The 72,089-nt window shown below is 38.7% G+C and overlaps 1 protein-coding gene and 1 long non-coding RNA gene across 3 annotated transcripts; one reads left to right on the top strand and one right to left on the bottom strand.

Annotated features, from left to right (window-relative positions):
• Positions 1-16,231: 16,231 nt before the first annotated feature.
• Positions 16,232-20,449, top strand: LOC105090658 (uncharacterized). Its single transcript, XR_837276.3, has 3 exons — positions 16,232-16,418; positions 16,849-16,908; positions 19,395-20,449. It is a non-coding gene; the product is annotated as an uncharacterized LOC105090658 (long non-coding RNA).
• Positions 20,450-22,290: 1,841 nt separating this feature from the next.
• VSIG4 (V-set and immunoglobulin domain containing 4) lies at positions 22,291-50,417 on the bottom strand. Of its 2 annotated transcripts, XM_010981997.3 has the most exons (8): positions 50,251-50,414; positions 44,037-44,393; positions 43,005-43,286; positions 28,722-28,784; positions 28,103-28,180; positions 25,571-25,675; positions 23,356-23,374; positions 22,291-23,016 (listed from the first exon to the last, which is right to left on the bottom strand). In XM_010981997.3, the coding sequence occupies exons 1-8, from the start codon at positions 50,306-50,308 to the stop codon at positions 22,779-22,781; spliced, it is 1,200 nt and encodes a 399-aa protein (XP_010980299.1). In that variant the 5' UTR covers positions 50,309-50,414; the 3' UTR covers positions 22,291-22,778. The 2 variants fall into 2 exon arrangements, with proteins under 2 accessions (XP_010980299.1, XP_010980300.1); XM_010981998.3 differs by lacking the exon at positions 43,005-43,286 and having other exon boundaries at positions 50,251-50,417.
• Between the last annotated feature and the right edge of the window lie 21,672 nt (positions 50,418-72,089).

Here is a 72,089-nt window from a genome sequence, read left to right as displayed (position 1 = left end):
TAAATGAAAAAGTATGAAAAGGGCATTGCCAAGGATGTGTGTCTTCCCCTTTCCACCCTCCAACATGATCAACATGATTTCTGTGATTAAGATGATAATATGGGAATGAGATAGAGCTAGGTATAGCTAAACCTAGGCTCTTGACCTGTTTACCAGTTATGGGATCTGATCTGATCTAAGCTGAATTACTAATGCTGGGCCCTACGAAGATCAATCCAAGATGTCACATTAACCTAAACTCCAAAAAGTATAAGCAGTTGAGGGGAAAGCAGGATGGCCTGACAGACATGTTCCCAAACAGACCAGGTATCTTGTTGAGGTATTCAGAGTATCTGGTTCCTCCCATTCCTATAACCTGAGGTCCCCATACCAGGGTCTCTGAGACTCTGAGAAACCAGAATATTGCCATGGTGGTGGGGAAATGCCAGCTTGGAAATTGCCACACATAGGCTTTGGGGAGGTAGTATGAGGGTGGGGTGGAGGAAGAATGGTACAGAGGGGCTGATGCAAAAGCCAACTGTCATTCGTTCTTGAGCAACTGAAGAGGTATGGGTTAGAAGTCCAGACTTGTTGTTGGGACTTCCCTTTCACAATGACTCTGCAGTGAGTAACCGCTGAGGAGGCGGTTACTGGGGCCACCTCAGGCCAAGCCTGGGCTAGGGGTGGTGGCAGATAAGCCACCCACACATAAGTTCCCGCCCCATTCTACTTTCCTCCTTCGCATCTATTATTATATCAGATCTGACAATAGCCCTGTAATTAAGGCAGGGCAAAGATTATGACCTTTGTTTTAAACTTGAGGATGTTGGAGACCCAAAGAAGTGGGCCCTAAAACAGCCTTTTTGCCTACTCAACTGCTCAACTACACTCACCTAATGGTCCCTCCATGCCAAGAGCTTGAACTCTGCTCTTGCTGGAGCCTCGTGTCTACCCAACTTAATAGCTTTTTGGCCTTTCAATGCCTTTAACTTCTTCATTTAAGCCTAAGCATAACATTGACTCCAGTAATGTCAACTTCTCTCATCCTGACTTATGTTGTGTCAGGGACATCAGTCATTTACTCACTAAATATTATTTGATTCCTCCTACCATGTTCCAGGTACCATGCTAAGCACTAGCTAATACATCAGTGAATGAAACACAGATTCTGTTTATCTCACAGAGCTCATAGTCACAAAATACAGTTTCCAAAACCAGGGAAATAACCAACAATAAACATGTAAATTGACCAAAAATAAATTATTCCAAATGGTAGAAGGTACTATGAAGGAAATCACTAGGGTTTTGAGTCTGTGAGAGAAAAGGGGTAAGGAGAGCTACTTTGGCTTTGGTTGGAGGGGATGTCATTCCATGAAGAGAATATTTTAAGCCAAGACCTAAAGGATGAGAAGGAATCAGCCATGGGTTGAAAGGAAGTTCAAAGGCCTGGAGATAAGAAAGAGCCAGAGGTGTATACAGCCTTGCTGACTAGGATAGACAGCTATCTGGAGGCAGTGTAGTATGCAGGAATGGCACTGGATGCAACCTTAAGAATCCTTTTGCTATTAGACTCATTCCAGCTAAAAGTTCTTTAAATGGTGCAGAAAGTAACTGGCATTTACTGAGTATCTACTATGGGCCAGGCACAAACTAATCCCTTTCCCACATGAATGTTTGTATTTCATCCAGTCTTAGCTTCTCATCTGTATAACAAGGAAGTGAAGATATTTAGTCCCTGAGGGCTCTTATAGCTTGGAGAGATTAACTAGTCCATAACCCCATCTTCCTGTTAGAAAGCTAAAGCCCTGGGAGATAAAACACTTTTGCCTCAGGTTGTCTGATGGATAGGCACATCCCTCTTCAACTCTAGGCTTGGTCAACTAGGGTAGAGTTGAGTCTTATCTGAACTAAAAAAGAAATGGCTTACTTCACTTAGAATGACATCCTCCAGGGACATCCATGTTGCTGCAAATGGCGTTATGTTGTCATTTTTATGGCTGAATAGTATTCCATTGTATAAATATACCACATCTTCTTTATCCAGTCATCTGTTGACTATATGTATGTTCATGTATAACTGAAAAATTGTGCTCTACACTGGAATTTGACACAATGTTGTAAAATGACTATAACTCAATAAAAATGTAAAAAAAAAAATGAAATGGACACACAAGACTCTTAACACTGCCCAGGAAGAAGATGTGCATGAGAGGGATTCCATCTTGGATGCAGAGGGAGGAAGTCTTCTGTGAGCCCTTTGACAGTATGGTTTTGCTTCTGGATATCATCAAAGCTTTTCTTAGCAGCAGATATTTCCAGGAAGAGTAGAAACTGCAGCACAGTGTTTTTGGTAGATAAGACTTATGCTGGTCAGGACAGAGGCCTTGTAAGGAGTTTAGATATAAAGTCCCAAATTTTTGTGCTTTCATGGGAGGAGACTTTGTAAAAGTTTCAAATCCATTTTCATTTGCTTTCTATAGCTGTCTTTTCTTCTCCTTTCCTTCGTCTCTTCCTCCTTCTCTTCTTTCTCCTTCTCTTCCTCTTCCTTCTCCTTCTCCTCCTCTTCCTTATCCTTCTCTTCTTTTTCCTTCTTCTCTTCCTCTTCCTTCTCCTTCTCCCTCTCCTCCTTCTCCTCCTCCTCCTACTCCTCCTCCTCCTTCTTCTTTCTTCTTCTCCTTTTCTCTACAACTCAAAGTGCTACATACAGTTATAACCTCAGGCTCAGGCTCAGGTTTATTTTAGTATTGGTCCTAATATCTATCCCAATTTGAGGAAGACAATAGAAGAAGGCAAAGGAGAGGAGGAGAGAAAAATAAGGGAGAGAAGGTGAGAGAGGAATGAGTAGAGGAAAAAAGGAAAGTAGAGGAGAGGAGAGGAGAGCAGAGGAAATAAGGGGAGAATAACCTCTTTTCTTTGACTAGTACCCTCACCAATCCTGCCTCACTATGAAAGCAATTTCACTGGGGCCTAAGGTGTTCCCTGTGAAATAATATTTCACCTCGATAACAGTGCAAAACTTTAGTTAACAAGCTTCTCAAATCAGTAACTTCAACAGAAATAAAGTGTATCTGCAAATCCCCTGAATCTTCAAGAGTCTCTTGAACCCACTCCAATTTCTGTCATGGGAGATAGCAAAGCCCTTTGTACATAGGAGTGAGGGCAAAGTGAGACCCTCCTTCTCCTCTCCCTCTACCCAAAGCACCTCTACTGGATGACATCTCAGACTAGCCATCTGGAGAAGTCCTTAAGTAGATAGAAGCTCTCACTAATCAAAGTAGAAAAAAACAGGGCCTCACAGAAGTCATAAATCTAATTAAAGTGGAATCTCAGGAGGTCTGACTGAATTTTAAAGAATTTTTAGAAGCTCATCAACAAGATTAACTTATCTTCAGAAATAATGCAGAAGGGTGGGTGGGTATTCTGCATGAACACTGGAAGAAACAGCACTAAGAGCTGAAAGTGGCCATTGTATCCATTGTAGTATCTGAGGGACAGACAAAAGAAATAGGTGCCCCTGATCCATTTTTTCACCCCATCTTAGTTGAGGAGGTTTGGGGGAAGGAAGAATTCTTTAAGTTCATCTAATCTCCTTTGTCCAGTCTGTTCTCATCAAGCAACTTCCTGATTAATTTGGCTTCCAGAATAGATTTTTAGAAGCAAATGAGAAATTGCTGTTCAGCCAACATGAGCATTCCCAGCTGTGTAGGGGTTGTATTTGCTCTGAAATTAAAAACAAATAAACAAAAAACCCTCCATATTACATCTGCTTCCTGTGAGTTTGGTTTGCATGAGTCAGTTCATTGAAGATGATCAGGTTCATTCCAAGTGTCTTCTCAAAAATAGAGTTTGGAGATCATGTAAAACTGAACCCTGTGCCCCAAGATAAGAGCTCTCTGCTTAAGTAAGCCCATATCCTTAGAAAGCATTTCTATCTCACTATGTAATGTTAAGGAGCCAATCTATTTATTTTGCAGATGGGGACAATGAAGCCCAAAGAGGGTAAGAAACTTTCCCAAGTGGGTCAATGGCAAAGCCAGGATCTAGGCCTAGGTCATAACTTTCTTCTACCTAAGCTCTTGTCCTACACTGTCCTATGTCTGCATTACATAATCTCTCCCAGCCTCTAACTAAGGATCAAGAGTTCTGCAAACTCCCAGAAAAGAAGTCATTAAATCAATTGAACCTGGTTACTTTTCTAGTAACTGCCCAAGGGACAGGAGTCTATTTATTCACAATTTTTCTCCTTTTTTTAGGTAACATATTTCCTCTATCCAGCCCCCTCCCTTCACCTCCCATCGTTTTTCCCTTTCTCTCAGATTTTTGTTTCCTCCTCTTCCTTACCTAAGGTGATAGGAATATAACTCTGATTGAGACTGTGTTTATTTCTTTTCAAATTTTGTACCAGTATGTCCATGGGAAGAAAGTAGAGGTTTGGAAGAAACCCTAGTGTCTGTGCCATCTTATTTTCACCTCCAGCCGGATTCTGATTCTAAATCATTTACTAAGATCCTACTGTGTACTAGGTATGGAGCCTATAAAAAGAGATTCCCCTACCATATGAAGAGATTAGGATTGGAGTTGGAGACTATACATGTATGGAAAGGATATTTCAATAGGAATTTGAATCAGATTTAACAAGAATTTACAGCAAGTCTGCTTAATGCTGAAACTGACTCTAGGCTCTGGGAATCAAAAACAAGTAAGTCAAGGTCCCTGCCTGGTAGATCTCACTTTCTAGCCATGTAAACCAAAATGCAATGTGATTAGGCCATAATGGAAGTACGTAGAAAATACAGGAGACTTTGTCTAGGGGAACCAGGAGTGGTTTCCCAGAGGAGGTGATAATTGAACTGAGCCTGAAGATCAAACACAATGTCTCCTGGAAGGATAGATGTAAGGGGACCAGGAAACTTTCCAGGTCCACAGAGAGGCATATGGAAAGGTAATAAGTGTACTACTAAAGTTTACGAGGTGTTCCAGTCAGGATATGGAATGTGTGAATAGGGTGAAGATATAAGTTGTGGACAAGTAAGGGTCCTGATAATCTGGTTGATGAATTTTCAACTTTTAGCTTCAGAAAATGGGGAGCTACTGATCCTTTTTAAGTAGTGGAATAGCACCATTAGAACCATGTTGTTAAAAGGCCATCTTGGCAATAAATACCAAACTTTAAGGAGAATTATATCATTGACTGAAAATAAACATCATATTCATGTATATATTTTTAAAATTTTCATCTTAATCATTAAGAACAATATTATCATCTCCCTTAATGCAAGCACTCTGGGAGCTGATGTCATTACCGTTCATTCATTCAGCAAATGTTTCCTAAACAATAACTTACTCTGTGTTCCAACCTGAGGATACAGAAATTATCCAAGAAACCCTTGTCCTTGAGGGAATTCCAGCTATAATGTGAGAAAGGCAGGGGGCATAAAATAACATGTTACAAAGAAGTAAGTGTTACAGCATATTAATAAAAGTATATAATTATGGTCAAAGATGACTGATCTTTATATCTTGGATTCCCTCCATGGAGATATGGATTTCCTTTAAGGTGGTGAGAAGGCTTTTTTGAGGTATAGAGTGAGGGACATGAGGACTTAGGCATTCAAGGAGATATGCTCAATATTCAGTTGAATCTACTATTGTGGAAGTAGGGGAGATAGAGAGTGAGTAAGCTGCAAACACACATACATATACACAGAGAAAGATACAGAACTCAGGAAAACACTAATGTGTAATAAGGAGCAGGAAAAGAAAAGAGGAGTCCATGAAGAAAACCAAAGATAGTGTCAAGAAGATAGGCAAATCAGAGGAGTGCAATTAAACAAATTCAGCTATTCTCACAGAACACTACTCTGGATCAGGTGCTGCATTAGGTACTAGGGAAACAAGTGAAAAAGAGTCCCTGCCACAAGCTATGATCTTCTGGCAGAAGTTGATCTTTATATCTCACCTGAACCATGCTTGTGTGACTCTGATGGTAGAATTCATACTGAAAAGAGAGGATATCTTCTAAATAACAGGACTTTGAGAAAGAAGGAATGGCTGACAGAGTCATCTTCTGCAGAGACATTGAGGGGGATAAGAGCTAGGAGAGAGGCTTTGGCTTTGTTGGTTAGGAGTTCATGGTAATTTGGTGACACCAGATAGCAGGGTCAGTGCAGAAATGGGGATAGAAAACAAATGAAAACTTAAGTTATTGTGGATTAGGTGATTAAACAATGAGAATCCTTTAGAGACTACTTTTTAAAGAACTTTGAGTGAACTGAAGAATGATGGTGTGGGCATTGGAAAGAGTTTTTTTTTTTAAGTTGGTGTGATCAACATATGAAGGACCAAATAGGATGACATCTGAGAGGAGGCCATTGGGTTGATGAGCTTTGTGAGAGCAGAGCCAGTGGAGTAGTGGAAGCAGATGAGGTGAGAGTGGCCTTAATTTCAGTTCTGAAACTCCCTTGTCTGGCTTAGGGGTCAAAGTGGGAGGGTCAAAAAAGGCACCAGAAGTTAAAGGCTGCAGCTTGCAACTCAGGGAAGAAATGTTTAGAGGAGAAGTAGGATAAGGGGAGAGGAAGTTGACTTAAACCACAATAGACATGGTTCAGACGAGATGGGAGATCAACTTCCTGCCAGAGGAGCATAGCTCACAGCAAGAGAAGTGAGAGAATCTCTATATTTGCAATCCTTCCAAATTTATAAACAATTTTCCCTCTGTTTTGCAATAAAACTGGTATGGTCCAGCCTGGAGGCAGTGCAAGTTACTAAAATGATTCTTCCAAGTGGCAAGTGGTATAGAAGAGAGTAGGAAAGTTGGTTTGATCTTCAGGTCAGTCAGCTGCTAACTGAGTGACTTGAAGTAAATCATTTGAGCACTCTGAACTTCATTTTTCTCATCTGTGGAAAGGGGGAGAACAATTCCTACCTCTTAGAATGCTTATTAAGATTACATGAGAGAATGTGCATAAAACATCCAGCATAGTACCTGAGACATATCAGCCATTAGGCAACTGTTGGCTCCCTTCCCCACTTCTTCTGTTTCTCTAGTCTTATCAACACAGTGTGCTGGAGTGTCCAGATGCCACCCTTCTTTCTTCCTATTGTTTATGCTTAATAGATTATGAGAATATGGGAAAACCTGTAGATTCTGGGAATCCATGCCACCATGCCCAAGGGCTGACCATCTCCTGGATAAGGTCAAGCTGTCCAGAGAAGCCCACAAAGCACCCCTCATCCCATTTCCTTTGTCAAGCATTGATATAAGCCAGACAGTTTTCCAGGATGTCTGATAGCATCAGTAGGTCAGAAAAGTGAGCCTAAAATGTAGTTAGAGACAATCGCAGGCTTCAAAACTGGTCTTTGCTTGTCAGTGACAGATGGCATTCGCTTCACACTACTAATGGCAGCAGCAGATCCTCCTATAAGTTTCAGGGAGACTCAGGTTCAGGCTCAAGTTCAGCCTCAAAGAATCCTGTAGTGAAGGCTACCCATGAAGTCCAAAACAGGTCCAAAGAAATCCCCAGTCACAAGAAAAATGTCATCTCTCACATTCATAGTAACATTTTACAGTTTAGAAAACTTTTTTCACACATGTTAGGTTAGGATTTATATGTATATATGTGTGTGTTTAATGTAATATAATGTTTATAATAATGTTATAAATTATATACATCAACGAATATTATATAATCATAAATAAACTCTTATGGAACACAACATGGCAGGCTGGTGATGTGGGTTGGTAAAAAAATTTACCAGAGGCCAAGGAAAGTTTAAGAACAAGGAAAGGTTTAATTGTTATGCTGCTATAGGCAATAGTGGTCCACACAGAGGAGAGGTGCCTATGTGAGCACTGAGGGTGGGCATGCAGGGTCTTTTACTGGGGAGAGGGGGCTGTGCACACAAGGAGTAGGGGCTGCATGATCAATTTGAGCACAAGTACCCGATTACTTGTAAGATCTGTCAGGGGCTACTGTGAATAATAAGATTTATGACTCTGATAAGGGCAGGATGTGAGACCTGTCCACCTAGGGTATTGTGAGATGGTCTATGGGCAATTTCCTGGGGCAGTTAGTTTTGTTCAAGGGAAGATTTTTTTTATCTTGCAGAAATGTAGGTATGCAGCAGGTTCTGCAGTGGGGAGTCGGGGTTAAGATGTGTCTAGGCACATAGAGAGCCCTGGGATGGGGGTTTTCTAACTTTCTAACTTTTCTAACTTAAGCTGGCTCCACATTAAAAATACATAATATAAATAAATATGATATAATTTATATATATATATTTTGGTTATATATATATATAACCAAAGCCAAGAGAACTTTACTCAGTCTGGATCACCCTACAGGTCTCAGTTTTAGACAGTTTGGAAGACAGATTCACCTAAACTCTTATACAAGATTAGATTTATTATTATTTTCTCTCATAATACCCTATATCAACCCTACATAACACATTTTTATTGTGAGATTGTTTGGCGAGTGCCTTTTTCTCTCATTAGGACATGAATCCCAGAAGCGCAGGGTCCTGCTCAGTTGTATTATCTTTGCTATCTTGTCTCTATCACCCAGACCATTTGACAAACTTATAAATGGGAGAAGGGGCTCTTAAAGACCATATATCCCACCACATTTATAAAGAAGAGCAAAGAAGGGAATTTTCCAAGGTCATATTACAAAGCCATGGCATGCCTGGACCTGGAATGCAGGTCTCCTGACAATGGGGTCTACAGCTATTTCCAATGTTCAATGTTGATTAATTCTGGGTCCCAGGTCATCAGGAACCAGGGTCAAGAGAAAGTCAAGGCATTTAGTATTTGCATGTCACCTCATTTTCAGGCCTGTACAACAATTATTTTTCATTAGCAAATATTTATTGAACACTTGCTATAAGCAAGGCACTAGGAATACAGTTGTGAATAAGATAAAAATCACTGACCTCATGGAGCTTGGTAGAAGACACAAACAAGAAACAAAGACATAAAATGCTAGAAGTAAAATCAAAAGACAAATGATAAACTAGGGAAAATATTTGCAGTTACATACAAAGGGGGAATTTGTTACATAAAAAGGGGGAAAACTCTCTAATCTATAAAGAACTGCTAAAAACAATTAAGAAGAATAAATTAACAACTTTATAGAAAACTGAATATAACAGACATGGTTCTTGACCTCATGGAGCTTGTAATCTAGTGGGAGAACCCATTTTTGTCCAAGGCTAGTGAGAGTGCCTAGACTGTATGGTTTTAGGGGACCAAAGGAGATGGTGAATTCTTGAGTAGCTCCTCTCATGTCTTTTTAGGTGGACAGCTAATGAAACTCTGAATCTCAGCTCTGTCACTTACTAATTATGTGACTTTGAGGGAAATTGCTTAATTTTTTCAGCTTCAGTGTCCTCATTTTGTGAACAGGGAATAATTCTAATTGCACAAATTTTTTAAACATTTTTATTGATTTATAATCATTTTACAATGTTGTGTCAAATTCCAGTGTAAAGCACATTTTTTCAGTCATACATGGACATATATATATTCATTGTCACATGTTTTCTCTGTGAGCTACCATAAGATCTTGTATATATTTCCCTGTGCTATACACTATAATCTTGTTTATCTATTCTACAATTTTGAAATCCTGTCTATCCCTTCCCACTCTCTGCCCCCTTGGCAACCACAAGTCTGTATTCTCTGTCTATGAGTCTATTTCTGTCCTGTATTTATGCTTTGTTTTGTATTTATGCTTTGTTTGTTTTTGTTTTTGCTTTTTAGATTCCACATATGAGCGATCTCATATGGTATTCTGCTTTCTCTTTCTGGCTTACTTCACTTAGAATGACATTCTCCAGGAGCATCCATGTTGCTGCAAATGGCATTATGTTTTCGGTTTTTATGGCTGAGTAGTATTCCATTGTATAAATATACCACCTCTTCTTTATCCAGTCACCTGTTGATGGACATTTAGGCTGTTTCCATGTCTTGGCTATTGTAAATATTGCTGCTATGAACATTGGGGTGCAGGTGTCATCCTGAAGTAGGGTTCCTTCTGGATATAAGCCCAGGAGTGGGATTCCTGGGTCATACAGTAAGTCTATTCCTAGTCTTTTGAGGAATCTCCACACTGTTTTCCACAGTGGCTGTACCAAACTGCATTCCCACCAGCAATGTAGGAGGGTTCCCCTTTCTCCACAGCCTCTCCATAATTCCACAAATTTTTTTGAGAGGAATAAATGATATAATAAATGTAAGATATGTCGTATATAATAAGTACTCAGCAAAACTTTTGTTTCCTTCCATTTTTCACGTCTTGTTGTGCCTAGAACTGAGAATGGAGGAGCATGCCTCTTCTTCTGCCAATATTTAGCTTTTTTTTTCTTTCACTTCTTACCTTGTAATATCTGACCTTGAGAGGATTTCTGGGTTATACCATTTTCCTGAAATACCATGAGTGTACCTATTTACTAGCTCAATTTTGAGATGGGGAAATGGATAGTCAGAAATATTACTAATTTGCCCAAGGCCCCACAGCTGGAAAGTGGCAAACTGCAATCCAAATCCAGGTCTTTGAACTTCAAGCTCAAAGCTCTTGTCTCTATAACACAAGGCCTTAGGTTATAATCTGCAATGCTTGTCACCAGTCAAGGGTCTACTTTTAGCATCTTTGGTGTTTTTATTACCCAGTTGATCTAGCTTTGACACTATTAGTAAGAGACATTTGACCATCCACATTATAGCATCTGCTTTTGGGTTAGAAAAGTTCAAGTTATACATTGGAGATTCTGAAATATCTATTGCCATACAAATTGTGATGGTTGACACTTTTTAGATGAACTCATGGAAACATATGCAAATATAGGACAGGAAAACTAAGGAAAAGTGTCCATGGTGACTAACTCCAGAGAGAAGTGTGTAGAAATTGACTACCTTCTAAATCAGTGCTAAACTAAGTTCTAGCATACTAGTTTTAGAAGATGTTTAGCTGTGGTGTAAGTGCAAAGGTCTGGCCTAAATTCTCTTTTTGTCCTAACAGATATACCATCCTAATGATCATAAATTAAAAATTAATTTAGATTTTTCTGGATAAAACTTCCCTTGTAGACTGAGATAACTGACTTGAATTGGTATTTCTTAACCAGAACCATATTATATATTTTTGTAGATTGTTTCAAAATTCCTACCCTTCATAAATTGCTCCACAGCATTTGAATTCTGCCTCCGCTATTTACTGTCTGTTTAACTTTAGGCAAGTGATGTGACTTCCCTGAACCTCAGCTCCTCATCTATCAAATGGGATAATTTAAATACTGACCTCATAAGGTGGTTGTGAGGATATTACATAAACTAATGCATGCAAAGGGCTTGAGACATTGCCTAACACTTACTAAATTCACAATACGTGTTTAATATCATTATTACAGTACAAAACTAATCCCTTGGTAAGTTCAAGGCCTTTGCCTGGTTTCTCCCGGAATACATTTGGTGAGTTGGATAGGCCTTTGGGCTGCTATTATTTTAGTATATCTATAGAAAGCCAAAGATATTCTTAGGCTTATGTTTACCCTGGTGCATCAGTAGTCCCTACATTCACACAGGCTCACCATGTTCTTTCCCATCTCCACACTTTAACTTGTATTCTTCCTTCTGCCTGGAATGCCCTTCTCTGAATATTGATTTTATTATCCTTCAAGGCTCCTTTTAAATGCTGCCTCTTCTGAGAAGTCACTAGTCCAACCAGTTGGAATTAATTTTTCTTTCCATGGACTAGACTCCAAAATTCCTTTTCTTGAAGATGGAAGGTTATTTCACTGCCTGTATCTTCTCTTGTTTCTCATATCTCATTGGATAAGTATCAAACCCTCAACAATACAGGACTTCCTCAGTTTGGTGTCCTGCTTCACCTCTCCTACCTTGCTTTTAGCTATTCTTTCTATTGCTTATTCTATTCCATGCCACATCAGATTCCTTATCTTCTTGGAATATGCCACATGCTTTTCCATATCAGAGCCTATACACGTGCTGTTTCCTCTGCCTGGAATGACTTTTCACCAATTATTCACCTGACTCATTCCTTCTTATTCATCAGTCTCACTTCAAAAGTTAATTCCTCTGTGAGGTTTCCTTGACCTATCTAAGCCTGGTGGATTAAGTTCCCTTGTTATTTGTTCTTCTAGTTCTTTATGATTCATCATTTCTTGTCATATTTACCTGTAACTATTTGTTCAATAGCTATTTTACACCACACTGCAAGTGCCAAGAAGCAGGCATCTTATGTGTCTTGTTCTCCTCTATATCTCAATTAACTTGAACCATGCCTGATATTTATAGCAAACATTCAATATATGTTTGCTGAGTGAATGGGTCTAGTCCAGCCTCACTGTAGATATGAAATTATGGAGGCCCATAGAGGAAGAGAGATTTACTCAAGGACTCTCAGAGAATCAGTGGCAGGGAAAAGACTATAGTCCAGGTCTCCTGACTTCAGGTGCAGTGCTCTTTTCCATACATTTACCTCCACTATAGTACTTGTTCTTTGTATGTACTTATGTATTAGTCTGGATCCTGGATGAGGCTGTAAATTCTTTGAGAGCAAGGACTACATATTATACTTTTGCTGTCCAGTGTGGTAGCTACTAGTGTGGAGACTGAACTCTGGAAACATGGCTAATCCAAATTGTGAAGTACTATAAGTGTAAAATACACACCACCTTTCAAAGAAGGTAAAGTATCTCATTAATACATTTTTACAATGCTTACTGGTTAAGATAACATTTTAGATGCATTGGATTAAATCAAATACACTATCAAAATTACTTTCAACTATTTTCCAAAATTTTAATGTGCCTATTAGAAAATTTATGACTCACATTATGTTTCTATTAAATGTATATTACTGCTCTGTTGTATATTTATTTTTCCTTTTGGTGCCAACCATAGAGCTTTCAGCCAGTAAATGCTCAACACATCCTTGTTGAATTAAATTGAGCTATAGTTGGTAGCTTAATTGCTACCACTTTTCTTGTCATTGTCACTGGGTTTTTGGGGAGCCCCAGGCCCAGGAGTACATGAAGTTCTTCAGTCTTGGCCTGGGTGTGCCCTATACATTGCATCAGCTTTTGGGTTTCTTTTCAGAGGAAGCCCCCATGCAATCATGTACACAGCAATCACCAGGGTTGAGGTGAAGTGTGTGGACACTGGCTTCTTGCACAGGAAGTAGCCTCAGCTTTGCAATTGTCCATGGGGCCTTTTCTTGACAGGCTTCCTATATGAGGTTGGGGTACACAAGAAGGGGGGTGAACTCGAATTTGAAGGAAGGAGCTTTTCGGTTCCTTCATGAAGGTGAGATAAGCTAAGGAATATGGGGGCCATGGGTTGTGAAGTCTCCTTCTTTTGCTTATGCACTGATGCATTCACTTATTCAACTCACAGTTCTGGGGCAACTATTTCATTCTCGGTCCTGTGAAGAAAGGAAGGGATCAGACAGTCCCAATTTGGAGCAGTTCTTGGTCTCTTTGGAGAGACAGACACAGAAATGCAGTGTGGAGAATTTTTTGAGACTAGAGGCAAGCAAAACAGGTCACGATTAATTTTCCCAAGAGAGGAGTGATCAAAGAATGCTTTCTAGAGATTGTGAGCATCATTATTTTCTCTCATCATCCTTTAAAATCTAGCTAGCATCCTACTCTTCTAAGAACCTTTCTAATAACAGCCACCATCACCTTCTTCTTGCCATGAGAGAATCATCTTTCTCACCTGCTCTTCTGATAGCAGTTTGTACCTTTGTAAAATCATGTGTCTCATACTGTAGAAATATGTAGTTCCTTGGGTGCATGGATGTGACCCTCTCCCCTATAGCCTGAGAATCCCTCAGTCTGATGTGGTGGCTGATGCTCAAACAGGCAAATCAGAAAATCATGATTTTTCAAGTGCATCTAGTTAATGAGTTACAAAGCTGGATCTATGATCCAGGGGCTATAACACAGAGTCTAAGACTCAAGGACTCTGACTCAAAATTAAGTGTCTTTTTCATTCCAACACTGAATGAATAAATAAATATGTCTGCAGTGAGGGACCCCAGTACTGTCTGCCTGCTCTCCTTATCCAACTCTGTTCTCCCTCATCCTCCTTCATAAACATAGCCAATTCAAGGAGCATCCAAAATGGAAGAATTCTATGTCTTTTGGTTAGACTACAGACCTAAAGGAAAAGACCTCCTTGTGCTGTTGCTGCAAACTTGGCCCTCCCCAGCATGCTTTGTGTTTGCGAGGTAAAGAGGAACTCCAAGGAGCCCCATGCCTTTTGCTCTAATTCAGGCCTCTGCATAGTAGTCATGATTTGTAGATCCTCCTGGCTCCTAATGCTCTCTTTCATGGACCTACTATGGGATTCAAATTGGCCACCATTAATTACTATTTTAAATGAAGACATTGCTTCTAGAGAGCCCCCATTAAAAAGCCAATAGGGTACCTTAACTGATAGGTGAGGAAAAAAAGGAGTGGGTAGCTGAACTTACTCAATCTCTATGACATGAGTAGGGACGAAGGGTCTCTCCCTAGAAAAGTGCTCACAGGACAACCCTGCCTCCACCCCAAGCTTTAGTCAGAAACCAAAAGAAAAAGGAACTGAATCTTTCTAGAAGCCAGATCTGTGGAGCTGGTCCCCAGGAGTTAGCCATTAATTATTCTGGTAGAAGGAATTTTCTGCAAAGTAGTGTGAGTTCAAGTGAATCTCTATCCCAGGCTATCTCCTAGAACCTCTAGGCCCTGAAACCACAGGAAAGACCACAGTGAGGGAAGGCCAAGGATGGAAGTGGTTATAAAAGAATGGGGAATGTTTGAGTTGGAGAGGCCATTAGCTCATCTAGTTCAACCTCTTTTGGTTAAATGGGAAACTGAGACTAAGGGAGGGAACAGAGCTGACAGATCTGGGACTAAGACACAAAACTGCCTCCCAGGATGTAGTCTTTTCTCTTGAACCCAAATTTATATGACTATATGTAGCTTGGAGAGATTATTCACCAGGGCTTGAGTACCGCCAAAGGTTCTTCTTCTGCTATGTAGACTAAGGACTGAGACTTGGGCACTGCAATCATTGAAGTTGAAAGTGAACCCCCAAATATGCTCTGAAAGCATAACAGGAATTGCCTCTCCCATCTGCCATGTCATCAAGATTCATGATGTAGAGCACTGCATAATGGGATTCCAAAGTCTTCCTGGCTGTGAATGGGGACTGTCCAAGGATTTCAAACAAGAAGCCCTAGGAAGCCATTACTTTCTTCTCATACTTGTCATGTCCTTCATGAAGCCTGAAGGTCACAGTTGAACTTAAGGGTCTGGAACTATCTTTTCCTTCTTAAGGTCAACTACTTTGCTCTACTTTCTTTGTAACCAACATGGGAGAGTAGAAAAAGCCTAACACTTGGAAATTCTGCCTTCTCTGTTATGCCCTAGTTTTGTGTCCTTAGGCAAGCCACTTTACTTCTATGTGTCTCAGTTTCCTCACTTATAAATAGGGACAATGAAAATACCATACCAGAGGATTGTTGATTAAATGACATAACACATGTAAAACACATAATAAATACTTTAATAAATGTGAATTTCTTTTTTTCTTTTTGTCTATAAGCCCCCTGGATACCAGAATATGACCTGTGGTCAGAGCTGTGCCAGCAGGACCAGCTTATAAGCATGTGACCCGTAAAGTTTCACAGGGCCTCATGCTTAGAAAGACCCTACACTTAACTTAATGTTCTGTTGTCACTATCTTGAATTTTATTTTACTTTTTACACGGGGTCCTTCATTTTCATTTTCCACTGGGCCCTGAAAACTATGTTTCTGTGCCAGAGGAGGTAAAATGGATATTTCAGGATCAGAGGCATTCTGAGGAGGCGAGAGTGAGAGAACACATGATTTGGAGTTGATTGAGTGGATTCAAATTCCAGGTATACCACTAATTTGCTTTTGCTATTAGACATTTACTTTTATCCCTTAAAGGGTCAGCTTCTCAATTTTGATGGTGGGGATTTTCATTTGATAATGTCTCAGTTTTGACATTCCAAGACTTCCTCAGTAACTCTGGGGAAACCTCTCTGACCATAGGCAAAGCCTAGGGCAGCCATGTTTTTTTGCTCTGACTCTCTGCAGCTTGGGGAGTTAGTATCTGTTGGAGATCAGCTGGCAGTGGGTGGGGACATGGCAGTAGGGACTGTTGCTGCAGTAGGGGACCCTTTCACAACGGTGCTGTTTTGTCATTTTACGCCCAGATTTCCGTTGGCTAACCTCAGCCTTATCTTCCTCATTTCTGTTTCCTCTTGAAGACACTAAGGGCCCTTCAAAACACAGGACCTTCCTGATCACGGCATAAAGCCCAGTTCCCTGTGGCCTCTGCACGTTGGCTCATCACAGGGAACCTATGCCTCCTACGAGATGACGGTATCACTCCAATTAACAGGTATAGTATCCACTTGCTCTCTCAGCTTGGATTCCCAAACTAGGGTGGTGTCAATGGCTACCAAAGGTGGCTTGGATTTGCCCCATCCCATTCTCCTTGGACCCTTCTCAGAATCCAGGGGCAAGGGTTGGGGAGAAGGGTCCCAGTGGTCTTCTGCCCTGGAGCTTGTAATGATGAGAAAGGGAGGATGACATTGGACCCTTCTCAGAATCCTGGGGCAAGGGTTGGGGAGAAGGGTCCCAGTGGTCTTCTGCCCTGGAGCTTGTAATGATGAGAAAGGGAGGATGACATTTCCTCCCCAAACAGACTGTTTAGGAGACAGCCATATAGAAGTGGAATGTTCTCTGGAACCAGGAGTCAGGACATTTGAATAGTAGTCCTGATTTTTCCATTTACTATGTATTTTGAACAAGTTCTTTCTTCATTCTAGGACTCATATTTTTGGCCTTTTCTGCAAAGAAGAGGAGAGGAAGGATTGGATGGTATCTAGGTATTTTTTCAGTTTTTATATCTCTTATTTTGATGATTGTCATCCCTCTGTTGAGAAACGACATGAAAGTGATGCTGAGTAATTATCTCTGGGTGTGGCTGAACAGGGGCTGAACTACTCTTGAAAAATATCCAGAGTGCCACTAGTAAGAGGAGGCTCAATTGGGTCAATTGCAGAGCAGTTCCTGATGTTTGGTGTGTTAGCCTTCCCAGGGTACAGCAGGGAAAAATGATATTTTATGTAGTGTAACAGACCAAGAGAAGAGTTTTTAGAGTCCCTCAGCATCACTCCATGTAGATATCCACCTCTATTTCTATGGATCTGGCCAGCCTTCCTCAGCTGAACCTGCTTTCCTTATATACACTCTATTGGAGAAGCATGGACTAGAAAATCAAGAGTGGAAATAAAACCAATCTAGTTTCAGCTCAGTCACTGCCTCTTTCCATTAATACTGGGGCAAAATGATCTATAAGGCTCTTAAACTTCCAGTGTACTAAGAAATAATCTTTAGCCTCCTCATACCTCTCTTCTCTTTTGATGACCTCAGGAAGGGCATTCAGGAGGCTGTGGACACCTCCAGTTTATACAGGTCTTCTCACTGGAGCTGGTAGCTGATAAGGATGATGACAGAAAAAAGGCATCAGGGTCCACTTCTCTCTCCCCTGTCACAATGAACTCAAACTGTAATAATCAGCTTTCTTGGCTGGCCGTCACCCACAGTTCCAGGGACTGAGCCAAGGTACCTGTGAGTTCATACATGGGAGGCTCTGGAAAGCTCACCAAACACTTTCCTAACAACTTTGCCAGGTAAGTCTTCTTGTCCCCATTTCCAGAGAAGACAACTGAAGCCCAAAGGACAATTGAAGCTGAAAAGAAAGCTTGCCCAAAGCCATGACTGGCTACTTGGTGCCCAAAGTAGCATAGAATCCAAGTCTCTCTGATTCTTTCCACTGTACCATGATTGTTGCTTCAGCTGAAAAATCCACACTTCTTTTCTGGCTTGTAATGGACTGAGTATGTAGAGAGGGAAATGAAGGGATGGAATATATAGTTTAGAGTCTTAAATTTGAAGACACTCTCAAATATAAAATTGGAGGAGCATGTCACCTCCTTATCAACATATATTCAACTGAAAGAGTTAAGATTTCTTTAAAAAATATACTCTGATTTTTTTTCTGAACCTCTACCTTGTTTTAACTGGGACAGGACCTTCTGGCCTTATGGGACAGTTTTCCATTCTCATTACTGATAACCTTGAAATATTTGCCCCTTTTCATGCCAGTGTTTCATATAGACTAGCTACTTTCTCACAGATCAACTACCACACCTGGGAAGGGAAGGAGTTTAACATAAACAATCTGGATTTTTTTGCAATAATATCTGGGAGTTGCCAAGGGAGTTCTCCCAGAAACTCCAGGCCTGATCATATACTTGGCAGCTTCCTTATTTCTGTGATGGCTGTGAGTTGAATGATCCCAGTACCTCACTGCCAAGTCCACTCCCTTGGACTTCCTTGTTGCGTTCCTTTTGCCTTCCTTGTTGATGTCTTCCTGTTCCAAGAAAGACGTATGGAGCAGGAGGTAAACAGGTCAATGAGGAAAGTTGGAGGACACAATTGGGTAGTATAGGGCATGGCCCTGAACTGTGAGCAACTTGTATGATCCTTAGCAACTCTCATCCCCAATATGGGCATTCATTTCTTCATTTATAACATAAGTGGGTGAGACTAGATGATGGTTATTTTACAGCTGCCCTTCTTGAATCTTGATTGGACAAGTGCACCATGTTAGGCTAGACTGAGGGCATAAGAAATTCCTGTTTCATTTGTCCTAAATCAATTGCCAATAGCCCTTGCTTTCTTTCTTGTAGCTCAACCCGTCTCCTCTTTTAAGGAGCATTTGTCATGTATCAAATACTTGACTAAAAGCTTTACATTATCTCATGTCATTCTCACAATAACTTATTAGGTACGCACTATACTTATACCCATTTTGTGGATATGGAAAACTAGACTCAGAGAAATGAATAAAATGATTTATCCGAGGATTTTCAGCTACTCAGTGGCAGAGCCAGGATTCATGCCCATGTTTAACCTCGAAGCCTATTTCCATAGCTATAACACTATGAGAACATAGCCTGAGAGTGTTGGGAAGGAGAGGCATGAGCATTGACTCTGGGGCCTGATCCTTTCATGAGGTTAGGTAAGCAAAACAATGACCAAATTGTTCTCCCTCTGCTGCATAAAGAATTTTATTGAAGCTCAGTACTCCTAAAAATACCATAGCAATAGGGCCCATAGCTGAGCACTGGGACTTCACCTGCAGTGTCAACTAGTCCTTCCCTACATATCCTCAGGATCTCTGTTCTTTTAGAAGCCTTATTGCTTATTTTGTTCAATTCCTTATTCTGGCGCTTCAGCTTGTCCTTATAGCCTTTGCAGTTTCCCTGGTGCTCAGGCTGACTCCTTTCTCTTTCTTTCCCTACAGGGCCACATCTACCAGGAAGATCTCACCTCCCCACTGAAACCTCAGGCCCAGCCTCCTGCAGTGCCACACTCCGTGTATTTGACAAGCTGAGTTGGACACTCCGTGTAGTAGAGTGTCAGTTTGTCAAATACCCCAAGTGCGGCATATGCCTAGCAGCTCCAGGTCAGGGAAGCTGAGATCCAACAAACAGACTGCCAGCTGGATACAAAAACACTCTACAAATACCAACTAAGCTCTCAGAAGATATTTTTGATGACTTTGAGGAAAGTAAAACATTGTATCTGAGGGTGTCAGGGAGAAAATGATGCAGCTCTGCTATACACATTGTGGGAGCCCTATGGGGGCACAATAGGCTTGAAAAGGTATTTGGGGCTCAGGGATGGGAGTCCTCCTTGATTCATTATTTTCTTCCTTCACATTCCCTTCCCTGAGTCCCCCTTGCAAGGACATCAGAATTCTCACACAAGCATAATGGCAGGGCTTAGATACCCACTTTCTTGACACTTAGCCTTGGCTTCTAAACACACTTTGACCTTACATATCTCTCTCCTTTTCCACATACTTTTTCTCCTTCTAAAAACACCTTAATTTCTCTCTGCTTTGTCCAATTCTTTCCCATACTTCCTGGCCCAACCAAAGTCCACTCTATCTAAGGACTTTTGAAAGTCAGTCTACAATCTTTCCAACTTCATTTTCAAAGCATTCATTGCCTGGGTGCTGGTATATACCCTTCTATCTGCTACTGCCCAATGGTACCTCTTGAATTGTTGGTGAACTTTTAGAGGGGATATTTTTGAATTCTCCACTAGATTATGAGCTTCTCGAGGACAAAACTGTTTCCTTGATTGCTATCTCCCTATTCCATCCCTACTGCAGTCCCTAACAGAGTACTCTGTTTACAGAAAATACTTAATAAATGTTTACTGATTGATTGACTTTCCACTAGTCCATTAACTTTGGGTCTTTGGGCCAAATGCTACCTAGGAATTTTGTGAGAAAAAAAAAAAAACTTTGGTTACCACAATGCTGTAAGGTGTGTGAGGTAATTGCCAAAATGGAAGAGTTTTCTTTCTGAGAAATAGGGTCAAGAGTCAGAGGAAGAGGACATAAAAGTGGGCTAAGAAGGCAAATAAATTTGGAATTACTTGATAACAAAATGTTATACAGGTGCTTTATTGCAGGATTTTTCAGAGCCTTTAATATTCTAATGATTCATTGGAAATCTCCAAGAGGGAGCTACAGAATGAAGCATTCCCATGCTATCTGATCATGGACATTTTTTTTTCCCCTGTGGGCTATCTCTTGGGTCTAACATTCTGTGAAACAAAATGTGAGAAACTGCCTTAGAGAAACTTCATACCTCCTCTCTCTTCTAGACAGCTTCTCTTTTTACTCCTTTACTTTTCCCCAACCAGCTACCTGCTTAACCTGCCTAATACCATTTTTTGTTTAGCCTATCCTGCAGCTTTGGGCTAGCCCTATACGTATAACATACTGGCTTGTCTTGTATGGAAAAAAAATTATCAGCTTTGGGGCATAGATGATCTTCAGAAGTTTCCTGCTACAATAAATAGATGCTCCTAGGAGTCCACAGACTTGACTTCTGGTCTCTGCTATACCAACGGCTTGATGTGTGTGACTTTAGACAAATTATTTTTCTTCTTTGGGCTTTACTTCCCCATTTACAATATAGGAGAGTTAGAATCAATTATCCCTAATATCTCTAGGACAAGAGACTTTGATAGGTCCCTTGGGATCCACAGGTTCTATGGAGAACAGGGGCAAGTTCCTGGATTGGGGTTCCTCTTACCAAAGGAAATGCAACTAGAATTCTCTTCCTAGCTCCAATAATTTCTTTCTCTAAGGGGAGTGGGAAGAGATAATGGCTATTTTCAAAGGCCATGAGTCTGGACACAGCTGTTTCATGAAGGAAGCTGAGGTTTCCATTGGGTGGGGGCCCTGTTTCAGAGGCTTGAAAGCATGATGGGGAAGAAGAAGTTTCCCCTTTTACCAGCCCTGTGAAGCCGGCATCTGGGGATGAGGAAAGCACTGAGATTTTGACTGTGGGCTTTGCAGGTTCATGGTGGTAAAGTTAAGGACTCTTTGTTCACTTTTGTGTACTATTTTGACTTCTGCAATCAATTTATAGAAAAGAAGCTCCTGGATAAACCTGAGCTGACCTAGGGGTTGCATTGTAGCCAAAAGTGGCACATGTCAGCTTCCATGAAAAATAAAGAAGTTGATTTGACATGGATTACATGAGGGAAAAGAAGCAGTGTTGAACCGGCCCAAAAAAATGTCCTCACTAGGGAAACTGATTTAAAAGTATATATGTGTGCACACACACAAACACACACACCTGCACACACACACATTCAAACTCTTAGTGCCTAATCTTCCTTGAGAAGAAAGACTTCCCTTCCCTGATCCGCACCCCCACATTGTAAGATGGGGTCAGGAGATAGAGATGTTCTATGAAGAAGACAACTACTCCAAAGATTTTAGGATTCTAGGATGTGGAAATCCTTGAGAATGATGCATCCATACTTTGGAAATAAGGGAAGCACTTTATCTCTGCACCCAGTCTCCTGAGACAGAAGAAAGTCTTCTTTTTCGGGTTTTCAATTGACCTGATCTGGGAAGAGTCATCTAGGTGGAACTGGGAGGATGATTGGGGAGGGACTGGAAGGCAGTTGAGTACTGTTTTAACAATGATCCATTGTGTTCCAGTCAGCCCACTGCTGAAGTGAGGTAAGGGTAGTATCGGTGGGAAGGAGAAAAACCAATGAAAGCAAAGGTGCTATCCATACTCCCAGGGCCCCAGTCATCTCAACTAGTCTCACTTTAATCACTCTTTGTAGTTCCCTAAAAAAGATCAATATTATCAAAGTCACTGTTGTGTTTAAATATTTATTGAGCATCAAAAGAATACCAGAGCACTAGACTTACAGGAGCAGAACTGAACCCTGGCTTGCTGTATGACAATCTCATTTAAAAGCTATATGGCACTGGAGAAAGGGAAGTGATACTGAACCCAACTGGTCCCCTCTGGTCTTTTGGTGGTAAGAGGCCAAATTTGAATGATGTCTGGAGGCATGAAGACCAAGTCCTAGTGCTATGGGTACTGCTTTCTGGTATTTGGAGAGAAGCAGCAGAAGCCCCAGGCAGGAATACTAGAAGGGCTAGGGCCTGACCTAGCAGCAGGCTTGCTTGAGGTACATATGGTAACTTCTTATGTGAAATCTGTTACTCCTAGGGACCCCAGTGTTGGCAGGGAGGACGTATTAGGCTATCCAGGAAGAAAGATAGCAGGGAAGCAGACTGTGCAAAATGCCAGAGCTAAATATGCAATTATGTCAACAGATCCTAGCCTAAAGGACATTTTTAGCAGACACTCTTGTCCTTGGTGGCCAGAAACTCATAATCCATGGGAACTGTGTGCAGCAGGTGAGCGTAGTCACTGTTGATCTGGGTGATGATCTGGCACTCCTGGCCCAGGCAGGGCTCATCAGAGTAATTGTTGCCCAGAGTCTGGGAAGCTGGCTCTTCACTGGAGCAACCACTCACGAAGATGGCCACCCTCATGGTTTCACCAGAGTCACTGGCCTCTCTGGCATGCACCCTGTGGCCCAAGAGCCCACCACCCATGAGAAGAAATTTGAAGTCGGGACCCTGGTTTCCCACTTTTCTGCCCTGATTCTTGCCACCTGACCCTCAGGCACGTCCCACCCAGGGATTCTGGGAACAGAAGGCTGATGGACCTGAATTACTTTGTGTGTTCAGTGGGCCAGGAAAGAACCACAGGAGGTACTTCAGAGAGGGAAGAAAGCTGTGCCCTTATCCTGAAGGCCTCTGGGCTTAAGATTTCGTCTGTGCCAAATCCCTTTTCTTCTATGCCAGTGGGCAACAAAATTGAGGGCAAGGAAGGGGTCAGAAGATGGAAGAGGAGAGGCTATCTTACCTGGTAACTTCATAGACATCTAGAAAAGAAGGAAGAAACTGGTCAGAAGTCTACACGGAGAGTGGACTAAGGCCAATCATGGACCCTGGATACCCACCAAAAGGTGAAAGAAGAGGAGACAGAAAGGGGAATCTCAATATGTTTCAGTCTTCCAACAAATGTAAATTGTTGGAAAGGTGAGTTGGAACACAGGGATGCAAATTTCCCAGGGAAAGGAAAAGTGAGCACACTTGATTACTGTCCTCTTTGGCATACTCTGACTCAGGACATTGGGCTTGGTGTGGCAAGGGGAGGGTCACTGGAACTGGACCCACTCTTTACCCAGGAACCTTGTCAAAGATCCCCAGGTAATCCTTGTGGGAAACTTGGCAGCCATCCAGAGCCCAGGCGGAAGGGTCTGAATTAGTCTGATGGTCGGGACCATGATCTGAGCCATTCCCAAACTCATCCCCACCCTGCATCCAGGAAAGATCCTGGAAAAGGTCACCATTGACCCCTAGTGTCTCTGGAGATGAAATATCTACATTCCATGCAGGCTTAAAGGCTCTATAGCCTTGTACAAAGATGGATGTCTCTTGGCACTACCCTCTAGAGGCTTGTAATCTTTCAGGGATGCAACTGGGAATTCATACATTAAACCATAGCAAAGCAAACACAGCATGCTACAGATATTTTGCCTTGTGACAAAGTACTGTATTTCCATGTCTAACATTCTGTATTGGCCTGGTAACTCCCTACTGCAGGGTCATTTTCATTTTTATATGCCTAGTCTCTGGCACATAGTAGGCACTCAGTAACTACATGTTAAATTGAATTGATGCCCTCAGGTTGTCTTCATTATAGAGGGTTAGAAAGCAGGAATTCTGGGAGGGCATTCCAGGAAGGGAAAAAGCATAAAGGCATGAGGTACATGGCTTATTTGCCTGTTTGACTTCAGTGACTGGAAATGAAAATAAGTAGAAGGGAATGGTGTGGATTGAGAACATAGGCCAGAGCCACATTACAGAGGACCTTGAATGGAATGCTATATTTTGGCCTTTGAGTCATGAGGAGCCCTGGATATCTTTGAGAGGGAAATAATCTAATATAATTGCAGTTTATACCCAGTCTCATCAAGACTATGATGATGTTTTCTTTTCAATATTCCTGAGATTTGTAGCCACTTGAGATACCTCCACTTCCAAGTTTAGCCTCATGGGTCATAGTCATGATAATTGGCCAAGACCAGAGCTTATACTTGAGACCCAGGAGAAGGAGACACTCAAGGTTCTCTTCTCTTCTTTGGATGGAGAGACCCATGGTGGAAACCAAGCTATTCAGGAGTAGGAGCTACTACAGAGGAAGAAATATGCTAATGCTAGTTAAAATGGCTAGTGTAGCAGGAATTGAGGTTTAGTTGGGTTTTACTTAAAAATTAACACCCAAATTTCTCTTTTTCCTCTTCTGTTGGCAAACAGTTATTAAATGACATTTACACCTTCATCATGTCACTCCTCAGCTTAATTTATTTTTAGTGATTTTTGATGCCTTTGCAAAGGGAAAAGAGAAAAAAAGTCCAAATTCCTTAACTGTTCATTTAAGAACTTCTATGATCAGGAATAAATTTTCATTTCCCTTAGCTACATGAATTTCTATATTGTTGACCCCACTCACAGTCATCTTTTAAGATTTTACCCCCTTTACTCATATAGTTTCTCCTTCCTGGATATTGCCCCCTTCCAAATTGTTTTCATCCACGAAGGACTGGCCTAAGTCCCACCTCCTTCTGAAAGCCCTTGCTAATTACTGTAGCCCTAAATGAATCTCTTGTTCTCTGGATTCTTTTAGCATTGATTGTCTTCTCCAGTCTATAGCTTTTATAGCCTTGTATTGTTATTAATAAACTCCATGCTTCAACCTTGATTCCCTTAATTAAATTGTAAACAACTTGAGGCCAAGGGCTGTGACTTCTCTTTTCTTGCCTCCTCATTAGAAAAAACCATCCAGAGATTCTGTACTAGGTTGAGTACCCAAGATTTGTGGATTAACTTACAGAAGTTGTATTCTCATTTTTGGCTTGCACATCTGTCTCCATGGACCCCTACCTTCACTCTCAAACTAGGCTGGGGACACTCTGAAGTGCCTAACACAGTGCCTGATACAGGGTTTATGTTCAACTATACTGTTGAATGAATGAATAAGCAAAAAAACCCACCCAATCATACTCATCACTCACCCTGTTGAGATGTCTTCCGGCAGAGAATGATATAAGCCATGGTGATTACAACTAAACAGCACAAGGAGATGATGAGAATGATGGCAAAGATAGGTAGTCCCTTTCCTAGGAGGCAAAACAAGACCAAGTAATATCTGGTTGAAAATGAGTCCAGAAACAGAGACTCTAAAAATCAGCCCAGACCAGGTCACACCTCTTTATTTTCCATTTTCCATCTTCTCCTACCTTTTTTAGCTTGCCAGAGAGATAAACAAAACCCCAAGCCCATGAGAAAGACTTGAGAGAAGCTAGAGACTTCATGTATAAACAAGTTCTTTCAGACCCACTGGTTGATGGCTGGTTGGCTTAGGTATTTGAACCAGGACTCTATGCTTTACATGAGGCCAAGACAAGAGGATTTCAACCTTTCTTAAAGAGGAAAAAGTAGTACTGTGGCTTTGCAGCTTCACAAAAATGCTACCTTACTGAAATTCTGATCAATTACTTCTCACTGCAAGGATTCTTTCCTTCTCACTCTCTGGCCAAGTACCCAAGTTTCTTTCTCCTCAAAATTTGTTTCCACTGAGTCTCCTGGGTTACCCAATCATGCCTGAAAGCTGAAGGAAATCACTGGACTAGGCTTCCAGTCCTGGATCTGTTATTTACTTTTGTATGACTGTGGTAGGCAGAATAAGTGCTCCAAAGATGTTCACATCCAAATCTCCAGAACCTGTGAGTATGTTTACATTGTAAGGAGGAATTAAGATTGCAGATAGATTAAGGTTGTTAACTAGCTGACACTGAGATGGGGAGATAATCTTGAATTATCTGGGTGGGGTCAATGTAATCACAACGGGTCTTCAAAAATAGAAGGAAACAGAAGATGAAGTTTCAGAGAGAGATTTAGGGATGCTACATTGCTAGTTTTGAAAATACCAGAAGGGGGCCAAAAGCCAAGGAAAAAGGGCAGCCTCTAGAAACTGGAAACAACAAAGAAACTGATTATTCCCCAAAGACTCCAGAAAGAATACAGCCTTGATGCACCTTGATTTTAGCCCAGTGTGTCAGATTTCTGATCTCCAGAAGTGTAGGATAATACATTTGTGTTATTTTAAAGCACTAAGTTTGGGGTAATTTTTTTTAGCAATCATAGAAGAATAAAGACAGTGAACTTAGTCAAACTTTTGACTAATGCCTTAGTTTCCCAATAAGTTCAATGAAAAGATTGGATGATGTCTGATGCCCTTGTAGCTATAATATTCTGAATCTAGGGGGTGAGGTCAAGGGATATGAATGGGTAGGGAAAGTAATCCCATTGTCCTTAGGATTTGCTGCTGAAACTGGCTTTGTTTGCTCTAGACCCCAAAATACTATGTTCTATAAATCTGGTATGTGTGGTCTTTGGCGCTCTGATTGGAGCTAAGAGAACCCAAGCTATTAAATTACACAGATCAAGGGAAGATTCCCCATTGGAGAGAGTCAAGTAGTGAAAAAATTAATAGAGGATACAGGACATGGACCCCAAATCTGAGAATTTCCATTCCTCCAAGGGTTATCTTATCATCTTCCCAAACCAACTCTCCAAGAGATATATTCTAGCCTCCCTTCTCCCATTGGATGTTTCCCTGGGAGAGGCACAGAACTATGGAAGCTTTCAAACCAAAGGTGACAAAGTAAATATGGCACACAAAACAGGTTTAGGCTATGAGGAGAGGCATACAAGAAGCTCTGCAACCAGGAAGGGAGAAGTACAAGAGCATTAAGTAGTCCACCATCAATGACACAAAAGCAGAGGATGAGATCAAGAGTGATAGTCATCAAACTATTTAGAAACAATCAATCAAAACATATGTCTACTGTAGATCTACAGTCTTAAATGTCTCCATGTTATGCTAGGCATCAGTACTTTTGTTGCAAGACCATGAGGTGGCATCCTAGGTGATAATGGGGAGCTCAGTAGTTAAGGGAAGCATCAAATCGTCAACTATCATAAAAGTGTCTCATTGTTTTAACAATCAGTGCAGTCATATCAGTGCATACCAGCTGACTATTGGCTCTAGGTGAAACCCCAAAGAGCTTATCTATGTGGTTTGGATCTCTGAGACTGTGACTTAGGGATCCTTGAAACTTTGGATGAATCAGAAATAAGCAGCAAACTGTTTGGTGAGCCCTGGTAAAGAGCTGAAGCTGTGAGGCTCTGCCACTACACTTACCTGGCCCAATGGCTGTCTTCCTAGGAAAGCTGGCTGAAGTCATAGCTCCATTTCTACCCCTACTTAGCATGATTGAGAAATATATTAGTATTGCAACAAAGAACTATCTAAGAACACATCTATCACTCCCCTTAACCCCACTCTGACTTTGTTTATCCCTGAATCTGTGTCACTCCCTCTTCACCCCATCCACCTGACCCATCTCCAGGGCCTTTGACCATAGCCTGGCATACAAGAGGTAATGATCTGCAGAGCTGAATGCTGTATAACAGTGTAGGAAGTTTTGGTTGCAAAGTTCAGAGCCAAGAAGGAAGAATAAAAGCCCTAACATTGCCCTTACCTGGCCCAGCACTTGTCTTCTCAAGGTAGTTATCAGCTTTAGTGGTCCAGCCCCAAGATGAGTTCACTCTGGATGTTGCTATGACAACATAATATTAGGATTAGAGGCCTCTCTTTCAGTTAGGAGCTGTGAGGTGGAGGGTGGCTGCAAAGTTTGAGATCCTTCTATGGGCATCTGTGCTGAGATTTCCAGAATTCCTGGCCATGTCATTGACTACTATTACAATAAAGTGATATATTTTAGTTTTTCATGTTGATAGTGGGAAAAAGGCCCATAGAGGAGAGGCAATGTACCCAAAGTCCCACAGCAAGTCAGACTAGGAGCAGAACAGAAGTCATAGGTTTCCTTTCCCACTTTTCCCATGGGATTATTCTAATTCTATCCCTCCTTTTGCCTCAGAAGTTTTCACGAAGAAGGTACAGATATTCATAAATCTACTTCTTCACAACATTTAAATCCTTGCTATCTTTCTTTTATCTCCATTCCTCTATCACTCGGTTCCTTCTGAAGAAACCAGTGACCTCTTATTACCCATCTAATGACATTGGGCCTCCTCCCTTGGCTTCCATGACACCATTTCAGGCCTTTCCTACTCCTGCATAACCCTAGTAAAACTCACCTTCCACGGGGGATTGCATAGTTGTGGGTGCCTTAGTCTTGATCTCAAGTGGCTTTGAGAAGTCTGCAAGGAAAAGGGAAGCAAGTCAAAGGTCTTAGAACCCTTGAGTGAAGAGTTGAATGCCATAGGGAAATTAGTAAGTAAGTAAGGGCCAGTCAGGTCCATACCTGGACCTGTCCCAACACTTATCTCATGATGCTGGAAAGTTGTCAGTCATCTGTTCATTTTCCACATTATTTCAAGGCAGTATTCTTAACCCAGAGTACATAGGAATATACAGCTAGAGTTCAGAGAATCTTTTAATTTAGATGGGAAAATATATTTTGTTTTTACTAATTTCCAACTGAAATTTAGCTATTCATTTCTTGAAAGGGACTTAGAAGTATTACAAAGAAGGTGGCTGTGGGTGATGTCAGTGGAAATGGTAGCATAAAGACCTCCAAATATTCACCTCTTCATAAAAGCAATGAAAAACTTGATAAAAAGTTTTCATAAACTTTTTTTTTCTTTCAGATTTTGGGAAATTAGTCAAAGGTTTGAATCAACCCAGATAGCAACTATGGAAGAAAAACATCCCAGTCTTGTTAGGAACAGAACAATTTTTTTTTTTTTGCATTTTAACTTACCCTTGCTTTATCACCCTCCTTGGAGTCAGCAATATCCTTGAAAATTAACAATATCCTAGGTGTTGGACTCAGTAGAACATACTTAATTCCCAAGCAGTTGTCTTTATTTGACCTGCATTGTGGTTCCTTGAAAGACCTGACTCATGAAGCTTGTCTTTACTGGTCACCCAATGCTAAAACTCTCCCCAGGCAGGGGGAGGGGTATGTGTCACACAGGTGCCTGAGGCAATGGACAACAGTTGAGGTAAGTAAGAGACTAATCAAAAAATTAAAAGGAAAAATATTGTGTAAAGAGGTGTCTTTGCAACTTTGAAAATCTCTGACAAATTCCTGGGAATCTAGAAGGCCACAGACATTTATAAGGCTGTGTGCATGCTCAGGAAAGATATGAGAAGGTCATAAGTTCTTACCTGTGGCTATCCTTGAGGTTCTGCATTAGCAGGAATTGAAGATTATGGCACAGTTATAAACTTCCTGGGTGAGAGCTGAAGACATATTTCAACAGGCAAAAGAGGCCTGGGAGATTTATTGGTTCTAGGTATTTAAGGAAATAATCTATCCAATCATTAGCTGACCACTAAGCTCACTGAGAAGAGACTTCAATTGCAATCTATGACAAAGAATACAAGAGTCTACATAGAATTAGTTCATAAAAGTTACTGAACAAACAAATAGCAATTAGTACAACAAGTAGTGCTAACAACAATCCCTGGAAAGAGACAGGGAGATTCAGATTTCCAGATTTGGCACACTTATTATTTAAAAAATTCAATTGTCGACAATCATATGAGATATGCAAAGAAACTAGTATAGCCCATAAACAAGTGAAAAAGCAATGAATAGAAACCATCCCTGAGGGTAAGGCCAAGATAGCAGAGTAGTAGGACACTTGTAGCTCACTGTCTCCCACAAATACACCAAAACTCACATCCACGGACCTACCCAGCCAACCAGAGCACCTGCTGAACTCCAACATAACATCCTCCTCTTCAAAAGACAAAGACGCCAAAAATCTGGTAGGAGAAATGGAAAAAAGAAAGAAGAAAAGGCAAAACAGTGCAAGACTGGTCCTGCAGAGAGATGGCAGCAAAGGAGGAATAGTGCTTTTCATTGGGCATCCCCCTCTCTGATGGAGAGGCCAGTGGGATGGATGGGGAGTCTCCAAGGCTTGGATCTGTACAGAGAACCCCTTGACTGATAGAACTAAGTTAAACAGGCACAGAGGGTCCCTGCAACATCCAGCATGAGATGCAAGCTGGCAGCTCGGGGCCAGGACAGGCTGCCCTGACCGGGCAGAGGACTGGGGCAGCTGCACTGATGCATCCCTGGGAGACTGCAGGGTGCTGTGTGCCATGTATGAGTGGCTACGCAGGGCAGAACAACCTGGGCTATACAACAACATGGTTGATGTGCCCTGGGGGAAGGGTGCCAAAACCCCCATCTCTGAAAACCTGCAGAATGTTTTCAGGAGAAGAGAGGTGGGGCTCAGGCACAGCCGCCACATCCTCCAGCACTTAGCACCCAGGTGGAGGTGGGGGTGAAACCTGAATCTGTACCTAAGGGCTTAGCAGCCTCAAAGGCCAGACAGAGCCTGGATCCTGCGTATGGAGCGTGGACCCGAGGTGGAGTGAGCAGCAGCACAGAGCAGTGGAGCGACCGGGACTGGGAGAGGGCAGGCTGCCACCCACCTTCCTGGCAGGAATGCAGCACCTGACCATGGTGCTGGGAAGGGCCGTGATCTGCCCACGTACTGGGCTGGTCTGCAGTATCTGACTGTGGCATCAGGAGAGGCAGTGACCCACCTGCCCACAGTGAAGGAGAGCTGCACTTGACCCAGTGTTGGGAGGGGGTGTGATCTGCTTGCCAACAGGAACTGGAAAAAGCACGGACCAGGGCGCCAATGGAGGGCCTCTGGAAATAGCAAGCTGAATTCATGAAACAGGGCAAAGACAGAAAGACTTCTGACTAAGAGCACACAGTCTCTAGGAGAAAACCACCCTTCCCCCTTTTAATCTGTTTTTATCTGTTCTATTTTCTATTACATTTTAATTTTTACTTTTTAAACAATTATATGTGCTCCCAGTTTTAATCCCTTTAAGTTTTCCTTTAAAATATTATTATTACTATTATTTTAAAAAATCCACCTCATTTCATTCTTATTTCTCTTGATTTTGATCTCCTGTTATTGATTATACACAGGTTTCAAATATTTTTTTTCCACTTCTCTCCTTTTTTAAAGGTTTTTAAAAGACGTCTCAACCTGATTGCTATTCTGCTTCAACTTGCTCTTCTATTCTTCATTAGGCACTGTTTTCAAATCCTTTTTCTCATTTCTTTTAAAATTCTCTCTTTAATTTATATTTTTTTATCTGTTCTATTTTCTATTACCTTTTTAATTTCTATTTTCTAAACAATTGTATATACTTCTAGTTTTAATCTTTGTAAATTTTTCTTTTTAAGTATTTTTATTATGATTATTTTTAAAAAACCACCTGAATTCATTTTCATTTCTCTTGGTTTTGATATCCTGTTACTGATTATACACAGGTTTCAAATATTGTTTTTTGAACTTTTCCCCTTTTTTTAAAGAGTTTTTAAAAAGACATCTCAACTCAATTGCTAGTCTGATTAAAATTGCTCTTCTATTATTGATTATACACTGTTTTCAAACTTTTTCTCCCTTCTTTTAAAATTCACTCTTGTTTTAAGTTTTATTCCTACATAGGCTTTAGATAGATAAATAAATAAAATTCTTAAGGACCACAGTAGATAACTGATACTCCATAAGCCACAGTGCCAGAGAGAGATGAACAAAATGAAGAAGCAGAGGAACAATTCCTAATTAAAAGAGCAAGAGAAATCCCCTGAAAGAACGATCAATGAAATAGACATCAATAGCCTATTAGATCAAGATTTCAAAAAAGGAGTGATCAAAATACTGAAAGAACTAATAGAGATGGTGTTTAGAGATATAAAATATGTCCAAAATGAAATTGAAGCTATAAAAAGACAAGTAGAATTGGTAAACAGATTGGCTTAGATGAGAACTGATTTAAAGACTGTACAAAGCAGACTAGATAATGCAGAGGAACAAATAAGTGACCTAGAAGACAGGACAACAGAAAACACCCAATCAGAACAGCTGTTACATAAACAAATAAAAACAAATGAAAACAACATAAGGGACCTATAGGGTAATATAAAGCATGCCAATCAAGAAATAATAGGGATTCCAGAAGGGGAAGAAAGATTGAATGGGATTGAAAAGGTATTGGAATAAATCATGACTGAAAACTTCCCAAACTTAAAGGAGGAATCAGATAACCAATTACAGGAAGCTCAGAGGGTCCCAAGCAGGAAGAACACAAAAAGACCCACACCAAGACATATCAATATCAAGATGGACAGAGTCAAGGATAAAGAAATGATCCTAAAGGCAGCAAGAGAAAAGCAAAGAGTGAGTTACAAGGGAACCCTCATAAGGCCCTCAGCTGATTTCTCTACACAAACACTATAGGTCAGAAGGGACTGGCAAGATATATTCAAAGTCCTGAGTGAAAAGAAAGATGCAGCCTAGGATACTTTATACAGTAAGGCTATCCTTTAGAATAGGAGAGATAAAGAATTTCACAGAAAAGCAAAAACTAAAAGAGTTTAGCAACACTAAACCCATGCTAAATGAAATATTGAAACGTCTACTCTAAATAGAAAAGAAGCAGGATGCTAAAGAAATGAGAAACTCATAACTGGAAAGGTGATAACTCATGAATTACACATAAACATGAAATTGTAAAAGAAGATATCTAAATCATTAAGAGTGGGAGAGGGAAGCAAGAAAATATAGAGTTTTTTTCTTTTTTTAATTTATTTTTCTAATTAGGATTGGGTTGAGATTATATTACTAACAGTTTAATAAACACAGTTACAGTAGTGGGTTAATAGAGTTACAAAAAGGGTAACCACAAGCCAAAAACTTACAAGGGAGTCACAGTAACTAAATAAAATCCATGATAATGCAAAGGAAAAATTACCAAACCACAAAAGGAAGAAGAAGGGAACAAAGAAGAAATATCAAATCAACTGCAAAAATAAGTTCAAAACGGCAATAAACACACATCTATCATTAATTACTGTAAATGTTAATGGACTAAATGCTCTAATCAAAAAACATGGAGTGACAGACTGGATAATAAAGCAAGAACCTTCAATATGCTGCATACAAGATACCCACTTAAGAGAGAAGGACACATATAGATTGAGAGTGAAAGGATGGAAAAGGATATTGCATGCAAATGGAAAAGCCAAAATAGCAGGTGTTGCAGTACTGATTTCAGACAAAATAGACTTTAAAACAAAGGCCTTAAAGAAATACAAAGAAGAACATTTTATAATGACTAAAGGAGTACTACAAAATGAGGATATTACACTTGTTAATATATATGCACCCAATATAGGAGCACCTAAGTACATAAAACAATTACTAACAGAGATAAAGGGACATATTGTTGGGAATACAACCACTGTTGGAGATTTTAACACCACATTAACATCATTAGACAAATCTTCCAGACAGAAAATTCTTTTCAAGTGCACATGGAACATTTTCTATGATTTATCATGTACTTGGGCAGAAAAGAAGCCTCAAAAATTTTAAGAAGATAGAAATTATCTCAAGCATCTTTACTGACCACAATGCCGTGAAACTACAAATCAACTACAGAGAAACAAAGGAGAAAAAAAGGAAACCATGGAGATTAAACAGCATGCTATTAAAAAAAAAATGGGTCAATGATGAAATCAAAGTTGAAATTTAAATATACCTTGAGACAAATGAAAATGATAACAAAACCACACAAAATTTATGGGACACAGCAAAGGCAGTGCTAAGAGGGAAGTTTATAGTGATACAGGCCTTCCTTAAAAAAGAAGAACAATCTCAAATATACAGTCTAACCCACCAGCTAAAAGAATTAGAAAATGAAGATCAAAAAACCCTAAAAGGCAACAGAAGGAAGGAAATAATAAAGATCAGGGAGGAAATATATAAAATGGGGATTAAAAAAAATTGAAAAAATCATCAAAAGAAAACTTATTTTTTTGAAAAAGTAAATAAAATCAACAAACCTCTGGCCAAACTCACAAAGAAGGAAAAAGAGCATAAAGAAGCAAAATAAGAAAGGAAAATGGAGAAATTACAACCAATAACATAGAAATGTAGAATATCATATGAGAATACTATGAATAATTGTATGCAAACAAAAATGGATAACCTAAAGGAGATGGATAAATTTCTGGAAACATACAGTCCAGCAAAGAAACTGACTACTTGAACAAACCGATCACTAAAAATGAAATCAAATTAGCAATAAAAATCCTCCCTACAAATAAAAGTCCAGGACCAGACGGCTTCACCTGGGAATTCTACCAAACATACAAAGAAGAACTCATACCAGTCCTTCTTAAACTCTTCCAGAAGATTGAAAAGGAGGGAATACTCCCAAACTATTCTATGAAGCCACCATCACCCTGACAACAAAACCAGGCAAAGATACTAGCAAAAAAGAGAATTATAGTCCAATATCACTGATGAATATAGATACAAATATCCTCAACAAAATATTAGCAAATAGAATCCAACAGCACATAAAAAAGATTATACATCATAATCAAGTGGAGTTCATCCCTGGGACACAAGGGTGGTTCAACATATGCAAATCAATCAATGTAATACATCACATCAGCAAGAGAAAGGACAAAAACCACATGATCATCTCAATAGATGCAGAAAAGGCATTTGATAAAATTCAACACCCATTTATGATAAAAACTCTCACAAAAGTAGGTATAGAGGGAACATATCTCAAAATAATAAAAGTTATATATGACAAACCTACAGCCAGTATGCTACTCAAGAGTGAAAAACTCAAAAGTTTAACCCACTAAAATTTGGGATAAGACAAGGCTGCTCACTATCACCACTCCTATTCAACATAGTCTTGGGAGTCCTAGCTACAGCAGTCAGGCAAGAGAAAGAAATAAAAGGGATCCAAATTGGAAAAGAAGAGGCAAAAGTGCCATTATATGCTGATGACATGTTTCTATATATAGAAAAGCCTGAACGGTCCACACAGAAACTACTAGAGCTGATAGAAGAATGCAGCAAGGTAGCAGGTTACAAGATTAAAGTTCAAAAATTAGTTGCATTTCTTTACACTAATAATGAATCAACAGAAAAGAAAGTAAAGAAACAATCTCCCTTAAAATATCACCAAAAATAATAAAATACCTAGGAATAAATCTAACCAAGGAGGTGAAAGAATTATACACAGAAAACTATAAACCATTGATGAAGGAAATTAAAGACTTTAAAAAATGGAAAGATATCCCATGCTCTTGGATTGGAAGAATCAATATTGTTAAAAGGGTCACACTGTCCAAGACAATCTACAGATTTTTTTTTTTCTTATCAAGTCATACGAGCTGCTTACATATTCTGGAGATCAAGCCTTTGTCGGTTTCATTTGCAAAAATTTTCTCCCATTCCATAGGTTATCTTTTTGTTTTACTTATGGTTTCCTTTGTTGTGCAGATGCTTATAAGTTTCATTAGGTCCCTTTTGTTTATTTTAGCTTTTATTTCTGTTGCGTGGGTAGACTGTTGTAGGATAACATTTTTGAGATGTATGTCAGATAACAACAACAACAAAAACAAAACAATCAGATAAAAAACTCAGCAGAGAATCTGAATAGGAATTTTTCCCACAGAAGAAGATATATGGATGGCCAAAAGGCACATGAAAAGGTGTTTAATGTCACTAATGATTAGGGCAATGCAAATCAAAACCACAATGGGATATTATATCACACTTGTTAGAATGGTTATTATTGAAAAGATAAGAAATAACAAATACTGGAGATAAGGTGGAAAAAAGGAAATCCTATTGCACTTTTGATGGAACTATGAATTTTGCTGCCACTATGGAAAACAGTATGGAGTGACCTCAAAAAGTTAAGACTAGAACCACTATATTCGACTTCTGGGTATTTATCTGAAGAACATAAAGACAGTAACTTTAAAAAGATATATGCATACTTATGTTCATTGTGACATTATTTACAATAGCAAGATGTGGAAACAAACTAAGTGCCTACTGATGGATGAATGGATAAAGATGTGGCATGGATATACAATGTGATACTACTCAGCCATAAAAAATAATAAAATCTTGCCATTTGCAACAACATGAATGGACCTTGAAGGTATTATGCAAAGAGAAATAAGTCAGATGGAAAAAGACAAATACTGTATGATTTCACTTAGTGTGGTCTCTAAAGAAAACAACAACAAAAAAAAACAAATAAGCAAAATAAAACAAAAACAAATTTGTAGATATAGAGATCAAATGAGTGACTACCAAAGGAGAAGAAGTTTGGAGGGTGAACAAAATGGGTGAAAGAAGTCAACTGTATGGTGATGAATGGTAAGTAGACTTGTGATGGGGATCACTTTGTAGTGAATATAGACATAATCTGTAGTGTTACATATTAAAATGCTGTACACTTGAAACTTATATAATAAAACATTTTAAAGAGTGAAAAAAAAAACCCACAATTCTATTACAACATTTAAAAGATGGCAATATTATCCAAAGCAATCTATAGAATTAATTCAATTGCTGTCAAAATTTCAATTATCTATTTGCAGAAAGGCAAAAACTGGTCCTTAATGAACCAATATAGTTCCATAGAGAACTGCAAAGGATCCCAACCAAATAGCTTTAAAAATCTTAGATAAGAAAAACAAAATTGGAAGACTCACACGTACCAATTTCAAAGCTTACTACGAAGTTACAGAAATCAAAACAGTGTGGTACTGGTATAAATATAGGTAAATATAGACAAATATTAGTGTAATACAATTGAGAGTCCAGAACTAAATCTGTGTATCTTTGACCATTAATCTTTGACAATACTTCCAAGACTATTCAATGAGAAAGAGTAGTTTCCTCAACTAATGGTGTTGGCACAACTGGATAACAAAATAATGAAATTGGGTCTCTACCTCATACCATATACAAAAAAATCAACTCAAAATGAATCAAAGACCTAAACATAAGAGCTAAAACTATAAAATTCTTAAAAGAAAACATTAGAAATAAACCTTTATAACCTTGAGTTTGGTTATGGATTCTTAGCTATAATACCAAAGCACAAGCATCAAAAGAAAAATAGCAGATAAGCTGGGCTTCATCTGCATTAAAACTTTTGTTCATCAAAGGGCTCTATCAAGAAAGTGAAGGGCAACCTAAAGAATGGGAGAAAATATTTGCAAATAGTATATCTGAAAATGGTCTAGTACTCAGAATACATAAAGAACACTTACAACTCAACAATAAAAAGGTGAACAACCAAATTTTAAAATGTGCAATGTATTCAGTCACCTGTTGATGGACATTTAGGTTGTTTCCATGTTTTGGCTGTTGTAAATAGTGCTGCTATGAACATTTGGGTGCAGGTGTCATCCTGAAGTAGATTTCCTTCTGGATAAAAGCCCAGGAGTGGGATTCCTGGGTCATATGGTAAGTCTATTCCTAGTCTTTTGAGGAATCTCCACACTGTTTTCCATAGTGGCTGCACCAAACTGCATTCCCACTAGCAGTGTAGGAGAGTTCCCCTTTCTCCACAGCCTCTCCAGCATTTGTCATTTGTGGATTTTTGAATGATGGCCATTCTGACTGGTGTGAGGTGATATACTACTCAGCCATAAAAACCGACAACATAATGCCATTTGCAGCAACATGGATGCTCCTGGAGAATGTCATTCTAAGTGAAGTAAGCCAGAAAGAGAAAGAAAAATACCATATGGGATCGCTCATATGTGGAATCTAAAAAACAGAAACAAAAACAAACAAACAAACAAAAACAAAGCATAAATACAGGACAGAAATAGACTCACAGACAGAGAATACAGACTTGTTGTTACCAGGGTGGTGGAGGGTGGGAAGGGATAGACTGGGATTTCAAAATTGTAGAATAGATAAACAAGATTACACTGTATAGCACAGGGAAATATACACAAAATGTTATGATAACTCACAGAGGAAAAAATGTGACAATGAGTGTGTATATGTCCATGAATGACTGAAAAATTGTGCTGAACACTGGAATTTGACACAACATTGTAAAATGATTATAAATCAATAAAAATGTTAAAAAATGTGCAAAGTATATGAATAAGCAGTTCTCCAAAGAAGGCATAGAAATGGCTAATAAGCACATGAAAAGATACACAACATCGTTAGTCATTAGGTATATGCAATTCATAACCACAATGAGATACCACTTCACATTCACTAAGTATGCTATAATTAAAAGAAAAATAAAATAGAAAATAGCAAGTTGGTGAGGATGTGAAAAAACTGTAGCCCTCATGCATTGCTGGTGGGAATGTAAAATAGTGCAGTCACTTTGGGAAAGAGTTTGGTGGGTACTCAAAAAGTTAAACATATAACCACTATAAATAAAAATAGATAAAAGAAACAAATTTCTTCTGTATAGCACAGGGAACTATATTCAATATCTTGTAATAACCTTCAGTGAAAAAGAACATGAAAATTAATATATGTATGTGTATATATACACATACACACATGACTGGGAAATTGTGCTGTACATCAGAAATCGACACATTGTAGCTGACTATGCTTCAATTAAAAACAAGTTAAACATAGAGTGATTATATGATACAACAATTCTGCTCTTAGGCATATACCTAAGAGAACTGAAAAAGTACATCCACATGAAAACTTTCATGATTTCTCATAAAAGCATTACTTATAACAGCCAAAATATTACAACAGCCAAAAAGTAGAAACAATCCAAATGCCCATCAACTGATGAATGGATAATAGCATGTGTTATATCCACACAATGGAATATTATTTGGAAATAAAAAGAATGAAGTATTGATACAATGTAGATAGACTTTGAAAACATTATGCTAAGTGAAAGAAACCAGACACAATAAAATCACATATTTATGGTTCAACTTATATGTAATACCCAGAAAGAGTAAATACATAAAGACAGAAGCAGATTAGTATTTTCTAGGCAATGGGAGAATGGGAAACAGCAGTGACAACCTAGTGGGTACAAGGTTTCCTTCCAAGGTGATTGAAATGTTCTAGAAATAGATAATGGTGATGGTTGCACAAACTTCTGAGCCACTGAATTATATACTTTAAAATGTTGAATATTATAACATGTGAAGTATATCTCAGTAAAAAAGGAAGATGTCAATGAAAGGTTGATAGAATTTCTTTAGGCAAAGAAGGAGGAAGAACATTGCAGGCAGAGGGAACATAATTTTGTTTTAGATGTGGAGAGATATTTTAGAAGATAAGGCTGAATAGATAAGCTGGAAACAGATTAAGGGAGTTAAGGCTTTGTTCTTTGGTAGAAGCATTCATGGGGAGTAACAGAATGTTGTTGAGGAAGGAAAACTTACATTGCTTAATCTAAGTTTTGGGAAAATAATTCTGACAAAGTGTGATAGAGTTTTTGAAGATAAGAGAGGGCATATTTTGACCTGTCATTGACAAATATTCATTAAGAGCCTCCTATCTGCCAGGTACTTTGCTGAACTATGGAGAGCTAGTCATGGATTTTATGTCTAGTGGCATATAACAGATACTCAATAAATGTTGAATAAGTCGATGTTTTGGTGAGGATGGGAGGACATGGGGAGATCATTTAAAAAGCTATTGAAATTGTTCAGGGAAAAAGAGGAATAAACTATGAGAGTATGGGAAAAGAAGAAGAGCTTAATAAGAGAACTGATTCAGTAGTTGAATTCACGGAACTTGGTGATCTTGATGATTATTTGAGAGGTGAAGGAGAAGGAAGAGTGAAAGACATTGCTGAACCTTCTCACAGGTTTGAGGAGTAGTTTTTGTGAATAAAAGGTAAGTTTAGTTTTAGACAAGCGGGATTAAAAATGAAGCTGTCCAGAGGTAACTAGTCATTGAAATCAGGCTCTAAGGAGAGAAATTGGGGATGAAATTGTTGATTTGAGTATTGTTAGCTTAGAGGTGATATTTGAAGCCACATAAGTTAATAAAAATCCTCTTATAAAATTATAAAATGCTATAGACATACAGGAAGACAGGAATGTCTTTAAGGATACTTAAAATCAATGGATGGATCAAGGAAGAGACAGCAAAAGGGTCTGAGAAGGATCAGACAGATAGGTCCTAGGAGAACCAAGAGAGAGGTGGTGTTGATACCAGTGGTTGAAAAGGCTTTGAAGAGGAAGAAATGTTCAACAGGGCTAACTGCTACAGAGGTATTGAGGAGGATGAGTGTAAATGGAACTTTGGTGATTTGGAGGTCAGTGATGACTCCAGTTTACAAAGTTATGTTGTGATAAATTGAGAGGGACAGTAGGTTGGTAGTGGCCAAAGGAGAGAGAGGGGGTGGCAGATGGGAAGAAAGATTTTTATGTTATTTTAAGTAACATATATGTGTGTATATATATTAAATAACATACATATATATGATATTTACATACATATACACATTAGGTTTACATACATACATAGATATATATCATATAATCCATCCATACAGACATACATTTTAGGCTTTTGTAGAGGATAATGGGTGAAACAGAGAGTTGGAGTAGTTGAGGTTAAGAGCTCAGAGAGAGTTTGCTATGAAGAGAAGAAAGGCACATTGTACTCTGAGCCAAGAGAGGATGGGTAGGGAAATGTCAAGATAGATTATGGTTGATAGAATTCACATTTGAGGGAAGGGTCTGGATCTTCTCAAAGAAGGCAGAGGTGACCTCATCGCTGGGATCAGGGCTGGGGACATGAAACTAGGCAGAAAGTGTTTTGAATAGCTCCTATAAGGAATGGGACAAAGATGAGCACATTGATTGATAAATAGCATGGGGTTAGGCAATGGATGTCACAGAGCATGAAACTAAACTGGGACCGATGCATCACTGGGCTTTTTCTGCGAGCAGAGCTCAGCAGCCAAAGATTGTGAGCAAAGACATGGCCCACAGAGCCATCCTAGAACCGAGGATCCGTACAGAGGCTGAGGTGGAGGGATGAGGGGCTGAGAGCTATGTAAGGCAGAGACGAAACAGGAGACCAAACTTATGGGACCAGATTGAAATGGAGAAAGAGGCAGGTAGAGGAAGCCAAGAGAGAGTATCTTGGCTCAGAAAGCAGGGAAGGATAGAAGGCTTAGAGTAACTTCTCTGAATCTCAGTTTCCTTATCTGTCCATAGAGGTCAATAGTGAGCACTGCCTAACAGCTGCCTGTAAGCATGGATTGTCAAAAGGAATTGACAGGTTAATTGGTTGTGAGCAAGGTCCTAGCCAGATGGGCTAGGAATGAACTCAGAGAAAGCTGAGAGTGTTCAACTTGTCTCTTTATGAAGTATACATTCTTGGACTTCCTGGCCATGTCCTGTTCTCTCTACTTGACCTGATTGTCACCTCAGAGAACTAGACCAGTGTCCATATAATTCTCTGAGAATGAGACTGCCCTTGATACCCTGTAAACTAACAGACCAAAACCTACAGCACATACATCCTCACTACAGCTCAACTTTGGGAAACAAATCCCTGCAGGCAAAATAGGAGTCTAAATCCAACATTAGTCTCGTAATCCAAATGGAAAAAGCCAGTTTGCTCAATTTCCTTATACAGAGCTAGCCTCAGAGGATAATAATTTTCAGGTGGCTGTGAATGTAATTTCCTACAAGCAGTTCCCAACGTGTTTTGGGCAATGAAAACCTTACTGAAATAAGTGTATTTCCTTCCAAGGAGATTTCTTGAAAGGCAACAAGACTCACTCGGACATATCGCTGCTGGGCTGTTCATTTAAACTCAGCCTACAATCTTTATGTACGTAGTTTGTAGTGTTCCCAAGAAAATGCTGTAGTGAATAGTCAGATCTTGATTAACCAGAGTTGATATTCATTGAGACTTCAATCAGTACTTGCATTTGGCTTTAAGAAAAAGGAGGGGGTGGATTTAAAGAAACTATGTAGAGATCTGGGCTTTATTTTATAAAGGAAAACCAAACATAATCAACCAACAAAATAACAACAACAAAAAACTCACCAAACAAAGCACAACAAAAACAAACAAACAAAAACTATTCAAAAGGGTGCCCAGGAGTTGGTATAGGTTCAACCATGTAAGGCAATCAGACATAGGGGAAAGAACATGAAGTTTGAGTGCAAATCCAGGATTGAACTTCTAAGATGTGAGTCCCTGGGCAAGTAGATTTCCCTTTCTGACTCAGTTTCTTCTTCTGTAAAGTGAAGGTAATGATAACTATCTCATATTTTGGGGATTCAATAGGAAAACATGTGCATTGTATCTGGCAAGTAAAAATACCTAGTAAATGTCACTTTCCTCTTTATCATTTTTATCTACTTAACCTACAACATGACAGGCACTGTCTCCAGCCCTATTGTCCCCAGTGTAGAATTTTTTGTTTTTGTAATTGAACAACCCAGGACTCCCTCCCCACCCCCCCATCCCAACTTCTTTTCTTGGGAATAAGGACATTATACTGATATTTATCTGGAACAAGGTGGTCTGTTGAGATGTTCACCAGGAAAGAGGGTTACTCACCCTTGACCACAAACTTCACAGTGTCACTGTGCTGCTCAGAGCCTACTCGGCCCTTGGCAGTACAGAAATAAAAGCCTGAGTCAGTCACCACTGCAGGCTTGAAGAGTAAGGTACTCCTGGTTGCTAGTTTGATGGGTTCTTGATTGTTAATCTGTTCCTTGTACCAAACATAACTGATGGGAGGAGAACCTCGAGCTTGGCATTGAAGGCTAATCCTCATTCCCTGGGGTACTGTGAAGCCATAGTCATTGCCAGTCGTCACTGTGGGCTTAGATACAGGGACTGCAAAAGAAAGACAAGAGAGGAGGCTCTGGGCAGCTACAAGGATATGGGAATACAAGGTTGATTCATCCCTGCTGGGTTTCAGAGGTATAGATATATTTCTGCAATGGGAAGTAACAGGGGTTCTTCACTTGGGAAGGAAAAAGGGAATAGGAAAATTTAAATAAAAAAGATCTTCCTTTGGAAGATTAGGTACCATTTTGTATTACCTGAAGTTTTGGATTATCCGGAATTAAAAAAATCAACTGACTAAAAAAAAAATACTGTTTTTATTTTGTGTTGTTTTAGGCTCAAGTAGAGTTTTTGGATTATCTGCAGTTTTGGATTACCAGGGCCAGACATTTGTAAAATTGTCAAGCCAGCAAAATTAATCCGTGCATTCCTTTCCCTATAACTTTTCTGTCAGTATCTAGCCACTCTCCAATATACTGATCAGATATACTCATTTTTATGAGGTTTAAGACTCAGAGCACAAGAAAGGCAATCATGCTATGGATGCTGGAATTTCTGGGACACTTTGAAGGTGTAGAGATTTGAAGGCAAGTGAGCATTCCCAACACTTTTTAAATTCTGCCATGAGAGTGGTAACACTGAGGTCACTCTGTCCACTTCTTCTGATAGCACATATAACTGAAGAGGGATTATGCACAAGGAAACAAAGCTCTCTGGGTTTCTCAGGGTTTTCTAGGATTACAGTCTTCTAATGAGTCTTTGCTTACCAGTACTTTCCTAGCCCCAACAGTGACTCACGTTTCTGGACACGGAGTTCAATGATCTTATCTCTCATGACTTTGTTGCCATCAGAGGTCTGCCAAGTGACTTCACACGTGTAGTGGCTCCGGTCATCCATCTCCAGGGTATTCAGTTGGAGGGAGACATCTCCTGGAACCTGGTGGTTCACGTGTAGGCGACCCCGGTACTTTGCTTGCTGGACATGGTCTCCAGAGTAGTCACGTAGAAAGATGGTTACTGGGTTTGAGTCACGTTGTACCAGCCACCTTACCAAGACTTGTGTATAGCCTTGCAGAGGACCATAGGTGCAGGGAATATTTACATCCCCTTTCCAAGGCCCTGTCACATTCTCAGGCACTTCCAGGATGGGATGGCCTGAAAAAGGGGAACAAAAGAAGGAAGGATACACAGATGGCACACCCACCTGGGGACTAGGGTGGCAGTGGCAGGCCTCAAAGAGGCTTCTGAGAAACACTTTAACTCACACTTTCAGATTCCCCATGCCCTTTTGTTCTCTGCCAGTCTTCCCATCAATCAGAACCAGTCCTCAGAAGGAGAGCCCTTAAAGTCGTTTAGTTTTTATGAGTTTCAAGTCCTTTCCTGCCACCTCGCTGTGAGGTGACCCAGGGCAAGTTGTTTTTCACCTAGGAGGATATGTTTTCTTCATATATAATGTAGAGAATTTGGATGGAATATTTCTGTGACCTCAGCTTCCTCATCTGTACAATGACTCTGATGAGGCTAATAATATTATGCCTACTCCTCCAAATTAAATTTGAGGAGACCACAAAGTGATAGCTGGTCAATTATGTATGACAGAATGATCTCTAAGGGTCTACAAATTACAACGTTCTGTAAATCCATGAAAAAAAAACTTCTTTCAACATTTTCTAAAACAAATGTGAGAACAAATGCTGAGCAGTTGGGTCTGAGCTATTTTATTGCTTGTAATTATGTACCTGGAGAAATGTGGTGGCTTCAGGACTCAGAAAGAAAGGGCTATTTGCCCTGCTTATTCTGCAATGCTTCCTCAGAAGGGCTCAGTGATTGGGTCCTTAGAATAAAGCTCTTCTCTGGAAGAGAGGAAGGAGGCAGGCAAAGGACAATTCTGAGGGTAGAAACTTGTGTGAGATGCATTCCTGTTTAACAAAGTCATTAGTTATTGTTAAGTTTAAGCCCATAATTTGTAAGCCTGACTTTTTTTTCTAATTTCTCTTTTTCTCTATTTATTTCTCCTTTTGCTTCTCTGAGTTCTCAGCAAAGGTACACTGGAAGTTTTCATCCTGAGGAGGAATGGAGAGGAAAAGTTCTGGAGAGGAAAATGTTCTGAGTATGGTCCTAGACATGGCTGGTAGGGATGTTGGTAAGTCCAAAGGGTGATTGCTTCTTGGCTTGCTGGGGAGGGAAACTGGGAGGGGGGAAGATGGAAATATTGAGAGAGCCATCCTCTATCATTAAGAAACTTCCATCCATAAGCTCAGATTTTAATGATTTTGTGTCTTATTTGATTGGGGTCCGGAGTGAAGGATTGAATTTAGATATGTTTTTATATCTCTCCTAGGAGAGGCAGTTTCAAAATATGAGCTACTACTAAATAAAAGGGTTTGTTTTTTTTTTTAATGTAGCTTAGGATTCCCAGGCTTCAGTCAAGCAGATGGAAAGTGGAGTGAGAGCATATTTTCTAGCTCCCAGGATGTAGTGCCAAGTACCAGAATTTCTATCAATGGGGAGAATAAAGTCTATGCTTTGGCCTGTGCCCTCACCAGGGATTTTAAAATATAACCAGCATACTTTGGGCAAGATAAAAGCCTTGAGTGAAAAAGAATAAGTAAACATGAGTCCATGTTGCTAGATCTACCACATAGTCTCTAGAGAGTTTCAGACTGGGCAGGGACAAAAGCCCAGATCCACACATGGGAGCACAATAAAGCAGGTTTTGGTTTGCCCCAAAAATGAACTTTGTAATTAATCAGAGCTGTCTATGATGGACTAGACTGTCTAGGGCACATTCTGATCTTTGTTTAGATCTTGAACGGCCTTATTCTTTAGGGTCCTTTCCCATCCTACGTGACTCAGTTATAATATACTTAATGGAAACAGAAATTAAATAATTACATGTTTTAGCTGGTGATTAGCTTTCACCAGGTGGTAGGTTTTACTGTGCTTTTGATAGTTCCTGCCTCCATATGCTTGCAGATACAGTGTTATCATCACAGACACACATGCCTATATATATTTTTGATCTCTTGCAAGCACAAACATACCAACCTTAAGTCCTGTGAAAACCACCTGACCATTTCAGTTTAATGTGCTTTTTCCCACTAATCTTTCTCCAGCCCTCTCAACTCTTTCTCTCCTCCTTTGAAAAGCATTCTCACACCCTCCTCCCTCTTGAAACAACAAAGCAGCATTCTGCTGTGAGAATATCTGGAGCAGCTAAAAATGCCTGTGTGAATATATATGTCTTCCCTTTGACCTAGGGGAAGCTGCAAGGCCTGTCTTGCATTACTCTGGGAACTTGCTGGGGATTCTCACATAACACATTCTGGTCTGTCAAAAATATGGACAGCCAGTCCAATTTCTCAGTCTCAAAAGTCACTTCTAGAAGTAGGTCAGGCTTGACTCCTCCATTTCAGAATAGGAGAATGGGACAGAGTTAGTTACCAGATAATAATGGCATATTTCCCCTCTTTTGTTTTTTTTTCTTCCCCCCTCCTTTCTTCTTCCTTCTTTTCACCCATTCTTCCATCTTGTTCCTCTTATTCTTCCTTTTTCATTTTTTTCTGCTTTCCTTTTATTCCTCCTGCTTCATCAGTAGCACAAAGAGGGAGTGTATGGTAGGCACAGGGCATTACAAGAAAGGACAATGTACTATTCCTCATGTACTCTGACCTCTAAAGTAAAGGTAACTTCAATAGCATAGGCTTATAATTCCAATTATTCCTCTGGTGCACAGAGAGCTTAGAGAAACAATTATTAGGAGCACCTAGTGAGATCAGGAGGGCAGTGAAGGACTGCATGATGTAGTAAGAAAAGTAATACAAATTTCAGTTTAAGGTCTACCTTACCATATATCTCTCTGTGTGACCTTGGGTAAATGACTAAACCTATCTGAGCTTCAGGTCATTATTAGTAAATAGATATAATAATGAACCTTCCATTGAGGGTTCATATTCATATGAAGGTCAAATGAGCTCATAGGTGTGAAAGTGCCTAGCATAGTGGTTGGCATTCAGTAGATGTGGGATAAATGTTAGTTCTGTCCCATGCCTCAAGAGAAACTTCACCTATTTGTCTTGATACTTCTTATCCTATAGAAGTCCTCAATATGTCTTCCTCAGGGTAGACAGATTCATTATATTGGATAATTGTCTCCTTTAATAATGACCTGAAGGGAGAAGTTAGCATATGAGAAGGTAAGGAGCTCCTCTTTCCAACCTGATGGGACCTACCAAGTTATGGGCAGGTAATAAGTCATCCCTGTGTTGTAGGGCAACTAGAGAGGACACAGTAGCCTGTACCTTCAGCAACAGGGCTGGCTTGGCAGCCAATGTGAAATGTTAGCCAAATTAAGAAATACTTCTGAGTTTCCTGGAAGATTGGGTATGGAAAATCAATTTCAGGAAAATGTCAACTTTTGGGGGGATGCTCTGTCCATTATGGATCCATACAAACCACCAAATGGCAAGGTACTTGGTACAACAGGGCTATCCTACCAGACATGATATAAGTTGGAGACTTCCAGAATGGTAGAAAACACTTAATCACATTTCTTCATGGTACATATGGACAAGTTGAGGCCCAGAGAGAGAAACGTGGTTACACAAATTCACACAGACAGCAGAGGCAGACCTGGGCCTGGAGGCCTAGAATGAAGGTTTTCAGATGCTACACTGTCTTCTTAATTTTTTAACTTAGTAATCTATCAACTGCAGCTGAAAACAACAGTCCCTTATCTGGGCCTATTTGACATAGTTTAAGGGGTCTTATCCTAGGGCTGGATAATATCCTCCTGACTGCCTGTAAAAAAAATTTCCCCATTTGCCAGCTGCTTTCTATAAATCCTTTCCCAGAACTTCAGAACCTAGCTCTACTCCCTCAGGGAATGATTGAATTTCCTTCAAATATTGTCCCCTGTCAGAAGAAAGAAAAGGTCTGGGCATTGACACAGAGGACTTTGTTTTGACTTGAGAAAGAAGGGACAGTACTGGAGCCTACTCTGATCCTGGGACCTGGACTTAGAAAAACAAAAAAAGTCTACAGCCTGTGTGATGGTCCTAAAGAAAGGGAAAACCTAGTTTGGGGGCTATAGGGCCTTTTATGAGGTCCATTCTTGGTCCCTTTTTGAATTTTCCTCCTCCCATCATCAAACAGAGGGTGAGATCTTCCCATGACCCCACACCTCCATGTATGGCCTCTGTCCCCTTCTTGGGATGTGTTCTCAATAAAGAATTAGCTTATATATTAGGTATTTATAAAATGTTTATAATGCTTATAAAATGTAAATGCTAGGACTTATTTTATTATGATTATATCAACATATGTCTTAGATCTAGAGGCTTTTTAAAAGTGAAGCCACAGTCCTACAGGGCTGTGCAGCTGGCAGGGCCTTTTGAAGCTAGCCAAGCTGATCTCTTCAGTATACAGATGATCTGAGGACACAGATCCAGGGAGAGGGGAAGCATTACTGGCCATTCAGTGTCCTCAGTCTCAGGTCTGTGGTGTAAGGCCCTCTGTGCAAATAGAAGGCCTGATTCCAGGTCTAAAGGACCTCACAAGTTGTGGAGGGAACAATATACATGCATGCAAACAGACACACACAACTTAAATTTAACATTTTCAAAATGTTTCCCTGAGCTCCAGCCCTGCCTCTGTAAGTCCCAGCTCACAACAGATTTGGAGAACGTAGAGAGATCTACTCTAAAATATGTTAAATAGTGAAAATATTATAGTTGTAGAAAGAACAGTATTTTTTGGAGTGTTAACTCTTCTACTAATTCTCTGTGGCCTGGAACAAATTATTTTCCTTCTTGGGTGACTTAATTCAGTGTCTCTTCTAACGTCGAAGTTCTAGAATTTGATGGGACACATAGCCCCAGGATAGGGTAGCCTAATCCAAGTCAGCTATGGGAAGTAGGGTTCTTTCTGACCACACAAGGGACACCAAGCTAACACCCATCTAGCCTCTCCCTCTAAGGACATGGAACAAGCAGATTTGCAGCAAGAATCCTTTTACCCTATCTGGTGTTTCACTTAGTTATTACCCAGGCTTAGTTTCTTAAAAGGCTGTTTCAATTCACAGGGATATAAATGAGGATGGAGGAAGATCCCCCAAAATAATGCTACTATAAGATAGTCAGACCTCTTTAGGGATATGTGTCCAGCATTAGGCTCCCACAAATAGCCCAGACAAACTGGACCATGTACACAGGGAAGTGAGTTACCCCAAGAGGTGGTAAGAAATCAAGTCCTGTGAAGAACATCTAAAGGATCTAAGGCTGTTTAGCTTGGAAAAGAGTTGAATAAAAGGGACCTGGTGTCTGTCCTCAGAACTCTAAAGAGCTGTCACAACATAGAGGGAGGAGATGTGTCTCCAAGAAATAGGGCTGGAGATTTGGATGGAAGCCACAAGGAAGTGGATTTAGTTCAACACAAGAAAAAACTTTCTAACAGTTGGAGCTGCCCTTGGATAGACTAGATGGTCTGGAGAAGTAGTGAATTCTAGTCACTGGAAGTATGTGAACAGACATAATGAGCACTTGTTCATATCAGTGAGAGGTGGATATAGGTTACCTATAAGGGCCCAGCTATCTCTTGACATTACTTCTTTGGGGAGTGTATATCTTAACAGGGGTCAAAATCTAGAAACAGAGGGGTTAAGGTATAATGGTAGAATTTTAGGTGAAAGGTAACAGATGGAGGAGCAATTTTGGTGGCAATGGGTACTTTTTAATGTCCCTGAGATATGACAAGTACTAGAAAAAGATTTGAATGTTTTCCAATAGAGAATCCTTCTCAATTCCTACCCAAACTTACCTCCTGGCTTCTTCAACAGCCTTCAGCCACCTTCCTTCCATCTGCCCAAAGCTGAGAGAATCTGGAGCATTGGCTGAGAACACTCAGCTACTCAGCAACAGTAGGTATTCCTCAGTAGGCATTTAATTCTATATCCCCTCCACCAGAATTTTGCCTGTGCCAGCAGTGGCAGCCAGGACCCACTTTGTTGCCTTACCACAGGTGACCACCATTAGGTGGCTCAGGAACAGCATGCCCAGTAAGAGCCCCATCATAGCCAGAGCCACTTCTGTCCTTTCTTCCAGCCTCCTGTTGTCAAAAGGGCTTGGACTCCTGATAGCTGCCAGCGTCTGTGCTTGCTCACTTCCTTTTCTTCCTTATATCTCTTATTTGGACTCCCACTCCTATCTCACATTTCCCTTCCTTCCCTATTTCACCACAAGTCACGTGAGCACCCCTTTCCCTCCCCTGCCTGGGGTTGGAGGTTTAAGAGTGAGTGAAGCAATTCCTCCCCCTGCTAGACTATTGACTTGACTTTCCCTGGAGCCAACAGGGGTCTCTGGCCTTTGCCCACCCCAGGCTGTGTTTATTTTGGGTTTCCTTCACAAGATGAGTTTGAAGCATGACTTTCGGGTTGAGTCTGCTTCCTCCAGTATGAGGGCATTTTCCTTACTGGCTGACCCAGGTAGAAGAGATCAACTTTTCTGGTCTCTGCAATATTCAGTAGTCATACTGTTAATCCCTGTTTGCTCAGTCTATTCAAATAAACAGAGTATTGGAGGTAGGTGCTTATGGTCTTCAGGGTACAAGAGATTAAGTATATGAAAAAGATCTTTATACAGCAATACTTGAGTAATTGGTAAGCCATGAGATATCATGTATATGAGATATACCCCCATATCTCATATTGGGAAAGCTCTTTGAATTACTTTCTCCAATAGCTCTACCTCCTTGGTGATAAGGGTTCTCATTAGTCCACATTACTCCTCACAATGAATCTATTGTTTATTTCTTTTATGAGAAAATGAAGTCTAGCACCCAGTGTACTTGCCAATTGACCTGATAGTGATATACTCTATTAGGTAGAACTTTTCTATGACTTTTAATTGTTATATATCCCTGAACTGCAAGAAAGTGATATTAAGCATTCTAAGAAGCTTAATTGCTTCTCTTTCAGGCCCCAGATTGACTGTAAGTTCACCAAAAGTATACCAGAAGTCTACCTCTAGGTTTAGTACTGCCAACAGTCTACTAAACTTTGAAAACATAAACACCTCAAAAAGAAAAAGTACATCCAACAAATTCATACTGAAGTGTAAGTAACATCTAAATTTAGCTTTCTTTTTTGTTAGAGGGGTAGAGAGGTCTTGGTTGGGGGAGGAGAGAGGTTTGAAGAAGGGACTCTGTGACTCCAGAGATATTATTTCCTCCACATGCCTGTGAAGGGGTAGTTACATACAGATGATTTGCAGCCGTGCAAGGACTAAGGAGAGACTCCAGTATTTTAGGCCCTGTCATTATCATATGGAATTCTGTCAAACCCTTCTGCCTCTCAAATTCAATCCTCCCAGTCTGGTTGTCCCTTGCTTTTTGGTTACTTCATTCAGTCTACCTCACTGGAACTTCTAGTCATTCTTTCCCATTGGGTCCTTACTCAGGGAACCATGAACTTTGGGGCACCTCCTTCTGTATTTTCCAACCAACACCCTACTACTACTGATAGTAGCACCACTACTACCATACACACACACACACACACACACACACACCTTCCCCTATATAGTCTTTCTTGTTGGAGAGCCGGAAGCTCATGCCCCATTGGACTGGTGTCAATTTCTGTTTTCCCTAGTGACTGTGTATTTTTTGAACTGTTTCTTGCCTCTTGTTAGGATCTTCTGGATCTGAAGATAAATGTCCTCAGGAGCATGCACAGAATTTCGGTGGGAAAGACTTCCAGTCCTACAGTGAGCTCAATAACTGCAATGGACAAGAAGAATATTGAAGGGGAAGTTAGGAAGCCCAAAGAGAGGCCTGGTTTTGCATCTACTTCATTCTGAGACTTTAGGTGAGCTAAACCTCACTGTACCTCAGCTTCGCAAATTGTAACATGACACTGTTAGACTTGATATTTTTATCTTTTCTGATTTTTAAAAATCTAACTACACCATATATACAATAACAACTATAACAATGACAGCTACTATTTCTTAATCTTTTACTCTTTCAGGTACCATACTCAACACTTAGTGTGGATTATTTCATTTGGACTTACAACCCCACAGATGGGTATTATTGTACTTACTCTTGTGTCTCTTCTGTCACTCTTTATACATTTACACTGTTATTATTCTTTTTCTTTGTGGAACTCACCACTACTTGACATCCTGTATATTTACTGGTTTATTTGTTTGTTGTCTGTCTCCCACTCTAGAATGTAAGCCCTATGAAAGCAGGAATTTCTGTCATTCATGTTCATTGTTGTATCCCCAGTGTCTGACATATAATAGACACTCAATAAATATTCTTTGATGAACGAATTGAGTAAATCACAATTTTACAAATGAGACTTAGGCCCAGAATAGTGAAATTACTTACCTGTATACAACTGCCTAGACAAGATCCAAACCCATAACTGTGTGTCTTCAAAAATGATACTGTTAAGTAAAAATCTATTATGCTTTCTTCATACCTTTAATGACCACTTATAAAATATTTCTAGATCCTCTCTGGATATTGTAAAGGAGACAGATGAAATGTTAGACATGATCCTTGGCTTAGAGACACTTCAGTATAAAGTGAAGATACAAATGTACAGACACATCAGTGGCACACACCCACATGTACACCCTGATACAAGGTAGACTTGTAGACTTAATAGAACTTTAAATCTTATGGTTCAGACATCTAGTGAGTAGTGTGAAAAGACTTCCCAGAGGACTTGATATAAAAACTACTATTTCTAGAACTCCTGCTCTCAGCTGAGGGCATTATCTCTAGGTCTTACATTATAAGGAAGACATTATTAACCCTTTTTATTCTGATTGAGGAAACTGAGGTCTACAAATACTGAGAAATCTGCCCACAGTCACACAACTGGTAAGTGTCAGAAGGGAGATTTTCAATTCAAGTTAGTTTGTTTCCAAAGCCTGTGTCTTTCTCCTTCCTTCCCAAGGACTATACTTGAGCTGAACCAAGAAAGATGAGATTGTGGAAGAGGAGAGGAGAGGGAGATGCATAGTTGTTTTAATCCAGGGAGTTCGCCTTTTCCTTATCTTCAAACACAATGCTTCTTAGGATTATGTTATGCATATAGTAAGTGCTCACAGACTGTAGGTGAACAGCAAAAAATCTATACTCTTTGAAGCCCAGTATCCAGAGGTCACTGGGACTCAGTGGCTACTTCCATTTCTATAGCCTACCTTCTTAGAAAAGGTTGAAAGGGCAGGTTGGAACAATTAATCATTGTGAGACCTCCTGTAGGCATGTGCACCTTGGACTTGGCTGAGCTGGAGGGAAACAGTGGTGCAAAAAGGAAATCCACACAAGTCCTGCTCAAAAACACGCATACACACAAATCCATAAACCCACAAATACTATATATAAATATAGATGCAGAGCTACATAGGGACATATATACATATAGATATACATATGTGTATATGATGGCCATAGGCATAAAATATTAGCACAATGACAGATAACACACAAAATATACATGCAGAGAAACACAGCACATAGACACACAAAACAGTCATACAGACAAACAAATATGCACTGACATGCACATAGGCACGAAAAACAAACATTGAAACACAGATCCATACAGAACAGAAGTAGGCAATACATACATATAAGCATATAAACACACAGATATACACACACATAAACATCAACCCAAAGGAACATAAAAAGAGAATGAGAGGTATTTAAAAGCAAACTAACAATAACAGGCCTCACATACTAAGGGACAGAGGAATAACAGAAACTCATTTGTACAGTAAGAGTACAGAGGTGGTAAAAAAAAAAATGTACTTCAGTGGTCTAAGAAGACTTCCCAGAGTAACTGGGTTGTGGGCTGGGATCTGAGATTTGTTCAGCACTGGCTGGGCAAAGAAGATTGGGAAGGAATTCCAGATAAGATGGAGAGAGAGAAAGAGAGAGCCAAAGCCAGAAGCAGCAAGGAGCATTATGGTGAGGATGGAGAAAATCAGTTAGACTTTAGCTTGATGTGTATATATGTGAAAGTGAGGAGAGGAAAAGCTTAGCCGGATTGTGGATGGTATTGGAAACCAAGCCAAGATGCCCAAACTTGACCTTATAGGCATCTATGAGAGGTATAGAAGGCTTCAGAGTAGAGCTGGGACATGTTACTGTTGAAAGAAGCATTTTAAGGCAAAATCTATTGGCAGAATGTCCTTGAAATCGGGTGGGGAAATTGGAAGCAGGGGAATGGGAGATTAGGCTTTTGGCAACATAATGCAATGAAAAGAGCATTGGAATGGGCATTAGGAGGCCTGGGTTCATCCCCTTCTCTGGACCTAAGTTTTCCCATCTATACCCTAAAGATGTCATATTCACCCATGTATTTTAAAGCTATGTTCTGGGGAACCCTAGGGATCCTGTAAGGGTGAATTGAGAGGGAATGGGAGAGAGAAGTACTAGACTATTTCAACCAATGGTGTGTTGGGGCCACCTTGAGTCCCAAGAGCTGATTGTGCATATTCCTTCCCAAATCCATGTTCAGCGACATCATGTTGGTAGCTTGAAATTGGCCATAGTGGGAATATTTACATTATGAAAATCAACAAATGCCATAAGCCAGGGCTTCTTTTTTTTTTTCTCTTCAGAGAGTTTTTTAAAATATTTACCCACATACTACTGACTTCAACTCTCCAAACCCACATTAATCAGAACTACTCTGATTTTATCTGTTAGGTCTTTTGGGATTCTAACATGTTATTTGCCTAAAAGGGGTCTTTTGAAAATCACAGACCTATCTCACTGTTAAAGGCCCTGCTAGGTCTGGCATTACAAGGTTCTAGTACAAGAGCCCAGGCATGAGACTAGGTATATAGTGGGTAACAAACAAATGCATATTATTTAACTTTAATATTCTTGACACTGTTTTAGGTCCTGGGGATATTATAGTGAACTAAATAGAAATGATGCTTACTTTTCCAGTGGAATGTATCTATTAAACAAAAAACCAAATAGATATGGAAAGGAAATGGAAAATCATATATGATATGGCTCAACCATGAAGTTCTGGGAACATAAATACTGAATCTTGCTCCCAACACCAAAATTATCTGTGAATTTATTGAGGCAATAGGAAGATAGGAAATATGCATGAATGTATATGTGCCAGACTGGAGTTAATGCATATGGGGGAGCAAGTGAGAGCTAGATTCTCATCTTCTATGGAAGATAGAGGTAGCAATATAAGCATGTTAGCGTTATGGAGTCAAAACTCCAAAAAAATCAGTTGAAAGGGTTGAAAATGATTGAATGATTGTTTCTGAGGAAGGGGAAAATTTTTAAAACATTTTTTATTGATTTATAATCATTTTACAATTTTGTGTCAAATTCCAGTGTAGAGAACAATTTTTCAGTAATACATGAACATATATATATCCATTGTCACATTTTTTTTCTCTGTGAGCTACCGTAAGATCTTGTATATATTTCCCTGTGCTATACAGTACAATCTTGTTTATCTATTCTACAATTTTGAAATCCCAGTCTATCCCTTCCCAACCCCCACCCCCTTGGCAACCACTAGTTTGTATTCTATGTCTATGAGTCTATTTTTGTTTTGTATTTATGCTTTGTTTATTTTTTTTTTACATCTTGATTTTCGTAAGATCCTTGGCAGACTTCTGACCTCTAGAATTGTGAGATAATAAATTTGTGGTGTTTTAAGCTACTAAGTTTGTGATAAGTTGTTATGGCAGTGATAGAAAATTAATTCAGAGAGTGATAAGGTGGTATACACTCTTGGAGGAAGTAAAATTTGAACAGAGATTTGAATGAAGTGAAAGAGCAGGTTTGGCAGATATCTGAGGAAAGATAATTCCAGGAATGTAGGACTGCAAGTAGAAAGGTCCTGAGGAGGGAGCATGCTTGGCATGTTCATGTGTGTGTTGGATTAGAGTGAATGAAGGGGACAACTGGTAAAGGATGTAATGGAAAAGGGGATGATTGAAGGGGAGTATATCATATAGGGTTTTAAGGGACATTTAAATAATTTTAGCATTTACTATGAGATAAGGAATGATTAGAGGGATCTGAACATGGGGATGCTATGATCTGGTTTATGTTTTTAAAATGATACCCCTAGCTTCTCTATGGTAGACTCTAGAGGAGCAAGATTAGAAGCAGGGAGACCAGTTTGGATGATTTTTGCAACAAATGAGTAAATGTATGATGGTGGCAGTGAAATCAGAGTAGAAAGAGTAGATGCCAGAGACTGGGGAAAGAAGAGTGGCTAGGACTTGATTATGTGTCAAATTGAATCATGGCTAAATGTAAAGCATAGATATTGCTCATATGGTAGATCTGGATGGCCACAAATGCTGAAGGAGGGAGTGGCTTCTTTTAGCAGAAGATAGTTTGGGACCAGCCACATAAGAATAGAAGTGATGGGACTTATGATTTGAGATGTCCTCCTAGGGAGAATATAGTAGGACTAGAAACCAGAAGAGAGGTCATGGATAGAGAGAGATCCTTGACAATTATTTAGAGAGAGATTATGGTGAAGCCATGAAAGCTTGCCATATTCCTGAGGACAGGAGAATGGAGAAAAGGAGCAGAGAGTCAAGGATGGAGAACCAAGAGTTCCTACGGGACACCTAATTCCCTTCTTTGCCACTAATTCCAGACCCATACTTAGAATCACAAAGTCAGAGCCTTGAAAGCCCTTTGAGAGCACCATGGGTCTTGCTTTGCCTCAATTGTACAGGTGGAAAAAACTTAAGCCTAAAAAGGGAATGGGATTTTTACAAGTCTACACAGTGAAGGTCAGTGTTAGAGGAAGGACTAGAACTCAGACTAATTTTAAGTACATTACACTGCCCCTCATGCTACTACATCATCTAATTATGAAGGTTTGGCTCAATCACCCTCAAAAATTTATTTGGGAAAGGCCACTTCTAGACTGGGCAGAGTGGAACTACTTTGCCCGTACTGAGTCCCAGTTTCTCTCTCTAAATTATGAAGCCAACAGAATTGAACAGTCTACTGGAATAGTCAAGAATGTACCTGAAAATCAAGACTGGATCCATTGATTACATATATGCACACAGAATGGGAAACAAATAAAAATGAAACCAGCTTTTTTTTTTTTTGAATGAATAATAAAAACATAGTTTCTTGCACCCTGATTCTTAAGGTGACAGAAAAAAAGGAAATGGGACATTTGTGGTGACTGTGTGTGGGTGGATGTGATATATACATACTGTCCAAGTTTCATGAGTTTCCTACTTCCACCCACTCTACCCACTGACTTGGAGGGTTGAGCAAGAAACACTGATATCCTAATGCCTAGGAAGATCCCTGGCAGGCTGGGCCTGCCAGTCTGTCCTTTACCAACCTCATGAATGGACTTTCAATTTGATTCCAAGTGATTTCACCAAAAAGTTTGATTACTTCCTTATGTCAGGCTTGTGTTAGGTTCCTTCCAAAGATTGTATCCTTTATCTAACCCTCAATTCAAGGCTATGAGGAAGGTACTAATTTTATTTAAATTTTACAGATGACAAGGTTAAGGCTTATGGAATGTAGATAACTCTCCTGAGACTCCATAGCTAGTTTAAATCAGAGCTGGAAATTGAAACTATGCAGTTTGTAGCCAGAGTCTATGTTTAGTCTACCTCTATCTAATACTGCATCTTATACTATGAGTTTCATCTCTTTAATTCTGGGCCTATCCAAGGGCCTAGTATGTGTCAGATACTACTGCCTGTTAGGTTTAAACAAATTGAATGTGAAAGGTGCTATAAGGAGTTTAAAATACTATAAAACCATAAGGGAAAGACAAATTAAATCCCCAAAGGGTCAGGAAAGCCTTTGAGGAGGAGGTGGTGACATTTGAAATGGACTTTGAAGACTTGGTAGGTCTTCTATAGGGAGAATTGGGGGCAAATGAAGAGGTTACTTCAAGCTCAAGCTCAGGATGAAACAGGACCAATTTGCATAGTGGATGGCTTCCTCTTAAGCACCTCTAACATTGATTAATATGCTAGACTCTAGGCCCCAGATGTGAGAAGCCATTTTGCTACAGGACAAGATTTTACCTATGGTATACCAAAAGCTACAGAATTGTACACCATGCAATAAAATTTCTAACATATTAAGCATAAGTATATATTCCTTAAGCACATACCATCTGGAGGATTTCAAGAAGATTGTCTGTATCCATATTGGTCGGTAGAACAAGTCAGCATTAAAAGTTCATTAACAACTAGGGAAATTTATAGAGTCAGAAAATAGATTTAATTGTTGTCTAGGACTGGAATATGGGGAGGATGAAGACTGACTTACAATGGGTACAAGTTTTCTTTTGGGAATTATGAAAGAATTCTAAAATTGATTATGGTGATGGTTGCACTACTCTATGGATATATTAAAATGATTAAATAAGTAAACTTTATCTGCAAATTATATTTTAACAAAGCTATAAAAAGTTTATTACAGTTTTGGAAGAATTTTTAAAGGCCTAGGAAAAAATTTGCAATATAATGTTAAGAAATGAAGCAGAAGCTGTACATAAACCATAATCTGAATTTGGTTAAAAATATGATGGAGTTGCATATAATGCTTAATTTTTTTCTTTTAAGTGTTTTGAATCTCCCAATTTTTCCCAATAATCATATAGTTTCTTTTTTTTAAACATTTTTTATTGAGTTATAATCATTTTACAATGTTGTGTCAAATTCCAGTGAAGAGCACAATTTTTAAGTTATATATGTACATATATATATTCATTGTCACTTTTTTTCTGTGAGCTACCATAAGATCTTGTATATATTTCTATGTGCTATACAGTATAATCTTGTTTATCTATTCTACATTTTGAAATTCCAGTCTGTCCCTTCCCACCCCCTGCCTCCTTGGCAACCACAAGTTTGTATTCTATATCTATGAGTCTGTTTCTGATTTGTATTTATGTTTTTTTAATAATTTCTTTTTTATAATTCTGTATGTGAAAAATAAGCATTAAATGTTAATATTTGTTCTTAATTGGTGGGCCTAAAATAAGTTTCTTTGAACTTGTTACTGTTCATTATTTTATATAATTAAAATACATTATTTTAATAATCAGGCAAAACTAAAGCTTTTGGAAATAACATAAAATATCCATTGTATAACATCTATAAATAAATAAAAAATAATTGAAATAAACCAATGAAAAAATTAGCAATCATTAGAGGACAACTCAGTCAAGAAGTAATACATTTGGCTAGTTAACACATGGGAGTATGATATACCTCACTTATAATAGATGAAAAATGAAAACAGTACAGTCCATTGTTGGTGGAGTTGTGCAGAAAGAGGTTTTCTCCCACGGGAACAACCAGAATGTGGACTAGTGCCACGACTTTTGAAGGCAGTTTGGCAATATGTATAAAGAGTTAAAAAACATATTTACTGAGCTATTGAAGTTTTATGATATTCTACAGAAACATTTAGATAAGTGTACAAGAAATACAAACAAGGATGTTTACTGCATCATTATTTATTATAACAGAGAAAATTAGAAGAAATCTAAATGCCCATCATTATGGAAGTGAATATGTCCACTGATATGAGCTATAATTTAGAATTACTTAAAATAAACTTCATCAATATAATAAAGAATACTATGAACCTATTTAAAAGAATGGTATTCTCTCTCTCCATATATATATATATATATATATATATATATTCATCCATATTGCAGAGAGTAATGTTTAAGAAGCTTATTGGCTTGTACTTACACTTCAAAAGTAAATATCTGGGGATCCAAATGTCAACAGAAATCCAATAAAGCCCAATAATGAAAAAACTAAAATAAAAAGAATAGGGTAAATATACATGTACAGATACAGAAAGATGTCTACATCATATTCTTTTTTTCCTACAGAATATTCTTAATTGAAGAAATCAAATTTTAAAAGAGAATGTGTGAGTCCATTTAAATATATTAACTTATATATATGTTAATATATTTATGTTATATATGTTAATATATAATGTTAACATATATATATATGTTAATATATGCACAAGGCAATTCGATACTGGGTAAATGATAAACTGTAATCTATGGGGTACATTTACAGGGACTTTACACTTTCTGCAAAGGAAGAGAATTGCGTTTTAATCCTATGTCTGCTACTTACTAAAGACTGAAGCCTTATGTAAATTACTTTGTCTCTAAGCTCAGTTTTCTCATATGTATCAAAGAGCTAAAAGTTGTGCATATTGCATAAGGCTGTCTTGAAGATAAAACGGAAAATACATGTAAGTGTTCAGTAAATATCAGTTATTCTGTGTTGTATGGTTCTGATTTTTAATAATTTCATGCATTGTTTCCAAAATCAGAAAAAATTGTAAAGAAAAGCATGGACAATCCACATTCATATAATGGTTTTAAGGCTTTGTCAGAGTAGCAAACAAGGTCAGCAGAACTGTTAAAAAACCTCTCTATGGGGAAGAGAATATCTGGTAATACACAAAGGTGCACCCTGGATAGGAAAGCCTTATATCTCTGTTCTTAAAGACTATTGGAAATAGAAATATTTTTACAAGCATTATCCTGACTCTGTCTGTTGTCATTGTCACTTTTTGATGATACAGAGGCTTTGAAGTTAAGTATCTTGCTTAAGGTCACACATAGTAGAACCAGAAATCTAACCATGTTCTGTGACTCCAAGTTTTTTCTCTTTCATATTGTACAACATTGTCCAGATTGGCTCAAGTGGAGAGTGACTAAAGTTTCCCTGGTGTGTCCCCTAAGTTGCTTGCATAGCCATTGCATTTCATATACCCAGACTGATTCTTTGCTTTAGGGACTAGAAGGTGGAAGTGGAACTCCCTATGTTCTGTTCTGGAACATTTCCTGACTGAGCCAAGAGTAATTATGTGTCCTGCTAGATCATGGGCTTTCGCTGACCACAGAGGTTAAGAACACTTGAGCAAACCCCAAAAATGCTTCTATCTCACTGGTTTGGGAACAAAGCAGAAGTGGCAAAAGCTGACAAAGCCCAGCTGGAACAGGGAAGTTGAAATGGACACAAATAGCATGCCCTCATAAACATGACCAATAGAAATATTCTAAGTTGAATTCTGTTCCTAAGTTTATATTTTCTCCTATCTAATCCCTACTCTTAGTAGTAATACGTACTCTTTCTTTCCTCCCTTCTTTCACATGCCTTATTGTGCTATTCTCTTCTCTTTATCCTTATAGCCAACTTTCTCTTTTTTTAAAGAAACTTAAGTTGAATGTAAATGATTTATTTGTCCTGAATTTTGGGGAAATATTCAAAGTAGATCACACACCAAAAATAAATAAATAAATAAATACAAAGTTAAAAACAAAAAAGAAAAGCAGGGCTGCTTAAGTGAAAACAATGTGTCTTTTATGAGTATAAATTAGTGACCAATTTTAATTTTTCTAATTATGAGTTAAAATTAATTAATGTGCTGTTTAAATATATGTATCATCTACAAAATTCAAAAGGTACCAACAAATGTATAAAATAAAGAGTGTGTCTCCCTCCAGCCACCCTGTTTTACTTCCCCGGAGGGAAATTAGGAGACCAGGTTCTTGATTTTGAAGTGAATTCCAACTGTTTTTTTTTTTAATTTTAAATTTTTTATTGAGTTATAGTAATTTTACAATGTTGTGTCAAATTCCAGTGTAGAGCACAATTTTTCAGTTACACATAAACATACATATATTAATTGTCACATCTTTTTTCACTGTGAGCTATCAAAAGACCTTGTATATATTTCCCTGTGCTATACAGTATTAGCTTGTTTTATCTATTCTACATTTTAAAATTCCAGTCTGTCCCTTCCCACCCCCTGCCCCCTTGGCAACCACAAGTTTGTATTCTATGTCTGTGAGTCTGTTTCTCTTTTGTATTTATGTTCTTTTTTTTTTCAGATTCCAAATATGAGCAAACTCATTTGGTATTTTTCTTTCTCTTTCTGGCTTACTTCACTTAGAATGACATTATCCAGCAGCATCCATGTTGCTGCAAATGGCGTTATGCTTTCATTTTTATGGCTGAATTGTATTCCATTGTATAAATATAGCAAACTTCTTTATCCAGTCATCTGTTGATGGACATTTAGGCTGTTTCCATGTCTTGGCTACTGTAAATAGTGCTGCTATGAACATTGGGGAGCAGGTGTCTTTTTGAAGTAGGCTTCCTTCTGGATATATGCCCAGGAGCATGATTACTGGGTTATATGGGAAGTCTATTCCTAGTCTTTTGAGGAATCTCCATACTGTTTTCCACAGTGGCTGCACCAAACTGCATTCCCACCAGCAGTGTAGGAGGGTCTCCCTTTATCCACAGCCTCTCCAGCATTTGTCATTTGTGGATTTTTGAATGACGGCCATTCTGACTGGTGTGAGGTGATACCTCATTGTAATTTTGATTTGCATTTCTCTGATAATTAGTGATATTGAGCATTTTTTCATGTGCTGATTGATCATTTGTATGTCTTCCTTGGAGAATTGCTTGTTTAAGTCTTCTGCCCATTTTTGGATTTTTTTTTTTTCTTATCAAGTCGTATGATCTGCTTATATACTCTGGAGATCAAGCCTTTGTCAGTTTCATTTGCATTAATTTTCTTCCATTCCGTAGGTTGTATTTTTGTTTTACTTATGGTTTCCTTTGCTGTGCAGAAGCTTGTAAGTTTCATTAGGTCCCATTTGGTTATTCTTGCTTTTATTTGTATTGCTTGGGTAGACTGCCTTAGGAGAACATTTTTTGAGATGTACGCGAGATAATGTTTTGCCTATATTTTCTTCTAGGAGGTTTATTGTATCTTGTCTTATGTTTAAGTCTTTGATCAATTTTGAGTTTATTTTTGTGTATGGTGTAAGGGATGGTTCTAACTTCATTGCTTTACATGCTTCTGTCCAGTTTTCCCAACAACATTAGCTGAAGAGATTGTCTTTATTCCCTTGTATATTCTTGCCTCCTTTGTCGAAGATGAGTTGACCAAAAGTTTGTGGGTTCATTTCTGGGCTCTCTATTCTGTTCCATTGGTCCATATGTCATTTTTTGTAACAATACCATGCTGTTTTGATTACTGTAGCTCTATAGTATTAACTAAAGTATGGGAGAGATTCCTCCAGCCTCTTGCTCTTTCTTCAATAATGCTTTGGCAATTCTAGATATTTTCTGGTTCCATATAACGTTTATTATGATTTGTTCTAGTTCTGTGAAATATGTCCTGGGTAATTTAATAGGTGTTGCATTAAATGTGTAGATTGCCTTGGACAGTATGACCATTTTAACAATAATGGTTCTTCCAATCCAGGAGCATGGGATTTTTTTTTCATTTTTCTATATCTTCTGTAATTTCCTTAATCAGTATTTTATAGTTTTCTGCATATAGATCTTTCACCTCCTTGGTTAGATTTATTCCTAGGTATTTTATTACTTTGGGTGCTATTTTAAAGGGGATTTTTTTAACTTTTTTTTCTGTTGATTCATCATTAGTGTAAAGAAGTGCAACTGATTTTGAACATTAATCTTGTAACCTGCTACCTTGCTGAATTCTTCAATTGGCTGTAGCTGTTTTTGTGTGGACCTTTTAGGGTCTTGTATATATACTAACATGTCGTCAACATATAGTGACACTTTCACCTCTTCTTTTCCAATTTGGATCCCTTTTATTTCTCTCTCTTGCCTGATTGCTGTGGCTATGACCTCCAGGACTATGTTGAATAGGAGTGGTGATAGTGAGCATCCTTGTCGTATCCCAGATTTCAGTGGGAAATTTTTGAGTTTTTGACCATTGAGTACTATGCTGGCTGTAGGTTTGTCATATATAGCTTTTATTATGTTGAGATATGCTCCCTCTATACCCACTTTGGTGAGAGTTTTTATCATAAATGGGTGTTGAATTTTATCAAGTGCTTTTTCTGCATCTATTGAGAAGATCATGTGTTTTTTGTTCTTTCTCTTGCTGATGTGGTGTATTACATTGATTGATTTGCACATGTTGAACCATCCTTGTGTCCCAGGGATGAACTCCACTTGATTATGATGTATAATCTTTCTTATGTGCTGTTGGATTCTATTTGCTAATATTTTGGTGAGGATATTTGCATCTATGTTCATCAGTGATATTGGTCTGTAATTCTCTTTTTTGGTGGTGTCTTTTTCTGGTTTTGGTATTAGGGTGATTGTGGCTTCATAGAATGAGTTTGGGAGTATTCCCTCCTTTTCAATCTTCTGGAAGAGTTTGAGAACGACTGGTATGAGTTCTTCTTTGTATGTTTGGTAGTATTCACCTGTGAAGCTGTCCGGTCCTGGACTTATTTGTAGAGAGGTATTTTTTTCAACATTTTTTATTGATTTATAATCATTTTACAATGTTGTGTCAAATTTCAGTGACACAATGGAATAAAGGCAGTCTCTTCAGCAAATGGTGTTGGGGAAACTGGACAGAAGCATGTAAAGCAATGAAGCTAGAACCCTCACTTACACCATAAACAAAAATAAACTCAAAATTGATCAAAGAGTTAAACATAAGACAAGATACAATAAACCTCCTAGAAGAAAATATAGGCAAAACATTATCTGACATACATCTCAAAAATGTTCTCCTAAGGCAGTCTACCCAAGCAATACAAATAAAAGCAAGAATAACCAAATGGGACCTAATGAAACTTACAAGCTTCTGCACAGCAAAGGAAACTGTAAGTAAAAAAAAAAAAGACAACCTATGGAATGGGAGAAACTTTTTGTAGGGAGGGTTTTTATTGCTAATTTGATCATTTCTAGTGATTGGTTTGTTCAAGTGACAGTTTCTTCTTGGTTCAGTCTTGGTGGACTTTATGTTCCAGAAACTTGTCCATCTCCTCTAGGTTATCCATTTTGGTTCCATATAGGTTTTTCATAATATTCTCATATGATATTCTGTATTTCTGTGTTATTTGTTGTAATTTTTCTGAACGGTTTTCTGAGCATATAAAATATATACATGTATATATACTCCCATACACACATATTTACACAACTAATAGTAAAACTTATAGTACACAGATAGCTCCATCAATCTTTTTAAAGACTGCAACATATACTCCATTATGAATGCATTTGGTTCCTATTGTTGTCCATTTAAGTGTTTCCAGTTTTTTGCTTATACCAATAAGCACTTCTACCAAAAATCTACAAGAGGAACTGTTTTTTTCTTTTGGCAATCTTGTTTTGTTTTGTTTTGTTTTGTTTTGTCAACTTGAAAGACAAAAACTGATGTCTAAGTGATTTTTAATTACTATTGTCTTATTTTGAGATAGGTTGAGTTTCATTTCATTTGGATAAGAGCCTTTGTATTTCCTTCCTGTGAACTCTCTTGTCCTGTCTGTTGTTCTTTGTTTAATTTTCTAATGGACTGTTGGTCATTATTTTTGTTAAATTGTAAGGCCCTTTGATATGAGTTGCAAATATTTTAAAATTATCCTTTGACTTTATTAAATAATATACTTTTTTTAACATTCTTCACTACCTACAAAGTTTCCTAGGTATCTGGGCTTTATTTCTTTTTTACCACCTTTATTGTGGTATGGTTCCTGTACAGTAAACTACACATATTTCAAATATACAATTTGATGAATTTTGATATACAACAATGAAATCATCACTACAGTCAAGATACCGAACATTTCTGTCACTCCCTAAGAGATGCAAATTTCAAACTCCCAATTTATACTTTCTGACCCTCCTTAACCCCTGGTAACCATAAGTTTGTTCTCTATGTCTCTGAGTCTGTTTCTGTTTTGTAGACAAGTTCATTTGTGTCTTTTTTTAGATTCCACATATAAGTGTTACCATATTGGCATCTTTCTTTCTCTTTCTGGCTTACTTCTCTTAGAATGACGATCTCCAGGTACATCCACATTGTGGTAAAAAGCATTATTGCATGCTTTTTAATGGCTGAGTAGTATTCCGTTGCATATATATACCACTTCTTTTTTATCAAGTCATCTGTTGATGGACATTTGGGTGGTTTCCATGCCTTGGCTATTGTAAATATTGCTGCTGTGAACATTGGGGTGCATGTGTCTTTTTGAATTATATTTTTCTCTGGATATATGCCCAGGAGTGAGACTTTTGGATCATACAGTAAGTTTATTTTTAGTTTTTTTAAGGAACATCCATACTGTCCTCCATAATGGTTGTACGAATTTACATTCCCACCAACAATGTAGGAGGGTACCATTTTCTCCACCCCCTCTTCAGCATTTATCATTTATAGACTTTTTAATGATGGCCATCTGACTGGCATGAGGTGATAGCTCATTGTAGTTTTGATTTGCATTTCTCTAACAATTCGTGATGTTGAGCATCTTTTCATGTGCATGTTGGCCATCTGTATGTCTTCTTTGGAGAGATGTCTATTTAGGTCTTCTGCCAATTTTTAAATTGGATTCCTTTGCATTTTTTGATATTAAGATGTATGAGCTGTTTGTATGTTTTGTAAGTTAGTCCCTTGTCAGTCACCTCATTTGCAAAAATTTTCTCCCATTCTGTAGGTTGTCTTTTAATTTATTGATGGAATCCTTAGCTCTGCAAAAGCTTTTAAGTTTAATTAGATCCAATTTATTTTTGCTTTTATTTCCATTACTCTTAGAGCTGGTTCAAAAAATATATTGCTGTGATTTAGGTCCAAGAGTGTTCTGCCTATGTTTTCCTCTAAGAGTTTTATGGTATCTGCTCTTATATTTAAGTTTTTAATCCATTTTGAGTTAATTTTTGTATATGGTTTACAGAATGTCCTAATATCAGTCTTTTACAGGTAGCTGTCCAGTTTTCCCAGCACCACTTACTGAAGAGTCTGTCTTTTTCCATTGTATATTCTTGCTTCCTTTGTTGTAGATTAATTGACCATAAGTGCATGGGTTTATTTCTGGACTTTCTATCCTATTCTATTGATCTGTCTATTTTTGTGCCAGTACCATAATGTTTTGATTACTGTAGCTTTGTAGTATAGTCTGAAGTCAGGAAGCATGGTTCCCCCAGCTCTATTTTTCTTCCTCAAAATTATTTCGGCTATGTTGGGTCTTTTGTGTTTCCATACAAATTTTAATATTGTTCTGTTCCAGCTCTGTAAAGAATGTTGCTAGCAATCTTACATGGATTGTACTGAAACTGCATACTGCCCTGAGTAGCATGGCCACCCTAACAATATTGATTATTACAGTCTAAGAACACGGTACATCCTTCAACTTATCTATGTCATGTCAATATCCCTTATCAGTGTCCCACAGCTTTTGGAGTACAAGTCTTTTGCTTCTTGGGTAGGTTTATTCTTAGGTATTTTATTCTTTTTGGTGGGATGATAAATGGGATTGTTTCCTTAATTTTTTTCTGCTATTTCATTGATAGTGTGTAGAAATGCAACAGATTTCTGTATATTCATTTTGTATCCTGCCACTTTGTCAAATTTATCAATGAGTTCTAATAGTTTTCTGGTCCCTTCTTTAGGGTTTTCTATGTATAGTATCATGTCATCTGAAACAGTGACAATTTTATTCTTCATTTCCAATTTAAATTCTTTTTATTTCTTTTTCTTCTCTGATTGCTATTGCTAAGACTTCCAAAACCATATTGAATAAAAGTGGCAACAGTGGGCATCTTTGTCTTGTTCCTGATCTTAGAGGAAATGCTTTCAGCTTTTCACCATTTAGTATGATGTTATATGTGGGTTTGCCATATATGGCCTTTATTGTGTTGAGATATGTTCCCACTATGCCCACTTTCTGGGGAGTTTTTATCAAAAAATAGATGTTGAATGTTACCAAAAGCTTTTTCTGCATCTATTGAGATGATCATATAGTTTTTATTCTTCAATTTTTAATGTGATATACCACATTGATTGATTTGTGGATATTGAAAAATCCCTGTATCCTTGTGATAAATCCCACTTGATCCTGTGTATGATCCTCTCAATGCATTGTTGGAGTTGATTTGCTGGTATTTTGTTGAGGATTTTTGCATCTATAGTCATAAGTGATACTGGCCTATAAGTTTTTCTTTTTGTGATGTCATTGTCCAGTTTTGGTATCAGGGTGATGTGTCCTTATATAATGAGTTTGGAACTGTTCCTTTCTCTACAACTTTTTAGAATAGTTTCAGAAGGATAGGTGTTAACTCTTCTCTAAATGTTTGGTAGAATTCACCTGTGAAGCCATCTGGTTCTGGACTTTTGTTTGTTGGGAGTTTTTAAATTATTAATTCAATTTCAGTACTGGTAATTGGTCTATTCATATTGTCCATCTCTTCCTGGTTCAGTCTTGGCAAATGGTACCTTTCTAGGAAGTTGTCCATTTCTTCTAGGTTGTGTTTTTTTGGCATATATTTGCTCATAGTAGCCTTTTATAATCCCTTGTATTTCTGTGGTGATGGTTGTAACTTCTCCTTTTTCATTTCTGATTTATTAATTTAGGCCTTCTCCCTTTTTTTCTTTATGAGAGTGACTAAAGGTTTACCAAATTTGTTTATCTTTTCGAAGAACCAGCTTTTAGTTTCATTGATCTTTTCTCTTGTGTTTTAATCTTCATTTCATTTATTTCTGCTCTGATCTTTATGACTTATTTTCTTCCACTAACTTTGGGTTTTTTCTTCTTTCTCTAGCTGCTTTAGATGTAATATTAGGTTGTTTCCTGAGGTAAGCTGGTATGACTATAAACTTCCTGCTGAGAACTGCTTTTTCTGCATCCGAAAAATTTTGGATCATTGTGCTTTCATTTTCATTTATCTCAAAGTATTTTTTGATTTCCTCTTATTTCTTCACTGACTCACTTCACTGACTTGGTTGCTTAGTAGCATATTGCTTAGTAGCATATGTGTTTGAAATTTTTGCAGTTTTTTTTCTTGTAGTTGATGTCTAATCTTATACTGTTGTCGTCTGAAAAGATGCTTGGTATGATTTCAGTTTTCTTAAACTTACTGAGGCTAGCTTTGTGGACACACATGTTGTCAAATCTGAAGAATTTTCCATGTGCACTTAAGAAGAATGTATATTCTGTTGCCTTTGGATGAAATGCTCTATAGATATTAATTAAGTCCATCTGACCTAATGTGTTGTTTAGAGCCTATATTTCCTTATTGATTTTCTGTTGTGATTATCTGTCTATTGATGTAAGTGGGGAGTTAAGGTCCCCCAATATTATTGTCTCTATTTCTCCTTTTATGTCTGTTAACAATTACCTTATATACTGAGCTGCTCCTATATTGGCTGCATGTATATTTACAATTGCTATATTCTCTTCTTGGATTGATTCTTTGAGCATTAGGTAGTGTTTTGTCTCTTGGAACAGTCTTTATTTTAAAATCTATTCTGTCTAAATATTGCTACTCCAGCTTTCTTTTGGTTTCCATTTGCATGGACTACATTTTTCCACCCCTTTACTATCAGCTTGCAGGTGTCTCTTTCTCTGAAGTGGGTCACTTGTAGACAATATATATATAGGTCTTGCTTTGTATCCATGCAGCCAGTCTACATATTTTGGTTGGAGTGTTTCATCCATCTACATTTAAGGTAATTATCAATATGTAAGTTCTTATTGCCATGTTGTTCATTGTTTAGGGTTTGTTTTTGTAGGTCTTTGTTTCCTCCTCTTTTTTTATTTTGTTCTCTTTTCTTGTGGTTTGATGACTAGAGAAGTTCCTTTAACATTTGTTGTAAAGCTGGTTTGGTTGTGCTGAATTCTTTTAGTTTTTACTTATCTGTGAAGCTTTTGATTTCTCCATCAAATCTGAATGAGAACCTTGCTGGATAAAATATTATTGGTTGTAAACGTTTCCCTTTCATCACTTTAAACATCATGCCACTCCCTTCTGGCCTGTAGATTTTCTGCTGAAAAATCAGCTCATAACCTTACAGGAGTTCCATTTTATGTTATTTGTTGCTTTTCTCTTGCTGATTTTAATATTTTATCCTTATCATTAGTTTTTGTCAATTTGATTACTATGTGCCTCAGTGTGTTCCTCTTTGGTCTGATCCTGTGCATAATTCTCTGTGCTTTCTGGACTTAGGTGACTGTTTCCTTTCCCAAGTTAGGGAAATTTTCAGTTATTGTTTCTTCAGAAATTTTCTCAGGTCTTTTTTTTTTCTCCTCTTTTTGGGACCCTTATAATGTGATTATTAGTGCACTTCATGTTGTCTCAGAGTTCTCTTAAACTGTCCTCATTTCTTTTCATTGTTTCTTTCTTTTTTATGTTCTGCAGTAGTGATTTCCACCAATTTGTCTTCTAACTCACTGATCCATTCTTCTTCTTTATTTAGTCTATGTTTCCTTCTAGTGTATTATTCATTTTAATAATTTTATTCTTCAACTCTCTTTAGGTATTCTTTGTATTTTCCAACGGTTTGCTAAAAACTTTGCTCTGAGTATCTATACTCTTCTTGACTTCTCTGATCATTTTTGTCATCATTATTCTGAACTTTTTCTTGGATAGATTGCCTATATCTTCATCACTTACTTCTCCTGCTGGAATTTTCTCTTGTACCTTGGCCTGGAAGATATTCCTCTGCCACTTCATATTTTCTAGCTTTCTTTTTGTATTTTTAGGTAGTTTAGTTACATTTCTTGAACTTGGAGAATTAGCCCTCTGTGGAAGACATCTTTGCATCCCAGCAATACACTCCTCTTTTCTCACCCAAGGGCGAAGGTCCAGCTTGTCCCAAGGTACAGTCTGGCCTGTGTTTATGGATTCCTTCCATAGGCTTTGCAATTGTTGTTTTATTATTTCTGATATTTCCCTCTTGGTGGATGAGGCTTTACTAGAGGCTTTTATAGATTTACTGGCAGGAGAAGTAGGTGCCTGCCCACTGCTTTATGAAGCTTTGTCCTAGTCTTCTGGAAGGTAGGGTGGTGTCTAGGGCATATCTAGAGCCATCTGTGTCTCAGGAAGTCTGCTGATGGATGGGGCTGCATTCCTACCCAGTATGTTGTTTGGCCTGGGGCTTCCCTATGGGCTGTTGGGTGGGGTTAGGTCTTGGTGCTAATGAGCCAATCAAGATGTCAGCCTCTAGGTAAGCTCTTGTCAATGAGCACTCCCAGAATGTCTGCCAACTTTTATGTCTTCAAGGTGAGTGATAGCCATCCCCTACCTCCCCAGGTGACCTTCCAAAACCAGAAAGCAGGTCTGGCCCAGGTGCCTATGAAATCAATGCCTTTGGACTTTGGACCTGGCACACATGAGATTCTGTGTATGTTTCCCCTAGTCCCATGGGGTTCCTGCAGTTAAGCTCCATTGGCCTTCAAAACCAGATGTCCTCAGATCTCCTCCTCCTAATGTTGGAACCCCAGGCTTAGGATATTGACTTGGGGCTCAGAACTCTCACTCCTGTGGGAGGGCCTCTGCAACTTAATTTTTCTTCAGCTTGTGGGTGGCCCACCTGTGGGGTATGTGGCTTAATTATATCATGAGCACCCCTCTCTTAATATCCTGCTATGGTTAAGTCTTTATTTTTCCAGTTGAAGAGGATCTTTTTTGCTAGGTTTCAGTCTTTACATTTGATGGTTGTTTAGCAGTCAGTTGTGGTTTTGTTGTAGTCATGAGGAGAGGTGAGCTCGTATTCCTACTAATCTGCCATCTTGACCAGAAAACTTTAGATGATATTCTTCAATATATAGCATGAAAAATGTACATATTTTTCTATTTGTAGCCACATTTTTTATTGAAGTTCTGTGTAGCTAATAGCTGAACTCTTAAAAACTCCTCATGGATCTAGGTATATCAAATCTATCTTTAAATTAATCCTAAACTTTCTATGTTTATCATCTTTCTCAGTTCTCAAAACTCTTCACCAATT

The sequence above is a fragment of the Camelus dromedarius genome, chromosome X (genome assembly GCF_036321535.1).
Source record: "Camelus dromedarius isolate mCamDro1 chromosome X, mCamDro1.pat, whole genome shotgun sequence".
NCBI lineage: Eukaryota > Metazoa > Chordata > Mammalia > Artiodactyla > Camelidae > Camelus > Camelus dromedarius.
Note: the sequence above shows the minus strand (reverse complement) of the source record. Positions and strands in the feature narration are given on the sequence as shown.

What these genes read in the sequence shown, in the direction of transcription:
- VSIG4 (XM_010981997.3), bottom strand. Translation starts at nt 50,308, where the DNA reads ATGATGGGGCTCTTACTGGGCATGCTGTTCCTGAGCCACCTAATGGTG. An exon ending in TGAACTCCGTGTCCAGAAAC is followed by an intron (nt 43,287 to 44,036) that starts GTGAGTCACTGT and finishes TTTCTTTTGCAG; the next exon opens with TCCCTGTATCTAAGCCCACA. An exon ending in TGTGAAGTTTGTGGTCAAGG is followed by an intron (nt 28,785 to 43,004) that starts GTGAGTAACCCT and finishes TTTTCCTTGCAG; the next exon opens with ACTTCTCAAAGCCACTTGAG.